General features: G+C 36.4%; 3 protein-coding genes and 1 long non-coding RNA gene across 4 annotated transcripts in view; 2 read left to right on the top strand and 2 right to left on the bottom strand.

The window, feature by feature from the left end:
* Positions 1 to 7,181: 7,181 nt before the first annotated feature.
* Positions 7,182 to 13,417, bottom strand: macc1 (MET transcriptional regulator MACC1). Its single transcript, XM_048153474.1, has 5 exons — positions 13,231 to 13,417; positions 11,039 to 11,199; positions 8,812 to 10,862; positions 8,536 to 8,724; positions 7,182 to 8,271 (listed from the first exon to the last, which is right to left on the bottom strand). The coding sequence occupies exons 2-5, from the start codon at positions 11,154 to 11,156 to the stop codon at positions 8,068 to 8,070; spliced, it is 2,562 nt and encodes an 853-aa protein (XP_048009431.1). The 5' UTR covers positions 11,157 to 11,199; positions 13,231 to 13,417; the 3' UTR covers positions 7,182 to 8,067.
* A 5,559-nt stretch (positions 13,418 to 18,976) lies between these two features.
* Positions 18,977 to 45,188, top strand: abcb5 (ATP-binding cassette, sub-family B (MDR/TAP), member 5). Its single transcript, XM_048153120.1, has 29 exons — positions 18,977 to 19,196; positions 20,149 to 20,224; positions 20,491 to 20,614; positions 22,885 to 22,948; positions 23,055 to 23,205; positions 23,448 to 23,547; positions 23,722 to 23,913; positions 24,032 to 24,203; positions 25,934 to 26,058; positions 26,234 to 26,411; positions 26,502 to 26,615; positions 26,715 to 26,825; positions 27,199 to 27,324; positions 27,854 to 28,057; positions 29,343 to 29,513; positions 29,706 to 29,867; positions 31,565 to 31,798; positions 31,910 to 32,059; positions 32,799 to 32,903; positions 33,067 to 33,144; positions 33,248 to 33,331; positions 39,595 to 39,798; positions 39,928 to 40,028; positions 40,793 to 40,933; positions 41,032 to 41,188; positions 41,302 to 41,499; positions 41,607 to 41,813; positions 43,635 to 43,781; positions 44,222 to 45,188. The coding sequence occupies exons 2-29, from the start codon at positions 20,173 to 20,175 to the stop codon at positions 44,420 to 44,422; spliced, it is 4,053 nt and encodes a 1,350-aa protein (XP_048009077.1). The 5' UTR covers positions 18,977 to 19,196; positions 20,149 to 20,172; the 3' UTR covers positions 44,423 to 45,188.
* Positions 45,189 to 45,875: 687 nt separating this feature from the next.
* Positions 45,876 to 48,924, bottom strand: sp8b (sp8 transcription factor b). The gene is made up of 2 exons (XM_048153121.1): positions 48,794 to 48,924; positions 45,876 to 48,421 (listed from the first exon to the last, which is right to left on the bottom strand). Exons 1-2 carry the CDS (start codon positions 48,812 to 48,814, stop codon positions 47,075 to 47,077), a joined length of 1,368 nt encoding a protein of 455 aa, XP_048009078.1. The 5' UTR covers positions 48,815 to 48,924; the 3' UTR covers positions 45,876 to 47,074.
* An 11,018-nt stretch (positions 48,925 to 59,942) lies between these two features.
* Positions 59,943 to 72,089, top strand: part of LOC125244112 — a 53,234-nt gene continuing 41,087 nt past the window's right edge. The window contains exon 1 of the long non-coding RNA XR_007179227.1: positions 59,943 to 60,195. This is a non-coding gene — a long non-coding RNA (uncharacterized LOC125244112). The remainder of the gene's footprint in view (positions 60,196 to 72,089) is intronic.

Below are 72,089 nucleotides of genomic sequence, written 5' to 3' on the forward strand. Positions count from 1 at the left end.
TGTTGTTATGAATACAATGCATAATAGGGTTGTTTTTGGTCGACAAGTATAATGAAAAGTTTTCAGCCATAATATGATGGTCTTTTAATTCTCATGGAAAACTGTAAACTCTTAATGGAGCTTATTGAATCACTTGTGCTTACAAAAGAATATTCATCTTAGCATTTAGGTCTAAATAATGAACACCTAACTGGCCAAAACTCCATAAAAGACTATTATTGTACCTCATTTCATTGTAGGTAATTACCTTAATTCTTAAAGCTGAATTGGCTTTGCTCTATTGCTCAATGGATGCCAATGGTTAGCTGCTTGCAGAATGGAACAAACCAGTCCTTGCAAATTTTTTAGCTGCTTTGTGAGGTAAAACGTACCATTTCCTCACATACCAGACAATATTATGTAACTCCATACAGTATGAAAACAACAGCTAAGGCTTTTCACCAAAAATTCAAAGAGCAGTTTATGATGATTTGGCAAGGCACAGCTTCTGATATGTTACTGGTTGTTTTTCATTGCTCTCGCTCTGAAAAACACTCTTATTATCCCCAACTTTATCAAGCCTTAACTGGGCCTCCAACTCTTTCAGTAGACCTGCTGAAGTAAAATTGCATAGAACCAAATGTTAAAGGGAAAAAAGTAAATTTAGAACATCATTGAGGTTTTTTGACAATGTTGGTGTTACCTGTCAGTATTGGGGGCAATGCATTACAAGTAAAGCAAGTTCAGATTACATTTTCAAGTAACTAGTAAAGTAATGCATTACTTTTAAATTTACAACAAAATATTTTAGTTACTTTTAAATAAGTAACACAAGTTACTTTGTTTTCCATTTATTGACTGACAGCTCTCCTGTCTCCATGTTGAGAGAAATCAGAAGTGCAGAGGTGTTGTGTGCGCTATGTAAACATGATGGTTATTGTGGATCTAGACTAAATGTGAGATGAGTAAATGCCTGCTGACTTGCACAAAAACAGATTCAGTATTCCTTAAAAATGAATAAAAACTGTCAAATGCAAACTCAGAATATTATGCAAACCTGCAATAATTTAATATGTTAAATTACACAAATATACTTTATGTATTTAATCTCACTTTATTAAGCACTGCCTTTGCTGCTGACCTTCGATAATGTAATTACACCATACTAATAAGAAAAAATGACTTTAGATACATATTGCTGAAGTAAAAGTGTTGAACATTCTTCTCCTATTCTTCTGCAATCCAGAATTCAGTACAGCTTTGAGCTGCACCCTTTACAGTACAGGCATGAATTTGCAATTCCTTCAGCTTGAGGCTTATTCATTTCACTTTTGGTGTGAAAGGGCCTTTACACTTGCCAAAAATGTAACTTTTTTTAAATTAAAAAAACAAATAAGCAAGCCCAGGTGAGAAAAAGTAACGCAAAAGTAACGTACTGTAACATTACTTTCCATAAAAAGTAATGCAATTAGTTATTTTTTTAGGGAGTAACGCAATATCGTAATGTACAACTTTTAAAAGTAACTTTCCCCAAAACTGTTTACAAATAGGCGCAACACATTGAGAAGAAGCAACACCCATCGATTATCTCTTTTGTAATGCATTCCAATTTAAATATCTTAGAGTCGTGTCCAGGCAAGTTTCTTTATTGCATCAAGCATTAAAAAGGTTTTCTTAAAAAAAAAAAAAAAATGCCATGATGTAAAAATATTCTAAGGAAACAGTCAAAGCTGAAAGAAATGAAATAGGCCTCTTAAATTATACAAAAGCAAACTGAATAACTGGAAAAAACCTAACTCTATCTCTATAATTGAAATTAATCTATACATGTAGAGCAAGGATGGGCAACTTTGGTCTTGGAGGGTCACTGTTCTGCAGAGTTTAGATCCAACCCAATCAAACACACCTGAACAATAGCCGCTTTTCCGCTGTCGGGCCAGCACGAGCCAGGGCTAACAACATGTCGGGCGGGGCCAATAGCCTCGGACTTCAAGCACTGAGGCCAAAATCAAGTTTACACAGAACAACATCACCTGACCTCACCATGTTACCAGCTGACTGAAAACTAACTAGACCGCAAAATGAGCATGACAGAAGCAAACATTTGGTCTGTACTTAAAGACCTAAGATTCCAGCATCGATATTTGACCAATGTTTTACAATAAATTTTGTTTTTTACTGTAACAGTAATTTATTAATTTGTGTCAGGTGTGCACAATCATGCTGAATCAAACTGGCATTTACCATTTCACATAAAAAGAGAACACATTAAATTGCTTCCATTTATTTATGATCACAAGAATGTACAAAACAACTCCATTAAGGCTTTTAGGTCCAAAGGCTTACGCATTTAGAAAAATATTGATAAAATATCATGTTTATGTAACATTTCTGAGCATTTCTATTCATTTTTCTCGAAATTATGTGATGGTTGCGATCTGAGGAGGTTTAAGCGATCACTCCGTCTCTCTATGCTGTTATCCTTTCACCCAGAACAACAGAGAGAACTCATGAGAGGAAAACAGAAGTTATGAGTTATATTATACGAGTTAACCAGAGTGTGTGACAGATATGCGGATACATTAGTCCGGTATCAACAAAGGCACAGGAAAGATAAAACATTAAACCAAATAAATACATGATTATAAATAAATGATAAAGTACATGATCACGAGTTGTCTACATTTCTCAAGCAGTCTCTGGTTTGTCCATAAACATATGTATTTATTATCTTAAAGGGCACCTATTATGCCCCTTTTTACAAGATGTAATATTGGTCTTGGGTGTCCCCAGAATGTATTTGTGAAGTTTCAGCACAAAATACCCCACAGTTAATTTATTATAACCATTTGAAAATGTCATTTTTGGGGCCTGTTTTAAAAAGAGCTGTTTTGGTGTGTACCACCTTAAATATAAATGAGCTGCATATCCCCACCCTGCCTTTGGATGAGGGCGTAACTTGCATACCTATGGCAATAAACAGTCGGTAGAAGCAGAATGGCTGAGAGTGAGAGACCCGCTGTTTTGTATGGCATTCAGCCGTACATGTTTGAACCGGAATCAGACCCAGATGATGAAGAGACTCCGGCAGAAGAAACACAATTGAGAATGGAGCAGGACGTCTCTGAATGGTTATTTGATACATTTATGTACTTATAGAGTTTTAATCGCGTCCCCTTTGCAATTATGGATGTGCAACACACACACACACACACTGTGATAACGTTCGCGCAATTTTTTGAAACTACAAACACAAATACTGTGATAACGTTTGCTAAGTACAAACAAAATTATATTTATGCGAGGGAACGGTTGCGTCATGTTGACATTACTTGTCGTACAGGTGCTTATGTGGCAAATGTGAGAAGATGGCTACAGAACCAGAAAATATATGCTGCAGGGAGAACAGGTATTAATTTATTTACATTTGTAATTGTTGCAAAAAATAATACGTGACATAAAACTGTCTGACGCTATTTGTTGTATCAAAGGTTACAAGACGGATGAAACAACTTCAAGTCACTCCATCATGTATGGTAGACCATCCCGGAAAACATACACAGTTTTTAATACAATATCTTTAAAAAATATATATATACGTGTGGATACACACTATACAAACAAGGTTTAAATTATATACACAAACATTCTACGACGACAACAACAACTTTAGACGCATTTGTTATTGAACTGGCTGACATCGACTGAAATGACTATTTGCTCAAAAAACATTAAATACACTTCTTCTGGAGGTGACGTTGGATCGCGAACAGTAGGCAACGATCCACACTTGAGGATTAACTTTGAAGCAAGACCTGCTTTGAATTGACCCTCGTTCTCAAAACAGTAAGTCAAAAAATGATTCGCGCAAACATAAACGTATTTTGGAATTTTGAGTGGCGCCTTTCCTTCATAAATAAAATCCATCCACTGCGTTTTCAGTGGCTCTGATGTCGGAAGTAAGTGAAAACTACTATGTTCATTATTACATCCCACAACAGAACACTTATGTTTCTTAGGAGACATTACCGGCTGTCGTTGAAACAATGGAGGATGGTTGACAGATCACCGAGGGCGGGGTCTATGCCAAAACCAGATTGTCAATCAAACCACGTGGGTGGGGCTTAGCGCAATTCTACGTCACAGTGAGAGCAATCTTAGAACAGGGCGTTCTGAGACAGTGCTTATGAATTATTGAGATTGTAAAAAAACCACTGGGTGGATTTTTCTCATTCTAGGGTGGTTTTGCTCACACACTGCCAACACACATTTATGGTCAAACACCATGTAAAAGTGAATTTTGCATAATAGGTGCCCTTTAAATGTTGAAGTTAGCTGGTAGCCTGGGAAATGAGCAGCAGTGTTGACTGTCTCCTGACTCAGGTAAACTCTACCTCTGTTCAAAACACTCCTCAAGCCCCAGTTGACCTGCTTTGGACCAAGGTATTCAGAGGGACAAAACCCCTGGCTGTTCGCCACAAGTAAGCCCCAATGAGGCCCGATCAAGCCCCGGAAGTGACAGTGGAAATGTGACTGGCATGCACTAGCACACTCGCCTTTAGCCCGACAGTGGAACTGCGGCTAATGTCATCAGGATTACTAAAAAGCTAGAGGCAGATGACTTTTTAATCAGAGTTGGAGCTAAACTCTGCTGGACAGAGGCCCTCCAGGACCAAAGTTGCCCATCCTTGATGTAGAAGGTTTTTCAATTGCTTGAGAACACAATGTGACTTGCATACTCCTCCCCCATGTAGCTGGTTGGGGATCCCAACAGAGATCCTTATGAACCAGGGATCTCAGCCCTAATGTCATCCCTAAATTCCTGGCCTCCTGGGAAGACCCCTATAGTGGTGGAGCATGTGGGCCTGTGAACTACCAGCTGTGCCAAACCTGGGGGATGAAAAGTGGAACAAATCTACCATGTACCATCTACCAAAAAAAAAAAAAAAAAAATCCTTGCTACGAGCACTTTACTGTCATAACTGTGACTTCACACAGCACTTATATACTCTTGTTCTCATGTTGATTTGATTGATTCTACTGTTCTTATTTGTAAGTCGCTTTGGATAAAAGCGTCTGCTAAATGACTAAATGTAAATGTAATGTCAACCTCCTGATGCGCTGGGTCCCAGAACACCGCTCTGCCATCCTGACAGCAGAAAAAGAACCACCTGTGGTTGAACTTCAATGAACTGACCGAACAACTTGAGAGGCCCTGTTATATTTCCACCTTAGACCTAACAAAGGGGCACTGACAGGTCCACCTTCCCCATCGAACTAAGGACAAAATGCTCTTCAACACTCTCTAGGGACACTGGCAGTACCAGGTCCTTCCCTTCGGGCTCCATGGGTCCCAGCCACATTCCAGAGGCTTATAGATGTGATCCTACGAACCCATCAACAGTGCGCTGCGGCTTACTTGGATGACATAGTCCACTCTGAAAGCTGGGAAGAACATCTAACACGATTACAGTAAGTGTTTGAAGTGTCACCTATGCCTTTCCGAGGCATGGTACCTGGGTTGCTGCATCGGCGAGGAACTTACTGGGGTTGGCAGGGTATTATCAAGCTCTGGCTTGCCCCCTTACAGACTTGCCCATGAAGGGCCAGCCAGATAAGGTGCAGTGGAACCCACTGACAGAGGGAGCCTTCTGACAACTATAGACAGAACTCATGTCTTCCCCCATACTCCACGCTATGGACTTCTTGCTGCCCTTCACCCAGCAGATGGATGCTTCTGATACGGAGTTGGGAGCTGTCCAGTCTCAAATGATCAAACAGGAAATCAGCCAAAAGCTAACATTAGCAGAGATGAGGTATGCTGAGGTGGAAAAGGAAGCACTGATCATAAAGTTTCCACATTCTACCTCCTCCTTGGCCGCTCCTTTACTCTGGGAAACGCTCACTCCATTGGATGTCAAAGGCAAAGGACACTAATGCAATAGTCCTAGTTCCTAGGACCATGCAGATTCCTAGTTCCTAGTCCTTTGGGGCTCCTTCAAAGGTAATGCTGATGGTTTGTCCCAGATATTCTCTGGCTGGTCAGGTCTGGTAAGGGTCATTCCTAACCCCTACTCTAACAGTAACCACCTCTCCTACCCACAGGAGAACCACATGCAAGCATGAAACTAGGTGAGATGGAAGATGTAATAAATCAAAAGTTGTGATAAGTAACAGTGACAGTAAGAATATCATGAAAAGAGTATGTAAATATGTAAAAGAGTATGTAAATGTGATAAGTAAACTACAATATTTTCTATGTAATTTATGAAAAATCAAAAAATTGGTGGTGAAACATTAATATACAAAACTTTCCTCAAGAAACCTCTGTCTTATTTGGGTCAGTGCTTCTTAGATTTAATTTAGTCTTCAGTTTGCAAACTTCTCTCTATATAACCAATCAGAGAGCTCTAGTCCATCATCATCGCATGCTGAGATTTGGACTGGGTCAGTGATATCTAAAATAACACCCTAACAGCCCCTGTGGGCTGTGAGACAGAAGACCACTCAATTACGTCCAGAGTTTTGGACATCAATCACATTAATATCATAAAGATGTGACATGGTTTGTAATTGTCCATTAAACTCCACTGAATGGACAGAAATTGAGAATTTTTTCACCCTGGGCTTTTACACTTATTTTTAGTACATAATCATGACTTGGTAAAAGGCCAATATCACTTAGCTGAGCTGAACTCATAGAGGGTGAGACTGAACAATGAATCTCTTAGAAGGATAAGGCCTAGGTAAACACACAAGTTAAATAAGCAACAGATACCACAGAAAAGGGTGAAGTACATTTTGGTGAGGGTTTTTTCTTCCCCATTTTAGGGAAGTTTGGGAATTTTAAGAGACTGTGCTGATGTGTAACTGAGAACGCCTGAGATCTCTAAGCAACTGACCATACTTACTCTTGAAATAGTTCAGAGAGTCTAGCATAACCAAAGGCTAATGAGCTTTATAAGTATCCTGTGAATGAGGCTGTGACATTGAGGTCACTGGAGAACCAATTGGTGTCAAAATAATGGCATCATTTTTAAATCAGTCAAAGGAAGTGAGGCTGAGCTGCACATCGCTACACTAGCCAGAATGCAATGCATATATAGGGTCATGTGTAGTTATGATATGCTGCCCATTGTGCATTTCCCATTAAATAAAATAAGATATTTAAACAATTTAATGAAGTAATTTTGAGATTAAAATATTTCAAAAACATGTTTTTATTATTATCTTCATTACCGTAGAGCTCCTTCATGACATAAGGTGTCATATTTTAAGTATTATAAGAAATTTTAAAGTGTATTAGCATTAAAAAATACAATACAAAATAGATTTTTTTAAGACAGGAAAAGTTTGCAATTATACAAGGACCCTCACTCTTAAACACTGTAGTTAGTACACTTAAAATGACAACTAGAAAAACACAAAATACAAAAATAGATAAATACAATTGGTCAGTATCATGCAATATACTTAAGTATAACAAATATATGACGTTAGATCTCATACCTAGTATAATGGTACATCCTGGGATAGTGAAATTATTGATATACTGATACACTGGGTCACATTCCAAGAGGGCCAAAATGCGTGTAACACTTACCAGACATTCCACATACAGCTTCAAATATTAAAACATACTTATATTGACACTTGCAATTCAAGCAAGACCGTTTAAGTAAAACAAAGAAAACTGGTGACCTTGAGGCAGTTCTTCTAGAATGAAAACATATTTCAGATTTCATCACAATTAACAAACACATTTCCTATTTCTTTTTCCACCAACAACCCTTAAAAACATTAATATTACTTTGTAACAACTTTGTAACAACTTTTAAGAATCAGACAAAAGTTTGTCAGTGAATTCAATGAAACAGCAGTGTCTATAAAAGTGTCTATAAAATACAACACATATAATATACAGACGTGTATACAGTAACAAATATTCAGTACTTTTCAAAGAATGGATGTCATAAAGGATGCCACCAAAAGTAGATATTTATGACGTCTAAAAATATGGCACAGCTATCAGCATGAACTCAACATGATCACCTCAATATGAAGTGCAGGTGCTCCCATAGATGTCCCCTAACCTCTGAGGAAGGCAGATGCCCTTAGGACCTCCATGCAGTTGACAGTGATGAGAGCTCCAGTAATCTGTCTCCACTGCTTGGTCACTGGGCTTTTCATCTTATCCAGGGCCAGGTGAAGGTCTTGAATCATATCCCTGTAGCCATCCCCGTACCGCTTACTCCAGGCAAACAGAAAGTCGTATGCAGGCTTCCACATTGACTATTGAATAAAAAACAAAAATCAAATATATGTAAATGTTGACATGATAAATGCTTGACTAGGACTATATAAATTATAATATAATATAATATTTAAATATTGATATGACATGGCATGACTAAGATTGGGTTAGAGCTTATTCTGAAGATCATGTCAATGATAAGTAAACAATATATTATAAATTGAACAAGCTTTTTAATATTAAATACAAATAATATAAATATATTCTAATATCTTACTAATATCTTTTTGATTTTAGCTTACCTGGGCACTAACTTCTCCATTTTTCCCTTTGTGTGGTGCCTCATAAGCAGCAATCTGGGCACCAGAGAGCTTCCCTAGTCGCTCGGCAAGTTCCCGCCAACGCACTCCAAGCTCTACTGCTGTGGACAGAATCACTATATCCTGGATGAGATGGGCTACTACGCCTTGAACATCCATCTTTAACAACCCCTGCGGGAATATAAATAATTAATAAAACCCTTGTTTTCCTCAAAATTTTGATATGCACAAATGCATGCAAGAATAAAATAAACGTACAGTGATAAGCTCATGCTGGAACTTTTTCTTGATCTTCTCTGCATGACAGTCTTCCTTGAGCTTTTCTAGAACACAGGCCACCTTCTCCGCCTCAGTTTCAGCATGTCTTCTGGAGATGGTGTCAACTGAGACCTCGGAGTAACCGAGGGCCTCAGCAAAGGTTCTCCAGCATTTGACATGCTCTGTGACTAAGGTCTGAATAGCAGAGTACATGTAGGTGAGTTTTTTAAAAGGAATTGTCATATTATCCAAGAGGACAGGAGTGGTGAGCTTAATTCCAGTGAAGTCGATGACTTGATCCTTGGTTATGATCTTCAGGTTCTTGCAGTGCACCAGGCCGACTCTTCCTCGAAGAAAGCCAATGTACCATTCCTTAACCTTCATCTGACCTACAGATCTAACGGTTTCCTTAGAAAGCAAAGCAATTGTATCACCTTTAAAGTATTCCAGGAGATATTCCACTCTCGGTTGTCTGAGAATCGATTTTATCGCTACCCCATACCAATGCAAATCTACAGGTCTGTCCTGAAACTTCTGAGTGAGGATTTCTGGGATTGATTCCTCGGGAATGGGCTCGGAACGAGTCACTTCCCTCTGGCGATCTGCCCGCCTGTGGTTGTGTTTTTCCGACCTCAGAGGGGCAGCCTCAGGGGAGGTGAAATAGAAGTCTCCCAAAGTGAGACTGTTTGTATCCTTCACCTCAATGCTGAGTTTGAAGGGACTCATTTCACCTCCACCCACCTTGACCAGATCTAATGGTATATGGAGCACTTTTCCAGCTTTAAGCTGCTCCTGCTTAACCTCTTTATTCTGATCCACCGGTTTCACTTCGAAGTTTGGATCCAAAACTCTAGTAGCAAAGTGAAGATCTTTCAGACCATGTGGGTTGAACTGATGCTTTCCCCAAAGCTCCAAGACAACAGGGGGCAGGTTCCTGTCACCCCTCTGGATATCAGAGAAAGGGAGCCTGGGTGGAATATTATTATGGTTCAATATGACTAGTACTACTTTGAGCGATGGGTGTATGTGCTTGGGACCGTAGACGGCCACTGTCATATGGCGTTCCAAGTAATCCCATACAGACTTTGCAGGTTGTTCCAGAAGTGTGGCCTCAGCAGCAGTTATGACATACATGTGCGGTTTTAAATCAAAAAGCTTCATCTGTAACACATCATTGTATATGTAACAGTCTTTTATCTTCTGATAAGGTCCCTCCTTCCTTTGAGAGACTAGACCCACGAAAGAGGTCAAGACTTGGCTTGTGGGGTCATTTTTTACTTTAGCAGCCATTCTCATTTCCAGAGAAATGCCCCCTGAAACATTATGGTTACTGAGGTTGACCTCTAAAAGAGGGCTCAGAGTTGTGGTGTAGATGTTGTTTATTCCAGTGGGAGGATCGAGGAGAACTTTGAGGCCAATTTCTTGGATCTCACCTGGGGGGACGTGTCCCTGGGGAACATGAGCAGTGATATCGGACTCTGGCAACTGCACAGACCCTCCAGTGTGGTCAATCTTGCAGAAGATTTGAATGTCTGTGGCCTGAGTCTGGGCCCATCCAGGACTTTGTTTCATTAGGCTCAGATCCAAACAGGACCTAGTTAGCTGCCTATGGCTTAACCAAGCCATTTTATAAGCTTCTCTGTCATTCTTCAACCACTCAAAATCAGGATTCAGGAATGGTTCCTGAGAGCTGAGTCTCATTGACCTCTTGTCCTCCTTCTTCTCAAGGCTGTCAAGTATATCCGAGGCACTTCTCCACCTCCCAGATCGGTTTAAATTGTTTTGTCTGGGTGCTAAAAGATGGGCAAAGTTTGTTTCATCTGATGATGTGCTGAGAGAGTCCTCGTTAATACTGTCGAACAGAGATAAGGGATCCTCTTTCAGCATGGACACTCCAGAATCGTAGGTGCTGGTGTGGACAATTTCATTTAAGAATGGATTTGACCTGCCCATCTGATTCCAGAAAGGGTTGCTAGTATGTTTTGGATTTTCCATTTCATTTGGTACGACAGGCCACTCAGAGCTTTTTCCAATCTCATAACCATAACCCCCTAAGAGAAGTCACAGGAGAGCTAAGAACCCCAAGAAATCCTAATACATGTATTTGTTAAGACAGTTACATCAGTTTGCATAGTATATTTGTGAAGCAAATATAATATTTTGAAAAAGTGTTTCACGTTTAACAAATGGATAAAATAATGGAAAGAGATAGAGAGAGCATAATTACCATGAAGACTGTTGTTGTTGATGGTCACATTCTCGTCTATATCTATCAGCGTCCCCTCCGATCTACTACGAAGCAGATTTCCTGTACGACTGTTTGACTTTATCTTTGCGGCTGCCATTTTGTATATCCAAGATCAAATGTCTTTGTCTCTAATGTCAAAGCTATATATAAAAGTAATGAACAAATTAACATAACATATATGATGTTACATTCTTAAAAATAACGTTTTTCTATCTCAGCAGCTTGGGTTACTAAACCCAAGATTATCAAGATCATTTTCGCTATAGTGTTCTTGAGTTGCCTATATGGTTATTAGAAATTAATGAATTGTGTGATTGCATGAATGCAAAGTGTTGTTCTGAACCAGTTTAAGCTTTTGTAAAGAGCTATAGAGAAAAAAATAATTCATTTAGAAAATCAAAAAGGTACTCCTAAAGCCCGGAACACACCAAGCTGACGTCGATTAACTAGTGGCGACGAAAGCAGACTGCGGGGTTGGCTTACGTCGGCAGTGTCTGGGTCCAAAGTTGATCTGTTCTGCACCTGCGTTAGATGAAATGCCTTTCCATACCAGCAGGTGGCAGTAGCTGAACAGCCAATCAGAATGATCAGATGGCCCGATTGACCGACGAGCTCCGTCGCAGATTCAACATGTCGAATCTGCCGAAAAAAAGCTGACGGTGCGGAACACGCTGAAGGCAGGAACACACCAAGCCGATGGTCGGCGGTCGGGCAGTTTTTGTTTGACGGCCGACTAAGTTTTCTCAGTGTGTTCTGCAGCGTCGGCTGAAGTTGGTCCTCGTAGGCTTTAGGCCAGAACACACCGACGCTCGACACGGCCAAGTAGCACGTCAGTTCTGCGCCTGCGTGAGATGAAATGCCTTTCCGAACCAGGAGGTGGCAGTAGCTGAACAGCCAATCAGAATGATCAGATGGCTCGACGGACCAACGAGCTCCAACGGCGATTCAACATTTCGAATCGGCCGAAAAAAAGCCGACGAAGACCAACTTCAGCCGACGGTGCGGAACACACTGAGAAAACTTAGTTGGCCGACGAAGAAAAACTGCCCGACCGCCGACTTGGTGTGTTCCTGCCTTTTGGCATCGGAGCTCGTCGGCCCGTCAGGCCATCTGATCATATGCAGAGTCCGTTCTTACGCAGGCGCAGAACGGACGTGCTACTCGGCCGTCGGCTGTCGAATATCGGTTTAGTGTGTCAGGACAACTTTGGACCCAGATGCCGCCAACGTGAGCAAACCCCGCAGTCTGCTTTCATCGCCACTAGTTCATCTGCGTCAGCTTGGTGTGTTCCTGCCTTGAGAAAACTTAGTTGGACGACCGCCGGCTTGGTGTGTTCCGGGCTTAAAGCATTAGGTTATAAAACCCTTTGTTTTATACTGTTCTTGTAACTGAAACCTATATGATTCAATAACAGTCTTATAAATCAATTGACACTAACCTTATTGAACATAACAAACAACTTATGTTTTTCCACACATTCATTTAGAATTTTATATTAATAATTAAAATCATGCAATTTATTCAAACAGTAAACGTTCAACAGTAAATGCTTACAAACAAATAAATGACTCAAACTTTATGCATAGTCTCATTGAGTCAGTCAGCGAAACTTCTCTTGTTATTTTGAACCATTTCTTTCTGTCATGAGTCTCTGAATCACTGTCTAGTATCCTCTGTCCTGTCTCCGAGAATGACTCATTAAATTGCTATTATGCAGTGGCAATGCATGAAAACAGGTCTGTCTTGTCTAAATATCAGTGTCTCTCATACACAAAGCATTGTCTCAGTGGTAAAGGGCTGAGTACTACTGTATTCAAATCAACACGCGCTAACACGCCCTACATCAGCCACGTCACAATACACCTGTTTGTCCTGTATACCGCATGCAAACGTCATCCCACATTAAAAACATAAGCGTTCTATTCTACTGAGAGTTCCTCTATTAAATAAATAGCGGACATGTAATCATTTAAGGATTAATAAAACGCCAGGACGACACGGAAGACACGCTGTCCTCCAACAAGCATGCACATAGATTTAAATCAAAACACGTGAAAGACTTGATGTAATCAAATACGTCTTTTTTACTTGTTCGTGCTTTGGTTGAACAAATACCTATAGCTTATATACTAAAAAATATTATTAACCTGCTTAAACGTAAAAACACTTACCTGAAACATGGTAGGTTTTCCACTCAGTCCATACGCGAACTTTTTAATCGGTGGGGAGTGACTCCAACTGTACACCTTACACTTCTGTGTGCCTCTAACTGCTTGAATAGTGAAGAAGTGCACACTGGGATACGTAGTACCCAACAGTCAAACAGTTGTATTGAACGTCATGCTCAGGTTCTCATTTAGACTCCACCACCCACAAGTCCCTTCTTTATGTACACACAGAGCGTTGCAACACCTGAAACTCCACGGAAAAAGTGGTTTCGGTATGCAAATTCATGAGAGGAAAATGTGTTTTTATGTATAAAAATAAAATAAACTACAGCATTTCAAATTCCAATTATGAAATATCATATTTTAATTTCTTATTAATGATAGTCTCAACAAAGCAAACTCTTTTCCCACAACATTTTCTAAGTTTGTTTACAGTAAACACTAAACAGGCTATAGAAATTCACCAAATAAGATCATAATGTTGTTCATGAGGGAATATTTGTTTATTACCTTTTATGACGTTCTTATGATGTCAATGCAATAACCTATTCACACGAATAACGTTTAGGCTATATATCATATATTTATGGACTGTTTTATTATAAATACGCTTTTACATTTTCAGTTAATTTCTCTGAAAAATTAAAAGGCTCTTCACTAATAAAATTCAGAGGTCGGTTTTTGTTTTGTTTTTTGAAAAACAAACAAACACATGCATAGTAAAAACTACCTATTAGTACCAAATAATCTTAATTATTCATTTTTATTTATTTATTACGTTATTTACATTATGAATTTTAAATGTCATGTTGAAAGTGCAGTTTATACCAAATTTGTGTGCTCAAACGTAACATTTTAGTCAAAATAATAGGCTCATCAGCAGATTCCACACAGGACATGCCACCATTTTAAGTTTCCATTTTTATTTAGTAGAATTTAGATTTAAGACCAGATTGACTTAAGCATCAATTATGGAGTTCTGTGACATCATATGCAATATTTCAGGTGTGCTACTGCCTCATTAACACGATTAAATGTCAGTGACCACCCTCTAGTGGTTAACTTTAGCTAGTTCAGCTATGCATTCATGGTGAGTAAAAGTTTACCATTTCACTTTACCAACTAGTTGATCTAATAATACTTAAATTATGTATTAGTAGTTAATGTTAATGTTAACTAACAAATTGCATTGCATTATTATTGTTCAGTGTTAATTCCTGTTTGTTCGTAAGACAAATGCATTAAAAATATTTTAGTATACATTAACATATTAATAAATTAGAGTTCATTATTTCAAAATACTTGATTCATTTAACTGATTTTAACAAATTTAACCTAAAACAAATATTTGTACTTTATGTTGACCAATCTGAAAAAAGAAAAATGGCACTTGCATGATATTTTTAGTTATTTGTGATGTGTTGCAGAGTATGCAAAACAGCATTATTCCGGATAAAAATCATTTTTATGATTATTTGCATATCCTGTCGAACAGTGCCTGGGGAAAGACTGAATCCTTGCAAAAGTATCACATACTAACACAACTTGGAAAGAGTGCATGACACATTTATTCAGTGGAAATAAGAAAAGACAAAAAATCACATGCTTCCAGGCAACCAAACAGGCCCGGTTCTAGGATTGCGTGACTGCGGGGGCATAATATGCTCCCCCCCTTTTTAACTACTAAACAGTTTCCTCCATTTTTCAGATTTTTTCAGATTAATAACAGCTTCAGATTTAATATTAATCACAAAAGTACTTTCTGTGATTCTGAAATTGAAACAACAGTACATTTGTTTTTTGAATGTTTAGTTAGTACAACTGTTTAATTAGACTGTTTAGAGACTTTTGGTCTAACATATATGAATAGCTTAAAATTACAATTAATACAAAAATGTTCTAAAAATGACATAACTTTTGGTATAATAATGGAAGATGTACACATTCAATTTCTACTGAACAATATTTTCATTTTGGGAAAATGTTATATTCATGTTATATTCATTTACTGTAAGTTCCTTAAAACAAAGCCATTGTTTTCTGTTTTTTCAGAAAGAATTTTGGATTTACTCTAAATCTTTAAGAATGGTAAAATGTAAAAGTGGAAGAAGAACTTGGTTCATTGAAGAAATTTAAACCATTAGAAGACCTGGTTGCATGATTGTTTCCTTTTTCGTGTTTTTCGCCCCAATATTTTTGGTTCATTTCTATATTGTGCTCAGTTATTTTGGCTGTATAAAAATAAAAACCACAAGACATAATAATAACTGAATTTACACAAAAGATCCAGTTCAAAAGTTTATATGCTTGATTCTTAATAGTGTGTGTTGTTACCTGGATGATCAAAAGCTGCAAACATTCACTGATGCCCAAGACAACACAACAAAATAAGAGAGCCAGTGGGTTGTAAACCTATTAACAGGATGACTGGAAATTCTGATTGGAATAAGACTGGAAGTTCTTATTTTATTTAAAGATCTACTTTTTTTAGTTCTATCCTACAAAAGCTTCATAAAACATTTTCCAGAAGACAAAATAAAAACAATTTACCCCCCAACCCGGGACAACGAATGGAAATTAGCCTTCGGCTACAATCCGGTGTGTTTACATTCATGTACTATCATGTCTGTCCATTAACACACACTGTCCCTATCAAATAAATAAATAAACCATCCTGTGCAAATGTTTATACCCCCTGAATTTTAATGCATTGTTTCCTTCTGGAGTATCAGTAAATGTTTTCACCATCTGTAACAGTTGGGTATGAGGAGAGTCCCAAACATGGATCTTATCATAAAGAAAATTATAAAAACAGTTGTAAATTAATGACACACAGTAGGCTACTGAGAATAAGTTAAGTTTATATAAACTTTTGAACTGCTTAATTTGTGTAAAGGCAGATATTATATATTGTGGACTATATGTAAACATCTCATAATAATACATTTTTGTTGCAGTGCTAAATAAAAAAACTATTTTTGATCTCACTTATTTATTTTTTAAATTATTGATATTTTGCAGATTCTGAAAGGTGTTATCACATCAAATAATAGGCTACTATTCAACAAATATCGCAATATGCTGATAGAATATCTAGAGCTGAAAATAACTGAGCAAAACTATTTTATATTTTACTAGAATAGTTACATCTATATATATAACCTATATTATTATTATTATTTTTTTATTATTATTATTTTTTATTTTTTTTTAGTTTTTAATTTATTCATTTTTCGAGATTTTTCTTGACTTGGAAATCGCAATTTTAAAATTCCAAGCTAAATTCTCAAGTGTTCCATGATCGTGTAGCAATGTATTAACGGTGTGTGCGCGTTTAAATAGAGACTAGAGCGCATTTATGAAGGAGCTGCATGTCATCTGCTCAATGGCTGTCTTGAGAAGTGATCAGATAAGGTGTGCAAAAGTCTTGGAAAACTTCTTAGAAAAAGGATGTGGATGAGGACATGAATGCTTTTTACAAGTTGAAATCTTGTAATTATGGCAACTCTAGCATGGTGTGAGCACCTGAAGAGCTGAACACGTCTGTGAGGGAGAACTGTAAAAGGATGCGTGCCGCGAGGCGCGCCCAAAAAAATACAACCGCACAATGTTTCTAGTAATTCACGTATGTAACTAATTTAGTGTTGATATATTTTTTACAATTTGTGCGCTATCACAAAAAAAAAACGAGTATCCTGGGGATGTTGGAGGGGCACAAGAGAAATCTGGAGGGGCACAAGAGAAATCTCCCCCCTCCCCCAGACCCAGCCCTGCAACCAAAGATCTTTAAATGTTAAGATCTGCAATGAAATGCTGTCCTAATGCTCAAAATTAATAACATCTGTGGACACTGAGTTCATGCCACCATCACAAGAGATCAGATTAGCTGGAAGAATGTTTTTTATTTTATTTTGTTGAACACTGACACCATAATGTTGATCAAAAAACAGATAGTGTTATATAATATTAAAACGGTCAAAGGTGCCATTGTGTTGCTCACTTAAAGAGTATTGTCTTACGGAATCCAAGTTTCATTAGTTCTGAAACAAAAATAAATCTTAGAACAAAATGTTCATAACACCCCTCAAAAAACATGTGAGCAATATATAGATATGAGTGTAAAGGACAATCCTTTCCTGAACACCATTCATAGTCTTGATGTGTAACCCTGATAGAAGTCAACTTTTTTATCAAAACATAATTTTACGGTTATCTCCTTGTGAAAAACTCTCATGTTCAATAACAAACCTGCTGTACAGATGTCATGCATATTTAAAAGGGAGGAATGTTCCCCGAAGCGTTCTTTCTTATGCGGGTTCACTAATAATCTTGAGAAGATCACCAAACCAGTATGCTGACTGGAGACAACTATGCAAGTTATTTCTTAGATCATGTACTAAAGTTCAGTAGTGCAACTGAGTTTATTCATAAAACCACTGTTATATAAATATAGAAAGACTGGTTTGCATGTGCATGGCGCCAAAATATGGACCGAGTCATGTTAAGACTGGGTTGACCACGTTTTTTTAATGTGTTAGAGGTCGACAGCTCTAAAAACAACTTTTGAAAGAACTTAGATATTGTCTTAGACAATCTACTCTATGTTTGGACAATTGGTTTGTTAATGCGAAGAGCAAAGCTGAGAAAAATAACTATTGCATTATGTGTGAATTATGGCATAAAGGCTGAAATAGGCTCAATTTAAAACCTGCTCAATACAGATTTCTAATAACTTTTTAAAAAAAAAAAGTTATTGGATTTTTGTTAAAATCTTGCAATAAAATGTAACATGGAATAAACAAAGGCAGCACAATATTGAAGTAATTTGGGCTTTTTGGTGGATTTGAAATCCAGTTTGTATGTCATATTAATACATAGGCTAGATGTTCGTCTCTTATTTATTTGATTTACAAATACATTATGATAATCTGCAGCCTTTTTTTGTTTTGTTTGAGACCTCAGATTTCTCACACATCTATCAAGCTATATCCACTCAGCTCAATCCAGTCCTTCAACCATTCTGACTTACTGTGCTATATATTTTTTGAGTAGCCTATAGCAGATTATCAAACAGCTTAAAACACTCAACAAATAAATACTACCATAGTTTTCGTAGAGATACCATAGGGGCCATATAGCAGCAAAGTACCACCATATTTGTAGCCTACTACTGTAATTCAGAAACTGGGTAGGAACGTTGATGATATAATGTTAATGACAAACAGACACACCTGCCATTAATTATACTAAACTTTATTCAAACTTTAAGTCAAGGCTGTGTAAATACAACATAAACTTTGTGTTGAGGAACTTTCTCCCAATTACCCCAATGAACTCTGTAATTTCCGCTAGCATTACCAAGCAGAATCGCAAGAATTATGACAGTAGTCGAACAGGTATCACGAACTTTCCCCTTCTCTGCCATTGACCAATCAAAGAGAAAATCCCGCCCCCAAACTCACGCCATTGGTTGCTCTGGTGGAGATGCTCAACCAGCAGAGCAATTGTTTGAAAACCCTCACAGCGTCCGAGCGTTTAGTTTTTCTCTGTAATTATCTTGTTTATCGAGCTCAATTGTTTCTGCACATAAAATATTGATAGGAAAAGTAGTACTTTTCGTCGAAAAAACGAAAAAACTCTCTTTATGAACACTGAGGAACGCGCACCATAGCAAAAATCAATGATATCAGCTGACAAATAATCTTCTTCTGCATCTCCATCTTTAAATCTTATGAGGAACAAAGTTCATACCTGCTTATTATGTCATCATTTGTTCACATAAACTCTGTTTCCGCTATGAGGGCAAAAGTCAGTTTTTCCATCTTTGCACGCCCACATTTTTTGTGCAGTATTGACTCAGGTGGAGGCGTGTCCAGGTAGCACAATGCGCTATAAAACATCATGAAACAGGTGTCTTCTGTACCTTCATATTGTCTGTCGGCTTGCAGCATTTGTGATCACCACATGGGGTAAGCCAGAAAAAAATGTTTTATTTATATATTAAATGCTTGTTTGCGTATCATTAAGTCTGGTAAATATTACAGATAATTAAAATATCATATTTTATATAGCTGAAATGTGAATATGGGTGTCAGTTTACGTTTTGAAATTAATTTTTGGTGATGTTGTTGTAGGCTCTTTTATTTTATGCAATTTCGATCATGCCCTGTCATATTTTAATTGTACTCTACTACACTTTCGTTTCTTTTGGAACTGGTTAGGTAACAGGGAGGCGGGATGAATCAGCTCAATGATGAGCTTATGTAATAATAACACCAATATTCTAGATAATAACTGTAAAGAAAACGTCTTGTATGAGTATTTACATGTCTTCTATTTAAATATATGAGTGCAATAATATATTTTTACTGTTATAAATCTGCTCGTTGCACTATTAAAAATAGTTTTCATCCTCTCTCCACGTTGACATTATTTACATTCCTAAAAAAAAGAAGGTTCAGTGGGTTCTTGACTCACTTTATGCTGAAAAGGTTCTATATAAGGAGAAATGCTTTTCATGTTAAACTGGTTGTTTCAATTTTTTTCTAGTGATGTTTACGAGCTCATACATTGCAATTTACATTAAAAAATGCATTAAAACAAACTGAATTAGGCCTATTTAAAATGTAATCTATAAAATGATCCCATGATGGGAACCCACCTGACAGAACCCTTTACGGTTCTATAGAACCTTCATTGACAATTCTAAGAGTGCTACATTTACAAGTTCTTCAGGTGAGGTTTTGGTTTTGAGGTACTTAAAGCACCTGTACATTGATTGTTTTCTTTAAAAAAAACACACAAAAAAACTGGACATCAGGATATAAAGCCATTTTGATTGCAATTGTAAGCTTTATTTTTTAAAAATGTGTACCTCCTTATGAATCAGCATTGCTCAGAGTGACTGTTCTCTTTATCTAGCAACACAAACACTGTGCTATCACAATGAAAGAAGAGCCAAGCGGTCAATCGACAGACCCTCCACCTTACTTGCATGGTGTGTTCACTTAACATTTTATATTTCCATTAATTCATTTGACACACATTTTTTTCCAAAGCAACTTTCAATTGTAAAACATCACTTGTCAAGAGCCAGCAATATTTGTCGTAAGCAATGGTGATAGTAGTAAATAAATATCATATCTACATAGCTTGTCTAATTTGTAAAGTGCTGGATCATTTAGAATGAATTATTTAGATTCCCCTGACACCCTAGACTTGCACCGCCTGTTCCTTAAGTAAACATAAACCCCTTTTCTGCAGAGGTGATACCTGAGGGCATCGTCAACCTAGCTTACACCCAGGATGAGAAACCTCAGGAAGGCACACCAGAGGAGCCACCAAATGAGGAGTCCTCTGCCAAATCAAAGGGCAAAAGCCGGTTCAGGTAGAAGCAGTTTTTTTTTTTTGTTTTTTTTTTTTTTCCCATGAGAAAGCATTTGTCTAGAAAGAAAAACTAGATGTATCTGATAAGTTTTGTAATTTGCAAGTAGATTAATTGATCAAATAAAGAAACATATAAATCAGTGTCACAAATTAACCAGAGCTTGGGGCAAAAATTCCAGCAATATTTAAAATGTTAATAAATAAACCTCTAGTGAATCCGCAAGGGACTGTTAGACAATTTGTGTAAAAACATACAAACAAACAAAAAAACATTATTTGACATTATTGTTATAATTTATTTTTATTTAATTTTTTTGAGAGCCGTACTTTCGAGTTTAAGTTAAATTTATTGTCATATGCATGTTACACCAATGAAACGCTTTGCATCAATTAAAAGAAACCTGCTATATAATTTCAAAATTTACAATAAAAAGTCAAATATAAATATAAACCAGATGCACAATGATAATGATGTGTCATTACACTGTGTATATATGACATATACACAGTGTAATGAACTATATGTTCTCGTTCAAGATTTGTACTTTATTATTAAAAGAGTGTCCTTGTGTATTATGCTTAAAGGATTAGTCCACTTTTAAATAAACTTTTCCTGATAATTTACTCACAGCCATGTCATCCAAGATGTCCATGTCTTTCTTTCATCAGTTGAAAAGAAATTAAAGTTTTTGATGAAAACATTCCAGGATTTTTCTCCTTATAGTGGACTTCAATGGGCACCAAACAGTTGAAGGTCAAAATTAGTTTCAGTGCAGCTTCAAATTGTTCTACACAATCCCAGATGAGAAATAAGAGTCTTATCTAGTGAAAGCATTGCTCATTTTCTGAAAAAAATTGAAAATTATACAAGTTTTAACCAGAAATGCTCATCTTGAACTAGCTCTATTCTTCTTCTCCTCTATTTGAATTCCATTTAATATGCTTAGCAGTGTCTACACTGCTGGAATTCAAATAGAGGAGAAGAAGAAGAGAGCTAGTTCAAGATGAGCATTTATGGTTAAAACTTATATAATTTTAATATTTTTTTTTTTTTTCAGAAAATGAGCGATGGTTTCACTAGATAAGACTCTTATTTCTCATCTGGGATCGTGTTGAACAATTTGAAGCTGCACTGAAACTAATTATGACCTTCAACTGTTTGGTGCCCATTGAAGTCTACTATAAGGAGAAAAATCCTGGAATGTTTTCATCAAAAACTTTAATTTCTTTTCAACTGATGAAAGAAAGACATGGACATCTTGGATGACATGGCTGTGAGTAAATTATCAGGAAAAGTTTATTTAAAAGTGGACTAATCCTTTAAGTCCTTCACCCTCCATAAAACTATATTTAGTTTGAATGTTATGAAGTCAGTTTAATGCCTGTATTCGTGAAGATAAAAGCTGTTAAAACCTTAGACAGGTTGTTTTATTTTTAATACTTCGATAACGTCTACTGGACGGCTGAAACATAAAGAGACCATACATGGGTTCACCTACCAATTCTTCAATAGTTGGAGGAGGAGCGCCAGTGATTTTCTCTGCACTCCTTGTAACTCTTTGCAATGACTTTTGGTCCTATATAATGCTGTTTCCGTACCACACAGACAAACTGCTTGTTAAGACACTTTCAGTGGTTCAGTTCTACGGAAGTACAGTCGCTGTTGTGACCATTTGGGTAGTAATAAATGTCCAATAGTAATAGTAAGAGAACAGAAATATAAATAAATCTAAATCTACATGTAGTTTTGTAACAAAATTAGTTGTAAGTGTTCCTTGGTATTTACAAAATTGTCAAGGAAAGTTTGTGCTTGTGTTTTATCCTTCTATTTTCTCTTTGCCATTGTCACCAGCTTACTTTTTTATGTCAGTATTCTCTGGAAAACCACTTTAGACATATTTATTGTAAAATTCAAATACATTTGAAGTCAGATGATAATTTAATCCATTTCTTTTGGCTTTTTATCCAGTCTATTATTTTACTCACATAGTATAAAAAACAACAGCCATCATATTTTAGTTTACACATCCCTGGTCTAACATTATATTTCATATATTATATTCAAAATATTCTCTTTTTTTATGGTTTAGACACCACAGTGACTGTATCGATTAATGAAGTTAAAGTAGGCTGTTTGACATAAATGGATGACTTGTGTAAATACGGCTTCATAAAGATAAAAAATGCCCAGAATAAAATAAAAAAAAGTAAGTACTGTAAAACTAGAAGGCTTTTTTCTCAATTGTACTTTTACTTTTTCCGTTTAAATAGAAAAAAGGAAAAAAAGCCCAAAAAGAAGAACGAGCCTGTGAAAGCAGTTGGATTTTTTCAGCTGGTAAGAATGCTCATCTCTTCTATATCTCATATGTAACTTTTGTAAGCAGTGATGCAACATGAGGGTAGAAGTCATGTGTTTGACTAACATGTTTGTTGGGTTGCAGTTTCGGTATGCCACCTGTCCAGAGGTGCTGCTAATGCTGATTGGCCTGATGTGTTCAGCTGCCCATGGCGTTGCATTGCCTCTCATGTGCGTGGTGTTCGGAGAAATGACTGACAGCTTTGTGATAAGTGGCCAGCAATATAATATGACAGGTATATTTAATAGTACAATACCCATAGTTTTGAAAGATAAGGAAACATCCATAAACTAATGACATAAATCCTTCTCAAATATCTCTCTGTTAAAGAATGGGCAGTAGAATGGACTGATTTGAGTTGCTAATGTAAACTTTACCCTTAGTGTTACAGTTCAGCAATCATTTTATAAATATTTACTGTAATGAGGTGGACTGGAACTGCTGGTTTCAAGAAATGCTTCTGATAAATGTTTGCAGGCAACTTCACTGGAAACTTCACCTATAGTAACTTCACCTCCAACTCTTCAACGTGTTTGGCAGGTTCCCCTGAAATAGGCATTGAAGATAATATGACAAAGTGAGGAGCCACCTGGTGTCAGATTCATTGTCATTCAATTCACTCATGAATATTTTAATGAAGTTTCTTAATTATTTTTTAAAATAAGTCACTAAGTTGTGACTGTGAGAATGGTTCACCTTTGATTCACTTCTTTTTTGATCCTTAACTTAAGCCTGTGGTTTGTTTACACAGACATGCTTATTACTTTGTTGCGATCGGGGCTGCGGTCCTGGTTCTGGGAACATTCCAGGTAATGCTTTTCCTGCTAACTGCTGCAAAACAAACAAAGAGGATCCGGGAGAAGTACTTTCATGCCATCCTCCACCAGCAGATGTCATGGTTCGACACGCATCCGATTGGAGAGTTGAACATTAGGCTTACAGAGTAAGTGAAGTGCAACCATGTTCCAGACTCTGTTTCTGTCACCTGATATGTTCTTGGGTTACAATTCAGGTGTTTGATCTCAAAATGTATCAATCTCCTTTTTTTCCCCTCAACACAGTGATATAAACACAATCAACGATGGCCTTGGGGACAAGATCTGTGTGTTTATCCAGTTCTTCTGCACATTTGTTACTGGTTTCATCATTGGATTTATCTATGGCTGGAAGCTGACGCTGGTCATTCTTGCCGTCAGTCCCCTGCTAGCAGGATCGGCTGCTGTTTGGTCTAAAGTATGTATAAAGTTTCTTTGTCTTTTTTAGATCAAAGTGTTTGATGAATAAACCTATACACAATATATCATATACACAATATATTGTTAATATTTTAAAATATAAATACATTTTATAAATGTAATATATATATAGCCTATGTATATTAGGGGTGTAACGGTAATGACGAAATGACGGTTCAGTACGTGTTTATACAGCAGGGCAGGGGGAGAAAACTAAACATAAAATTGCATTTTTCCCCCTTTTCTTTAAAAAAAAGAGAAAAGTGGTTTACTGAACTCTAAATACATTCAATTATAATTAAATTTTTCTTAAAGATAAAAAATCTTTCCCTGCTAATGCTGTAAACTACATAGGGAGCCCTTACACTTTATAGAATTAGTTCACAAATTTCCTGATAATTTACTCAACCCCATGTCATCCAAGATGTTTATTTCTCCCTTTCATTAGTCAAAAAGAAGGTTTTTGAGGAAAACATTCCAGGATGGCGATCAGTCATTTAAAAAAAAAAAAAAAACCACAAATGTATTATGTATTGCAAATATTACATAATGCGTGGCGCATCGCAGAGCAGTGCAAGACGAGCATTTGTGGTTAAAAAGTGCATACATTTTTATTTTTTAGAAAATTACAGATTGTTTAGCTAGATAAGACCTTATTCCTCAGCTGGGATCGTGTAGAGCCCTTTGAAGTTGCACTGAAACGGCAATTTGGACTGTCAAGTTGTTGTACCCTGGTGAAGTCCACTATATGGAGAAAAATCCTAGAATTTTTTTCTCAAAAACCTTAATTTCTTTTCAACTGAAGAAAGAAAGACATGAACATCTTGGATGACATGGGGGTGAGTAAATTATCAGGAAATTTTAATTCTGAAGTGAACTAATACATTAAAGGTTACAATTAACAACAGAGACCAAACTGAGTTAAATTCAGTTGTTGTTTATTTTTAGATATAAAAACTCAAAACTTAAATAACAAATTGTATGCAAACATCTAAATTGCACTTAAGGCAGTTTTTGCATTAACTTCTAAATCTAATTATAAAATGAGTTTTCTACTCCAATGTGTTTTTGAAATAATCATTTACACAGTGGCTGTCATAACTTGTTTTCTTGATAAATTTATAGGCAACATTAAATAATTAAGACATCTCTAACAGGTTAAGTAAAATAGATCATGCATATATAGGCTAATATAGTGCATATATTCAGAGAAATCAGATCTCTAGCGAACTAACAAATGTGGACACTGAAGACTTACCTGAGGTAAATGTAATGTTAAGTAACATATTGTTTACATGTTTACATCTTTCCGTGTTTGAAACACTGATTGAGCGATTACATGAGATAGGCTATGATAAGTTTCAGTAAGTTGCACTGTATCTTTGAACATACCTTCAGATGTTCATTCATTTTTATTCTGTAAGGAAGGAATGATTGGGTTCACTCGCACTCCACCCTGCCGCTTGAACTGAAGGCGCCTATGCAGCAATCTGTCACGCCACATCAGTGTCAAAACGGCATGATTGTTTGAATTCCATGATAAAATAGACAGAATTGAAAGATGACACTTTGTTTCTTATTGAAAGTAACAAAACACAGAGCTTATTGCGATTATTGGTGGTTAATGGTGGTTCAAAGTGGTTATAGGCTAACGCTGTATTCGTTGGTACCTATATCAAGTTAAGTTGTAGGGCCCAATTTAATATCTTACTGTTCTGTCGCCTACAGATTCTTGCCACCTTGACCAGTAAGGAGCTTTCAGCATATGCTAAAGCAGGAGCAGTAGCTGAAGAGATTCTGGTCGCTATCAGGACTGTTGTGGCATTTAATGGACAGAAGAAAGCAGTGGAAAAGTGAGCACATTCTGTACCTTTCATTTATCAAGTTCACAACAAATTTGTCACTTAAATGAGAGAGATAAGATAAGACTGTGTCTTCTAAATGTCAAGAATGCGACCAAACTGTTTTAAGAGTGTGCGTACAGGGTGACAAACCGCTTTCTGTGACAAACTGTTTTCTGTATTTTAGGTATGAGAAAAACTTGGTAGAAGCAAAGGACTTCGGGGTAAAGAAAGCCATTACCACTAATGTATCCATGGGGTTGACACAGTTCATTATATTTGGCACTTATGCACTGGCATTTTGGTATGGGACAAAACTGTCTGTGGACGAACCAGAGAATTACACCATTGGAAGGGTCATCACTGTGAGTTTGTTAAACTTTATCTGTTTCTGAATAAAGATACAGCAGGAGAAATTTCTGAATAACCACCAACTTTGTTACTTTTGATCCCAGGTTTTCTTCTCTGTGATGATTGGTGCATTCTCTTTAGGTCAGGGTGCTCCAAACCTAGAGAGCATTGCCAAGGCCCGGGGTGCGGCCTATGAGGTCTACAAAACAATTGACATGGTACAAACTTTCAGTCTGTGCTCGATCTTCACAATAAAGTTATTTTTTTATTAAATGTATGCTCATATTGTTATTCTGGATGACTGTTACATGTTGCAGCCTCGTCCCATTGACAGCAGTTCAAAAGAAGGTCACAAACCAGACCATGTGAAAGGAGATATTGAATTCAAGAACATCAACTTCAGCTATCCCTCCAGAAAAGATGTGAAGGTACAGCAGCATTAGCACGTATATTACTAGGATATTGGCTGTTTTATTAGTGCTTATAAAGCACATATTAATACCTTAATCTGCATGACCTTATTCTACATCCCATAATCCTACCCAATACCTTACCAAGTTAACAACTACATTACTAACTATTAATAAGCAGTAACTAGGAGTTTATTGCGGCAAAAGTTGTAGTTAATAGTTAATAGTGAGAATTGGACCCTCAACTATAGTGTGACCAAAATTTTTTTATCAGGCAATACTGATGAATTTTATGTATGTAAAGTTGGCTTATTATCAATATTGTGATGACATATTGTCCAGCCTAAAAATGGTGACACACTAAAGACTGATTCAATGTGTCCCATTGCAGATTCTACAGGGAATGAGTCTGAAAGTGCCTCATGGAAAGACCATTGCTTTGGTTGGAGCCAGTGGCTGTGGGAAAAGCACAACAATTCAGCTTCTGCAGCGGTTCTATGACCCGGATTCAGGAGAGGTAAAACTGACATACACAGTAAAATCCTCAGAGTTAAATCAACTCTGCTCAGAGTACATATGGTCCCTCTCTAAATATTGTTAAAGTAACACTGAAGTAGAGTTAAAGTTAATGAGATAATTAAACAATTAATAAGGCTGTGACTGAAGTCAGTTGTAGTTCTTGTGTTACTCTTTTCTTCAGTGATTCTGCTTGTTAACAGCAGGTGTTCATCACTAATGCACAATCATCACTTAATTAATTGCTTAATAATCTCATTAACTTTAACTCTGCTTTAGTGTTATTTTAACACTATTTAGAGAGGGACCATATGTGCTCTGAGCAGAGTTGATTTAACTCTGGAGATTTTGCTGTGTACCTAAAGAATCTTCTAATGAACAAACATAAATCATTTCACCTCTCAGTTAAAGCTGCATTCCTTCAATACTTCACATGACGTGTGTGACACAAAATATGTTGTATTTCAGTTTACTGACGTACATTCCATGAATGAAGAACTAATTAGTTTATGAAATGTATACGGTTGCAGGTGACTCTTGATGGTCATGATATCCGTTCTCTAAATGTGTGCTGGCTGAGGGAGAACATGGGTATCGTGAGTCAGGAGCCTGTTCTTTTTGGGACCACCATCGCAGAGAATATACGATACGGCCGAGAAGACGCCACTGATGAGGATATTGAACGAGCCATTAGAGAGGCCAATGCATATGATTTCATTTCCAAACTACCAGATGTGAGTAGTGTAAAGTCAAAAGTTTGCAGAACCAAAGAAATGGAAATGCATAATATATCAGTACCATATTTGTTGTCTGCCAATATATATATATATTTTTATATCGATATTTAATTGTGCATACACATTTCCCCTATTTTAGATTTAGATTACCTTTGCCATCATCTAATGCTCCCTTAAAGTTACTCTTTAAAAATATTAACAATTTAAGAACAAATTGAAATATAATCTCCAAATGTACATTTGTCATGATGCACATTATAACGGTGGAATACCTAAATTCACTAGCATTTAAAATGATTGATTTTTCATTTTTAGTGTTTACTTTTTTAATTTAGACAAAATAGACTTTAATATCGGCCATTTATCAGTTATCGGCCATAACACCATCTGCTTCCTGATGGTGAAGGTGATTTCACCAAGTACAACATTCCAATCAACCAATTAGGGCTGGGAAAATAAATCGATGCAGAATCATTTCTCAATTCGCGATGCATCGATTTTCCTAATGCATCGTGATTCTCTCTCGAATCGTTTCTGAGCTTAGTTTTTAGCAGCAGATGGGACTGCCTGCTTGCTTCCAATGCCTTGCACACACCACTTGAACCTTCTATAAAATTATCATTCATAAAGTTCGAAAAGGTTGAATCGAATTACAAGTGTGTTTGTAGTGGGTTGTTTACATTAATCTCGCGTCATAAAAGCATTCTGCTGAACATTCTCAGGCTCACCCGAATGCACGAGCGCTCTTCTTCGTGAGCATTTGAGTGTGCGTTTAAAAACTAGCCTAGAGCGCCATCTGCTGTTAAAAACTAAGCTCAGAATTGATTCGAGAGAGAATCTCGTTGCATTCGGAAAATCTCAGAATCGATCCATGAATCGAGAAGCATCGATTTATTTTTGCAGCCCTACAGCCAATCAGATTTGAGGGACAAGTTTACAGTATATGTCAAGTTTAGGCATAAACCAGCATTAGGAGCTTCTACATCAGTGTTATTCACCTGTCATTTCCCTTGATTTTAGGGATGAGTTATAGGTAGGGTAGGGTTAGGTTTAGGGGTAGGGGTGGTTAGGACTACATTTTCAGACAGATATATTGATCCAGGGACATGACTTACTTGGCAAAATCACAGTGACTGCTTATGGATTTAGACCTGAATTTTAATATTGGAGGATCTCTATATGGAAATTAGCATTTTTAGACTGTATATGCGCTACACTAGTTTTTGTTTGTTTAGTCTGAAAGTTGGTTAAATGTTTAAAAAATTGTTTTTCTCTGAGATAGAAGCTAAACACTATGGTTGGAGAGAGAGGGGCTCAACTGAGTGGAGGCCAAAAGCAGAGGATCGCTATTGCTCGAGCTCTCGTCAAAAACCCTAAAATCCTCCTGCTGGATGAAGCCACATCAGCCCTGGACACACAGAGCGAGTCTATTGTTCAGGCAGCTTTAGACAAGGTAATGCAAAGCAGTTCACGCTGTAACATTCAGGACATTTGCATGAGTACTGGAAAAGATATAGGTATAGTTGCAGATTATGAATACTAATATCTTTTATTACAGTTGTTGTTGTGGTAACAAAGTTTTAACCAAAAAATGTTCAACACTGCAGTAAACAAGCAATAAATAATCATGTGTGTTGTTTCTTAGGCCAGAGCAGGACGTACTACCATTGTGATTGCACACCGCCTGTCGACTATTCGTTCAGCAGATATAATTGCAGGATTCAGCGACGGCAAAGTGGTTGAACAGGGCAGCCACAGAGAACTCATGGCCAAGCAAGGAGTGTACTATTCTCTTGTAATGCAACAGGTACATGTATGTCTCTCTACATGGGAACTATCTAATAGTGGGACAGGACAGAACCGACTTTATGAATTTCTATGCAGTTGTTGCCTAAATCGGGGTTTTCAAACTCAATACATTTTGCAGTATTCCTTCTCTTTTATTTTGCTTATTAAACTGGAAACTGATTAATCACCTTTATTTTATTCTATTGACAGCCCATATTTTTAACAGTAATACCAGTAAGAAATAATACACTTTTTATTATTACTTTTAAAGGTTTATACATCTTATATTATTCTTATAGTTAGAAGAAAAAAATGTCAAGAAATATTAATTATATATTTATAGAAAAATTATACATAATACAGTATAAAATAATATAAGATGTAATCTTTGTGTGTGTGTGTGTCTGTATATATATATATATATATATATATATATATTTATCCTTTCAGAAGTTTGGAGTCAGTAAGAGTTAATGCTTTTAAAGTCTATTCTGGTCACCAAGGCTGCATTTATTTGATCAAAAAATTCAGTCAAAACAGTAATTTTGTAAAACTGAAAAAGTAAAACTGTTTTCTGTTTTAATATATGTTACCAATATAAATATGTTAATTTTATTTATGGAATGGCAAAGCTGCATTTTCAGCAGCCATTACTCCAGTCTTCAGCGTCACATGACTCGTCAGAAAGAAAAACCATGATACCATGATGATTTTTTTTTTTCCCCCCAGGATTCTCTGATGAATAGAAAGTTGAAAAACAGCAATGATTTGAAATAAAAATCTTTGGTAACATTATGAATGTCTTTTACTTTCACTTGACTGATCAATTTAATGCAACCTTTTTAAAAAAAAAAAAAAAAATGTTAAAGTCCCACTGTAGTCAATAATTTTAACCTTTAAAACTCATCTTTGATCACCAAAATGGCATATTTAAACGTTTTTTTACTGTGAAAAAAAATTTCTTCATGCCTTAAAAATAGTTTGAATGTAACTCTACACCATTGCTTCATTTAGTATAAGCAGATTCATGAATATGCTAATTTGCCCCGCCTCTACTCACTCACACCAGCTCAGAGATCCACTTGGCTAACTTACTGAGGTAAACGCTGCACAGTGGTATCGTATTTTACAACGTCGTACACATAAATGGTAATCAATATGAATAGCCTTTTGTTTGACTTTGTTATGAAACAGATAATAATGTTTTGTTAATGTTACACAAACCATGTTCCCATTCGTGAGTCAGACAGCTGTCTAATTCATTATCCTTAGAAACTCTTTGAACAACTCAGTACGTCAGCGGCACGTTGGCGTCAGCAGTGGTGTTTACTTATGAATTTGCACATAGTTTGTCTTAAAGCATATTAAAAACACCACATAGACATATAAACAACATTAAAAACTTGATATTCACCACAGAGGGACTTTATTTCTTAAAAAAAAACTTTTGAACAATAGTGTATGTGTGTGTGTGTGTGTGTGTGTATTGTTTGCAGTGCCATGACAATATAAAAGACAATTATAATGGAAACAATATATTACCATTATAATATCACACTTAATATGTATGCTACACGGTATAAATGAGTCTGAGAAATCATTTAAAAACTAGGATTTTAAAAACTCCCTGAATCCTTTAGGAAGGTTCTCTCATAAGCGGACCTCATATTTGGGTTTCTTTGGCATAATTTGTTTTCTATTAATTTACACTAACAGAGCTCAGGGAGACCAAATGATGATCTTGATGCCAATGAAGATGATATTCAGGATGTTTCTGAGGGAGACACCGGTGAGGAATCCTCTGACACAGAGACTCCCGAAGGAGGAGAGGAAATTAAAATGGAGAGTGGAACTCTTAGAAACAGCTTAAGACGTAGCAGTACGAGACGGTCCTCAAGAAAGAAGTCCTCTTCAAAGAAGAAGAGCAAGAAATCCAAAAAAGACAAAAAGGTACATGCTCCAGTCTTCACTGCTTTAATTCTATTGAGAGTTAATCATACTTGTGATTTATAAATTAGCAATTAGATAATTAAAAAAAAAAAAAAAAAAAATCTCTTGTAGGAAAAGGAAGAAGTTCCAGAAATACCTTTCACTAAAATTCTGGCTCTGAACAAACCGGAATGGCCTTACCTGCTGGTGGGCACACTGGCCAGCCTTGTGGGCGGAGCTGTTTATCCCTGTGTGGCCATTCTGTTTGCCAAAATCATTGGTGTGAGTGTCCTTTGTCTTTATTCATACATCTGAATAAAAATCTCTATTGTGTATGTTTTTGCTTATCTCCCCATGATCGTTTAAAAATTAGTGATATAAAAATTGTGGATTGGATACTATATATCCCATAAGCAGCATTGAGGATAACGCATTACAAGTAATGTAAATTACATAATCAGATTGCTTTTTTCAAGTAACTAGTAAAGTAATGCATTACTTTTAAATTTACAACAAAATATCTGAGTTACTTTTTCAAATATGTAATGCACGTTAATTGGTTTTTCCCATTTACATTGCTCAATAAAAAAAGTTATATTATTGGCAAATGTAAAGGCAATTTCACAACAAAAGTGAAATGAATAAGCCTGAAGGCTGAAAAAGTTGCGCCCTCTACTGTACCGGCATGAATTTGCATCTCTTTCAGCCTTCAGGCTTATTCATTTCACTTTTGTTGTGAAATTGCCTTTACATCTGCCAGTAATATAACTTTTTTTTATTGTTATAAAAACAAACAAACAAACAACCGGCCCAGATGAGAAAAAGTAATGCAAAAGTACCGTAACAGTACTTTCCATAAAAAGTAACTAAGTAACGCGATTAGTTACTTTTTTAGAGAGTAACGCAATCTTGTAATGCATTACTTTTAAAAGCAACTTTCCCCAACACTGCTCATAAGCACAAAGCATTTATAATGAATTAACCAGGATGTTCAATTCAATAAAACCTCTTCTGTTTGTAGGTGTTTGCAGAGGTCGACCCTGAAGTAAAGCGACAGAAGACCATGATGTTCTCACTCTTATTTCTGCTAACTGGAGCAGTGGCCTTTATAACTTATTTCTTCCAGGTGAGATTTTGTTGGGTTATTAGTAGCGTTCACTATCATTTCTATTGCTTTATACTTGGGGTTAGTGGTTAGCTTAGTACTCAACTTAGGCATCCTTCGGCAACCCTTATATATATTGTATGCTGTATGTAAGTTTCACATCTGTTGCTCTTTCCTTTCCAAGGGCTTCATGTTTGGTAAATCTGGGGAGCTTCTAACCATGAGGTTGAGAAGGCAGGCTTTCAACGCCATGATAAGACAGGTACGGCACATTACTGTATAGTAATGCAGTTGAGAGCTAATCTGGCACGAACAAATGGCTATTGAAATGTGTGCTTCATCCTCAAGCCTATTTCTCTTAACAGGAGATTGCCTGGTTTGATGACAACAACAATGCAGTGGGAGTCCTGACCACTAAATTAGCCACAGATGCGTCTCTGGTTAAAGGGGTGAGTGGAACACAGTGATTTGCCATCAGAACCAGTAATTAAGCTTTCACTGTGGATACAGCCTGTGTTTTTGGCTCTGGTTCATTACATCCATCTCTTTAAACCGTTATAGGTCTGGCTGAATCTATTTCTCAGATGTATTAATGTGAGAGCTAATCCATATGACTACAGCTTCTGCCATTCAAAAGTTTAGGGTTGGTAATATTTATTTAATTTAATTATTTTTAAAGAAGTCTCACCAAGGCTGCATTAATTTATTATCAAAAACAGTTATGTTGTAAAATGTTATTACAATATAAAATAATTGTATACTCTTTTAAAATATATTTTAAAATGTAATTAATTCCTGTGATGGTAAAGCTGAATTTTCATCATCGTTACTTCAGTCTTCAGTGTCAAATGATCCTTTAGAAGTCGTTCCAATATGCTGATATTCCAATATGCAAGAAACATTACTTTGGTTACACTTTATTTCGTTGGTCCACTTTAGACATTCTACTAACTTTACAACTACATGTCAACTCTCATTAGAGTATTAGTAGACTGTTAGGTTTTGATTGTGTTAGGGTTCGGGTTTGTAGAATAAGTTGACAGGTTGTTGCAAAGTTACTGTGTCAGCAGAATTTCTAAATTGGAACATCCCTAAGTATTACCATTTCTTCCTATTATAAATGTTGAAAACAGTTGTGCTGCTTTATATTTTTGTGGAAACCAGATTCATTAATGAATAGAAAGTTCAAGAAACAACAACATTTATTTGAAATAGAACATTTATGTAACATGATAAATGCTTTTACTATGGAAGCTTGTTTCTGCCATGAAAGTCAGAGCTGCGAGTTATAAAGTCAGAATTGTGAGTTATAAAGTCAGAATTACGTGATATAAAGTCAGAACTGCGTGATATAAAGTCAGAACTGCGTGATATAAAGTCAGAACTGCGAGATATAAAGTCAGAACTGCGTGATATAAAGTCAGAACTGCGTGATATAAAGTCAGAATTGTGTGATATAAAGTCAGAACTCTGAGTTACAAAGTCAGAATTGTGTGATCTAAAGTCAGAACTGTGAGATATAAAGTCAGAATTGCGAGTTATAAAGTCAGAACTGCGAGATATAAAGTCAGAACTGCGAGTTATAAAGTCAGAACTGCGAGATATAAAGTCAGAACTGCGAGTTATAAAGTCAGAACTGCGAGATATAAAGTCAGAACTGCGAGATATAAAGTCAGAACTGCGTGATATAAAGTCAGAATTGTGTGATATAAAGTCAGAACTCTGAGTTACAAAGTCAGAATTGTGTGATCTAAAGTCAGAACTGTGAGATATAAAGTCAGAATTGCGAGTTATAAAGTCAGAACTGCGAGATATAAAGTCAGAACTGCGAGTTATAAAGTCAGAACTGCGAGATATAAAGTCAGAACTGCGAGTTATAAAGTCAGAACTGCGAGATATAAAGTCAGAACTGCGAGTTATAAAGTCAGAACTGCGAGATATAAAGTCAGAACTGTGAGATATAAAGTCAGAATTGTGAGATATAAAGTCAGAACTGCGAGTTATAAAGTCAGAACTGCAAGATATAAAGTCAGAACTGCGAGTTATAAAGTCAGAACTGCGAGATATAAAGTCAGAACTGTGAGATATAAAGTCAGAACTGCGAGTTATATAGTCAGAACTGCAAGTTATAAATCAGAATTGTGTGATATAAAGTTAGAACTGTAAAATCAGAACTGCATGATATAAAGTCAGAATTGTGTGATATACAGTCAGAACTGTGAGATATAAAGTCAGAATTGTGAGTTACAAAGTCAGAACTGTGAGATATAAAGTCAGAACTGTGAGATATAAAGTCAGAACTGTGAGTTACAAAGTCAGAATTGTGTGATCTAAAGTCAGAACTGTGAGTTATAAAGTCAGAACTGTGAGTTATAAAGTCAGAACTGCGAGATATAAAGTCAGAACTGCGAGTTATAAAGTCAGAACTGCAAGATATAAAGTCAGAACTGCGAGTTATAAAGTCAGAACTGCGAGATATAAAGTCAGAACTGTGAGATATAAAGTCAGAACTGCGAGTTATATAGTCAGAACTGCAAGTTATAAATCAGAATTGTGTGATATAAAGTCAGAACTGCGAGTTATATAGTCAGAACTGCAAGTTATAAATCAGAACTGTGAGATATAAAGTCAGAACTGTGAGATATAAAGTCAGAATTGCAAGATATAAAGTCAGAACTGCGAGTTATAAAGTCAGAACTGCAAGATATAAAGTCAGAACTGCGAGTTATAAAGTCAGAACTGCGAGATATAAAGTCAGAACTGTGAGATATAAAGTCAGAACTGCGAGTTATATAGTCAGAACTGCAAGTTATAAATCAGAATTGTGTGATATAAAGTTAGAACTGTAAAATCAGAACTGCATGATATAAAGTCAGAATTGTGTGATATACAGTCAGAACTGTGAGATATAAAGTCAGAATTGTGAGTTACAAAGTCAGAACTGTGAGATATAAAGTCAGAACTGTGAGATATAAAGTCAGAACTGTGAGTTACAAAGTCAGAATTGTGTGATCTAAAGTCAGAACTGTGAGTTATAAAGTCAGAACTGTGAGTTACAAAGTCAGAACTGTAAGATATAAAGTCTGAACTGTGAGATATAAAGTCAGAACTGTGAGATATAAAGTCAGAACTGTGAGATATAAAGTCAGAACTGCGTGATATAAAGTCAGAATTGTGTGATATAAAGTCAGAACTGTGAGTTACAAAGTCAGAATTGTGTGATCTAAAGTCAGAACTGTGAGATATAAAGTCAGAACTGTGAGATATAAAGTCAGAACTGTGAGTTACAAAGTCAGAATTGTGTGATCTAAAGTCAGAACTGTGAGTTATAAAGTCAGAACTGTGAGTTATAAAGTCAGAACTGCGAGATATAAAGTCAGAACTGCGAGTTATAAAGTCAGAACTGCGAGATATAAAGTCAGAACTGCGAGTTATAAAGTCAGAACTGCGAGATATAAAGTCAGAACTGTGAGATATAAAGTCAGAATTGTGAGATATAAAGTCAGAATTGCAAGATATAAAGTCAGAACTGCGAGTTATAAAGTCAGAACTGCAAGATATAAAGTCAGAACTGCGAGTTATAAAGTCAGAACTGCGAGATATAAAGTCAGAACTGTGAGATATAAAGTCAGAACTGCGAGTTATATAGTCAGAACTGCAAGTTATAAATCAGAATTGTGTGATATAAAGTCAGAACTGCGAGTTATATAGTCAGAACTGCAAGTTATAAATCAGAACTGTGAGATATAAAGTCAGAACTGTGAGATATAAAGTCAGAATTGCAAGATATAAAGTCAGAACTGCGAGTTATAAAGTCAGAACTGCAAGATATAAAGTCAGAACTGCGAGTTATAAAGTCAGAACTGCGAGATATAAAGTCAGAACTGTGAGATATAAAGTCAGAACTGCGAGTTATATAGTCAGAACTGCAAGTTATAAATCAGAATTGTGTGATATAAAGTTAGAACTGTAAAATCAGAACTGCATGATATAAAGTCAGAATTGTGTGATATACAGTCAGAACTGTGAGATATAAAGTCAGAATTGTGAGTTACAAAGTCAGAACTGTGAGATATAAAGTCAGAACTGTGAGATATAAAGTCAGAACTGTGAGTTACAAAGTCAGAATTGTGTGATCTAAAGTCAGAACTGTGAGTTATAAAGTCAGAACTGTGAGTTACAAAGTCAGAACTGTAAGATATAAAGTCTGAACTGTGAGATATAAAGTCAGAACTGTGAGATATAAAGTCAGAACTGTGAGATATAAAGTCAGAACTGCGTGATATAAAGTCAGAATTGTGTGATATAAAGTCAGAACTGTGAGTTACAAAGTCAGAATTGTGTGATCTAAAGTCAGAACTGTGAGATATAAAGTCAGAATTGCGAGTTATAAAGTCAGAACTGCGAGATATAAAGTCAGAACTGCGAGTTATAAAGTCAGAACTGCGAGATATAAAGTCAGAACTGCGAGTTATAAAGTCAGAACTGCGAGATATAAAGTCAGAACTGTGAGATATAAAGTCAGAATTGTGAGATATAAAGTCAGAACTGCGAGTTATAAAGTCAGAACTGTGAGATATAAAGTCAGAACTGTGAGATATAAAGTCAGAACTCTGAGTTATAAAGTCAGAACTGCAAGATATAAAGTCAGAACTGTGAGATATAAAGTCAGAACTGCGAGTTATAAAGTCAGAACTGCAAGATATAAAGTCAGAACTGCGAGATATAAAGTCAGAACTGTGAGATATAAAGTCAGAACTGCGAGTTATATAGTCAGAACTGCAAGTTATAAATCAGAATTGTGTGATATAAAGTTAGAACTGTAAAATCAGAACTGCATGATATAAAGTCAGAATTGTGTGATATACAGTCAGAACTGTGAGATATAAAGTCAGAATTGTGAGTTACAAAGTCAGAACTGTGAGATATAAAGTCAGAACTGTGAGATATAAAGTCAGAATTGTGAGATATAAAGTCAGAACTGTGAGTTATAAAGTCAGAACTGTGAGATATAAAGTCAGAACTGTGAGATATAAAGTCAGAACTGTGAGTTATAAAGTCAGAACTGTGAGTTATAAAGTCAGAACTGTGAGTTACAAAGTCAGAACTGTGAGTTATAAAGTCAGAACTGTGAGTTATAAAGTCAGAACTGTGAGTTATAAAGTCAGAACTGTGAGATATAAAATCAGAACTGTGAGTTACAAAGTCAGAACTACGTGATATTAAGTCAGAACTGCGAATTATAAAGTCAGAACTGCGTGATATAAAGTCAGAACTGCGAGATATAAAGTCAGAACTGCGTGATATAAAGTCAGAGCTGCGAGTTATAAAGTCAGAACTGCGAGATATAAAGTCAGAATATAATCTCACAATTTTAAAGGTGCCGAAGAACATGTTTTCAAAAGATGTAATATAAGTCTTAAGTGTCCCCTGAATGTGTCTGTGAAGTTTCAGCTCAAAATACCCCATAGTTTTTTTTTTATTAATTTTTTTAACTGCCTATCATTATAAATGCGACGATTCAGGGTTCGTGGCCCCTTCAAATATCGTGCTCCACGCCCCAAGAGCTCGCGCTTGCCTTAAACACCATAAACAAAGTTCACACAGCTAATATAACCCTCAAAATGGATCTTTACAAAGTGTTCATCATGCAACATGTCTAATCGTGTAAGTACAGTGTTTATTTGGATGTTTACATTTGATTCTGAATGAGTTTGAGGCTGTGCTCCGTGGCTAAAGCTAACATTACACACTATTGGAGAGATTTATAAAGAATGTTTAAAGAAAAAGAAAGTTGTGTTTATGCATTATACAGACTGCAAGTGTTTAAAAAATGAAAATAACGACAGTCTTGTCTCCGTGAATACAGTAAGAAACGATGGTAACTTTAACCACATTTAACAGTACATTAGCAACATGCTAACGAAACATTTAGAAAGACAATTTACAAATATCACTAAAAATATCATGTTATCATGGATCATGTCAGTTATTATTGCTCCATCTGCCATTTTTCGCTATTGTCCTTGCTTGCTTACCTAGTCTGATGATTCAGCTGTGCACATCCAGATGTCCTGCCCTTGTCTAATGCCTTGAACATGGGCTGGCATATGCAAATATTGGGAGCGTAAATATTAATGATCCCGTCTATTACGTAACAGTCGGTGTTATGTTGAGATTCGCCTGTTCCTCGGAGGTCGTTTAAACAAATGAGATTTATATAAGAAGGAGGAAACAATGGAGTTTGAGACTCACTGTATGTCATTTCCATGTACTGAACTCTTGTTATTCAACTATGCCGAGGTAAATTCAATTTTTGAATCTAGGGCACCTTTAAGAAAATTAGTCAGAATTGCACGTTTATATCCTTATAAGACGCAATTGCCAGTTTATATCATGCAATTCTGATCTTGCAGTTCTGAGAAAAAAAGTCAGAATTGTGAGATAAAAAGTAGCAATTACCTTTTTTATCTTTTTTATTTGGTGGCAGAAACAAGCTTCCATACTTTACTCTTACCTTTGATCAATTGAATGCGTCTTTGCTTACTAACCCAAATCTTACTGACCCAAAATTTTGAATGGTAGTGTATATAAATATTTAGTCTTATACTGGAGTAAACATACTCTTATACTGTACCATAAGATCAGTCGTCCAAATAGCCTGTTTAGTTGTGTGGTGTCTTATTTGCTTCTGCCTTTTTCTCATCTCTAGGCAGCAGGATCCAGATTAGGACTGGCCACAAACACTATCTGTGCTCTTGGCATCGCTGTCATTGTGGCGTTTATCCATAGCTGGCAGCTCACCTTGCTTATACTTGCCTGTGTCCCCTTCCTCACGGGGGCAAATTTCATCCAGATGAGAGCCATGGCAGGACACGCCTCCAAAGACCAAAGTGCACTGGAGATGTCTGGCAAGGTACGGTACACTGGTCATTGACCTTTATTTTTGGTTTTGTTTGAGAACAATGTGATTCAATTTCTTCAGTAAATGATTAGGTAAGGTTAATTGGTTGCTGATGGTATCCTTTCCAACTCTTCCTCTCAGATATCCACAGAAACTGTTGAGAACTTCAGGACGGTTGTTGCATTAACCCGTGAAGATGTCTTCTTCCGAAAGTTTAATGACAGCCTGATCCTGCCATATCGGTAAAATAATTTTCAAGATTAAAAACCTTAATACAGGGGTTTTCAAACTGAGGTCCAGGGGCCACAAGGGGGTGCTATGGGGCCCATGGAAAATTAAGCAAACGATAAAAGAAAAAATATTTTACAAGCAGTGTTATTTTATTTTTCATTATAGTTTTATTAATGTTTATAATTAATATTTAGTTCTCATGTTTATACTTTTTTCTCATTTAATTGTTTGCAATTTCATTATTTTTGTCATTTTGTTGTTGATGTTGTTTTTTTTTTTTTTTTGAATATTGCTATTTAGGTTTAATTTATTTTTATTTCAGTTTTAATTTTCATTTTATTTCATTTTAGTTTTTATTTATTTCCAGTTAATTTTAGTGCTTCAGCTTATTTCAGTTATTACCAAAGCAACATTTCTTATTTTCTAATTCTCATTTCTCATTTCTCATTTTTCAACTAATATTTATATTTTATTTTATTTCAGCTTTATTTCAATGAACAGAAATGTTTTCAAAAGATTTATATTTAGTTTTAGTTAACGATAACAACTGTGATTTATAGGGTTAACTTAAAATATTTAATTTTTAAATTGTTTAACATTTTTGAAAATATATTTGTGTGAAAAGATACAAATATAAATGTAACAAATAATTACTTAATTTTATAAATATAATCTTATATTTAATAAATATTAATAAAATTAATACTTATATTTAATAGTTGGGGATCATAGACCCCAATCAAATATAAGTTTCCAAAAACTTTTGATATTTCAGATCTAGTTTGTGTAAAGCACCCATCTACGGAATCACCTTTGCCCTTGCCCAAGCCATTCCTTACCTGGTCAATGCTGCAATCTTCCGCTTTGGAGCCTGGCTTATTGCACACTGTTACACGGAATATGAAAATGTTTTCCTGTAAGTACAGTTTGTATGAAGACTTTATCAATAATATGTTTTTTGAAAATTTCATACATGCTCTTTACCATGTTGATGTGTTGGTTCCTCCTCCACAGGGTATTTTCTGTGATTGTCTTTGCTGCAATGAACATTGGCCAGTCCTCATCATTCGCTCCTGACTTTGCCAAAGCCAAAGCAGCAGCTGGGCGAATCTTACTGCTGCTAGAGAAGAAACCAGCCATTGATATCTATGATGAGTCTGGAGACCGACCAGTAAGTGTGAAATTCTAGAGTTTGTGGCATGACGCTGTCAAAAAAAATAAATAAAATAAAATAAAATAAAATATTCTTTTAATAATTAAAAAAAAATGTTTTCCTTTTTTCAGACAAACTTTTCAGGGCATATTGAATTCCGAGATGTGCAATTCTCCTACCCAACCCGTCAGAATGTGAAAGTCTTACAGGGCTTGAATATCTCAGTGTCTCAGGGACAGACTCTGGCTCTGGTGGGCAGCAGTGGCTGTGGAAAGAGCACCACCATTCAGCTTTTAGAACGTTTCTACGACCCTGCGGCAGGCCAAGTGGTGAGTTCATCAGGTGGTTTATGTGTGCCTAAAGGTCTTAACCATTATTTTGGCTCAAGTGTTCAATTTATGCCATACATTGTGCCTTATTTTTGCTTGTTGCACAGTTTGTAGATGGTAATGACACCAAAAATGTGAACCTGGCATGGCTGCGCGCGCAGATGGGGCTGGTGTCTCAGGAGCCTATTCTGTTTGATTGCACCATCGCTGAGAACATTCAGTATGGGGACAACAGCCGTGTCGTCACCCAGGAGGAGATTGAGGAAGCTGCGAAGAAGGCCAACATACATAATTTTATCCTTGGCCTTCCAGAGGTATGCATGATGTTTCCATTAATATATGTGTGTGTATACATTTTGCTTTACAAACAAGTACGCTACAATTTATGTAATCAAAATACAGTAAATATTGAGAAATATTATTACCATTTAAAATAAATATTTTGTATTTGAATATATTTTAAAATGTAATTTATTCCTGTGATGGCCAAGCTGAATTTTCTGCAGCCCATTATTCCAGTCTTCAGTGTCACATGAACCTTCAGAAAGCAATATGTTGATTTGGTTCCCAAGAAACATTTATTATTATTATCAGTGCAATGTTGAAAACAGTTGTGCTGCTTTATATACAGTATATATATATATATATATATATATATATATATATATATATATATATATATATATGTATATATACAAAAGTATTAATTTCTTTAAAAAAAATAATAATTATAACAGCAGTTTATATTTGTAACACTTTGCAATAAAGTTCCATTTGATAACATTAGTTAACATGAACTAACAATGAAAAATACTTTTAAAGCATTTATGTATTTTTTTAAATTTCAACATTTACTTATACATAACTCAAATCAAAAGTTGCGCTTGATAATATTGTTTAAAGGAACACTCCACTTTTTTTGAAAATAGGCTCATTTTCCAACTCCCCTACTCTTCTGTAGTTACATCGTGTACTAAGACCGATGGAAAATGAAAAGTTGTGATTTTCTAGGCCGATATGGCTAGGAACTATACTCTCATTCCGGCGTAATAATCAAGGAACTTTGCTGTCGTACCATGGGTGCAGCAGGCACAATGATATTACACTATGTAATTACAAAAGAGTCAAGTTTTAAATAGGAAAAATATTGAAACTCTTTGATCATTTTTGAGCGAGATGCTAACGGTCTAATCAGATTCAATGAACTATGCTTAGCTATGCTAAAAGTAGTACTGCCAGACCTGGAGATCGGCTGAATGGATTCGAAAACGGAAAAACTTAACTGTTTAACTCTAGGGGAGTTGGAAAATGAGGCTATTTTCAAAAAAAGTGGAGTGTTCCTTTAATGGACCTGAACTAACATGAACTAGCTATGAATAGTTGTATTTTTATTAATGAATGTTAACAAAAAAGGTTAATACTATAACAAATGTTTGTTAGTTAATTTTAGTTAATGCATTGTTGTAACTAAAATTAACTACTGAGAACTTATTGTAAAGTGTTACTATTATATTATATTATATTATATTATATTATATTATATTATATTATATTATATTATATTATATTATATTATATTATATTATATTATATTATATTATATTATATTATTATACTCAGTTTTGGAGAAAGTTACTTATAAAAGTAATTCATTAAAATATTATGTTACTCCCTAAAAAGTAACTAATTCAGTTACTTAGTTACTTTTTATAGAAAGTAATGTGTTACTTTACTTTTGCGTTGTGATTTCTTCTCATCTGGGCTGGGCTTGCTTGTTTGTTAATTTTTTGGCAAATATAAAGGCCCTTTCACACCAAAAGTGAAATGAAGCCTCAGGCTGAAGGAACTGCAAATTCAGTCAATAAATGGGAAAACAAAGTAACTTGCCTTACTTATTTGAAAAAGTAATATATTTTAGTAGATGTTGTAAATGTAAAAGTAATGTGTTGCTTTACTAGTTACTTGAAAAGTAATCTGATTACATATCTCACGTTACTTGTAATGTGTACTTGTAATTCCCAACACTGATATTATATCATATTCTATTCTATTCTATTCTATTCTATTCTATTCTATTCTACATCAAAGCCATCTATAAAAAACTGTCTCTTTATACATATGTAATATCCCTTCAGAAATACAACACTCGAGTTGGAGATAAAGGCGCTCAGCTGTCTGGAGGACAGAAGCAAAGGATAGCCATTGCTCGAGCTCTGGTCCGCAAGCCCAAACTTTTGCTGCTGGACGAGGCCACATCAGCCCTCGACACAGAGAGCGAGAAGGTTTGTAAAAACTGTTACACATACATATTTGCAAAACTATTTAAGGGTATGTCATCATTAAGCTAATTTGATTTATTCCAACTGTTCCCTTTTTGACGCTGTTAGGACAATATGCAATTCTGTCTTGAACCAGCAGGTGGCACTTTTGGTAGTTTGAACTTGTGTGCCTGTCGTCCTGTTGCTTTTAGGGAATGCCTTGAAATTCATGGATTTATACTCTACACACTTGTGTTTTATCACATTTAGAAAAAGAAACAAAAGAAGATCAAACCTAAGAATCAAGCCATTCATAAAGTGCTGCTTTAAATATGCATTTACTATTTAGTATTTATTATATGCATATTATATTCATATTATGTGCATATTACATCATTTTTGTGGACTAAAAAAGAAAGCTTAACTTTAAAGTTTCGACCACTTCTTTCTCTCCTGCTATACAGATTGTGCAGAAGGCTCTTGATGACGCTCGGCTTGGCCGCACATGTATCGTCATTGCCCACCGCTTGTCCACTATTCAGAATGCTGACATCATCGTGGTGGTTCAGAATGGCAAGGTGATTGAGCAGGGAACACATGCCCACCTCATAGACAAACAAGGGGCCTACTATGCTCTGGTGAATGCACAAGTATCTGCTCACTAACTTAAACTCTAGTGTTTGTATATCTAAAATGAAGGGCAAAGATAAATAATTAAATGGTGCAGTTAATCTTACATTTAAATTTAAATGAGGGTGTATTTTTTTACTAAATGTTACGCAAGTTCATTTTAAGAAGCTTACAATCAAATTCTGCACAATATTATTTGAAAAACAGAATTTAATTTTTTTAACTCTATCATGTGGCCAGATATTAACAGGAGAAAGAAAGAATCAAAAAAAATATCTAGGTTCTTTGTTGCTTGTACACTTTCTTTTTGTTACTTTGTTACAGCTCATTGAAAAGATACTATTCTTATATAAAAAGAGAAAGATGTTGTATATCTACAGATTTATTTTTCTCAATTTTTATATACAAATATTGTTTGTTATATGTATTGTATATAGTATATGTATTGATATTTTATTGTACAGTAAAACTCCCTTGACACTTTTGTCCCCCAACACATCTTTGCCATAACAGGCAATTGCAACAATTTTACCTAATGTTTTGAGGATTTGTACAGTGAGCATAAACCCTTTGAATGTAAATATTCGCACAAGTGTTTTGTTTATATGACCTCAGCATCGCATGGGGGCGCAATGTGCTCGTGGTTCGAGCCTCCAACATGTTGGACCTTTATACCGCACAGGCTAACTTTGTCTCCCGAATGAAAACGGCTACTTTATTCTTGTATAATGTCTGATGTTGTTATGTACTGTTTATTGTTAAGATGCTTTTTTCGATTTTTATAAAATGAATTACCCATAATTCTCTGCTGTCGTTCCTTCCTCTGAAATGTTTAAATACAATTATTTATTTAAAGTAAAACTACCTTGTTTAAAGTAAACTCCTGGCTGGATCAGCCTGTTTTTACCTTTTGTGTATGTATTATTTTTATTTTTTACATTTTGCTTTGTACATTTTCATTGCTTTTTTTCATATACACAATCATGCGCTGATAACATTATTTTTCGAAAGACATAAAAATCCTTGAACATTATTTGTTTTCGTGGCAACTGAAAAACGTAATAATTTGTATAATAATAATTTATTTGGTTGGTGTGTTCTGAGATTTATTGGAAAAACTCTTAATTGTATAGTGACTTTAAAGTTACATCTTCCGTAAAACAACCTACATTTATAGTCACCGTTTTTAATAAACACACGAGCGACTGAATAATTTTACATGGCACAACATTAAATGATCTCAGAAGCACGTTTATTGTCTATATTCTTAGCTACTGAAGGAATGTGTACGACTAAAAATAATTGTATGGCAAATACACGTCAATTTACCAAAGCTGCTTCATTTCGTGGGTTTCACAACAACTGCAGTTTTTAACATTTTATTTTTTCAATTGGTAATGAAATGGCGTAACAGGTCCTGCACTTGATCACAGTTTAATTTATAGAAGTTGGACATTGCAGTAATAATATCAACGGCAAATCTTTCACTGTGGCTGAATCCATGTTGACTTTATTGAGTGGCTTCAATTAGAAAGCCAATTTCTCAAATAAAAGATGTGAAATAAACGCTCACCTTACATGTGCATGCTTACATAAATTAGAAAACGTGATTAAACACTGAATTCTGAATTTAAAATCTTACAAATCATTTCAAAGTGACCTCCAAAAAAATCAAGTCCAACTCGTGGATAAATATGACGTTTTTCTTCACAAAAAAAAAAAAAAACACTCCCGTACAGTTTTGGATATTTACTAGAGTCAATATATATGCAACTAAAAATACTATTCAAAATTTGCGTCTTGAACAAACACATACCCAACTTTTACATCAGTGTGGAATAACCTTCTAGTCTATTCTATTTTATTTTCAATATGTACATGTTTTTTTTTTTGCAGCAACAGGAAATAAGTACATTTCATACAACTTAGGATTTGTAGTCTGTAGTTTCGACAAAGACCAATGTGCGATATATAGACTATTTTTCGAATATTAAAGAAGTGAATTTGTAAATGACAAAACGAAGTCTATTCAACACTACGGCAATTTATCCTTACGAAATTGGATTTTAGTAGTGTTCATGAATAAAGTGCCACAGTTTGGTTTTGAGAAGAAAAAAAAGTTAGCAATGACAGGCCACTTCACTGATGGCTAAAATACATTTTTGTTTTCTGTTTCATAACAACAGTAAGTAAAAGACTATTCGACAAATACCCATCAGAATGCACATATCAGATAATGTCCTTTTTAATATTCCCTTAATTTACCAAATTCATGTCGCATAGAATCTGTGCAGACCAAAACAATCTTACTTCATTGTAAATTACATTTTAATCGTAAATTGAATCACTTCACAACATCCAAGTGAAATGGCCACACGGTTATTTCTCAAGGAACACCAGGTGACACTTTATATTAACTTTCACTGTTAACCATAATAAAAAATAACAGCTATTAAGCTTCACAGAAAATTAGTTAATGTACATTCAACTAGCTAAAAAGGAATGAAACTTTGGTTTGTAGTTTCATGTAGGATTGAATGTGCATTATCTATCGATCTGTTCACCGTTTTACAACGTTCGTTAACAACTTGAATTGTTGAAAGTTTTTATAAAGTGTTACAGCACAACCTTTTGTGAACCGTCAAATAAGTCCATTCGAGATTCGTGTACGTGCATTTTAAATGGGATTAATCGATGGAGTTTGCTCGGCCGTTCATACCCGTCGTCGGGACAGACTCGGAAGGTTGCAACAGGTCAGGTGAGTGGCACGAGGGGCTACCGGGCACACTGTGCTCGCTGTCGGTGTCACTTCCTCGTTTGCCTCCACTCGCCCCAGACCCAGACCCTGACGAGCCTCCGGCACTGTGCGTTTTGACATGTTTACTGAGGTGGTCGCTCCGCATGAACCTCTTGTTACACACGGGACAAGCGAAGCGCTTCTCGCCGGTGTGTGTACGTAAATGTCGCTGAAGCTCGTCGGAGCGCGTGAACCTCTTCCCACAGAACAACCAGTTACACACAAACGGCCTTTCTCCGGTGTGCCACCTCAAATGAGCCTTGAGGTGCGACGTTTTGCCGTAAACTTTCCCACAACCGGGAATGTGACAGCTGTGTAGCCCTTTTCTGCGGAGGCTCGCGCCTGCTGGACCCAGCCGTTCCGCCTCTTGACAGTTCGGGCAGTCGCACGTCGCTCTGCCCGAGTAGCGCCGCGCTGAGGACCGCGGAGATCCCGCCAGCGAGGCCGTCGGACCCCCTGTCAACATTGAGCCTCCCGCTCCACCCAGGGGAGAGGGACTGGAGTCCGGGTACGAGGAGAGCACGGGTTTGAATCCGTCCATGAGGTGCTGGCCGGTGGTCAGGAGATGCGGGGACGCACTGGTACTAAAGGCAGAGTGGCTTAAACTCGAGTAGTCTGAGTTGTATCCGCCCAGAGGAGAGTGTAAAGAAGTCTGCAGCCCACCGGAGTGAAGGGACGTCTGGAGCGCGGCCCCGTTCGGGTTCTGTACGTCAATCCAGCCGGCTCCCACATCCCACCACGCGGATGCGCCCGTGGTGCCCACATCCCCCGTGGGTATGCCAGGGTGCGAGGACTTGAACCACGACTCGTATGGATGCGCCACGCTCATTCTCGGGTAAATGCTTTGCAAACTGTCCACGGACGTGTGCACCTTGGAAATAAACATGGGCTGGTGGCTGGGCTCTTGGGAGTTGTTGGAAACAGACGCCTGGAAAACGGAGTAGTCGTTTCCGAAGTGGGAGTTGGATGAAGTACCAGAAGTTAAGGAAAAGGCACTGGATCCCGTGGAAGTGTTCGTGCCAAAAGAGTCGCTTAAACCACCACCATTCCGAGTGAAAGAGGATAAACTGGATCCTAAACTACAGCTGCTGGCTGCCGCTCGTTTCCACGGGTGGAATCCTTTCCCGAACGAAGAGGAGTTATCCGAAATAGAGGAAGGAGAAGGACTCGGGCTCCCGATTTTGTTACACGTCGCAGCCAACATGGCTAAAGGAGTCGACCCCAATCTCGGCTCCTCCTGGAAGAAAATGAGTTAGAAGGTAAGTAAAGATGGTATGTTTGGGAGACGGGTGCATTAGGAGAACAGTTTTGACTTGCTGTCTTACATCCAACAACCTCAAACACACCTGAAGGGTGCTAGTAAAGAAATATCTAGCTACTGAAACACAACAACCAGTCGCAAACATAAAACAAAAGCGAAACACAGCATATAAATACCAATGAATGTTATACATACAATGTCGTAGTTGAGAAATGGAACTCCTGCTCGTTTCTCTCGCTTAAAACATAATCAAGTGACTCTCTCCCCGGCTGACCCAAGAAATTTTAATCCCCACGGCAGGACAATAAAGGAAACTAATTAAACCAGCACGAAACTCCTTAGACTCACCCCTAGAAGTGAAGTTGCCATCACAAAAGTGCCCTCCTCAGAGGATCTTTTTATATTTATGAATCAGAGCACTGTTTTTTTAGAGGTGTGCAATACAATGATGTGGTCCGCCCATTCCAGCACAATTGTAGCTCCTCTCACGGCTTTGAAGTGCCGCTGTGACACGGGCGACCAATCAGGAAGAGCCGTACCTTCACGCGGCCACATTCTAGCGTGAGGTCATCGATAGAGCACTTCAGACAAGATCTCCACCCCTTCCAACACCCCCCTCATAATAAAACTGAAGTTAAATGAGAAGGACTGGAAGTTTTGGGGAAACTTTTTTATTCTTTTGTAAAGGGGTTAATAAGGTTATTGAACCCCCTGATCTGTTTTGAATTATTATTATTATTATTATTATTATTATTATTATTGTGTGATGTCTGCTACAAGTTGTGATAATAGCAATTGTCATATTACTCTTATACAAGTCGAGAATTATACAAGAAGTTATCAAAAAGACAAAACGAATAGCTAATCTACAAATGTTTGACCACGTGATTTTGTTTTGGAAATTAACACGTTTAATAAAACTTTAATTTCATCAACAAAAGTTTAATTTCAATTTTAACATAAGTTAAAATGTAAATTTAAAATGTATAAACGTGCATTGCAAGCTGAAGAAATTAATATATGAATTTTCATAACTTAAAATTATGACATAGGCCTCTCTCTCTCTCTCTCTCTCTCTCTCTCTCTCTCTCTCTCTCTCTCTCTCTCCACACATACTATAATGACAAGTAACAAACAAGGCTTTTTAGGACTGGTGTGTTTTCCGATATATATATATATATATATATATATATATATATATATATATATATATATATATATATTAGTATTATACGTATTAATTCGGGCATTGAACTCTGTGAACTTATTAACTCATGTTGGTCAGAGCAACAACAAAATTCACATAATGCATGTAAACGTCTTTACAAGGTGGAATATGGCTTTTGTGTTCTGTTAACTCTCAACAGCAATACAGTGGCGGGCTATTGATATCAGGACGATGAATGCAGAAATGCTCTCAGGATAATGATGTAGCCCTGGCTACTCTATTTACATGCGCCGTGGACCGGAGGCATAAATTTCATTTGAATTTCAAATTTAATAAAGCAGGAGGTTTTTAATCATGAGAAGTTTTATTTGTTTGATATTAACATTCTTATTGACCGGCTCCGTTGACCAACTTAGTCATTATAGGACAGCAAAAAGTTAATTAAAACGACCGAAGATTATTCATCAAATCATCTGCCTCCGCCGTGTCGCCTCCTTTATTGCGGGAAGTGATAGATGGCTGATCAGATTCATTTCTCTGTTTCTTCGATTTGCACAACACGTCTGTTGTTTCCTCTTATAGCATTTCTAATTCAAAGAACAAAAAGCAGTTGAACTCAAAATGGAGATAATAAAATACGGAACAAAAATTAACCAAGGCATATTAGGAATAAAAGGGAATCATTTGCGACAATTTGAAATTTCAGCCGTATTTGTGTGAAAGTTTGTAAAGTTAATTATAAAAATTGAGATAAAAATAATTAAACGTACAACTTTTGCTTTAAATTTTCCAGCACGTCACAATAACATTTAAGTTTTCTCTCAGACTTTCTTGTGGATGGTGAGATTGTGGTAAAAAAAAAAAAAAAAAAGACTTAAAAAAAATCTCACACTAAAACATTTCATAAACATCCGACTAATAAATGTAGTAAAACTAGCTATATTTATATACATCCGTAACTCAACATGCACGCGCAACTCATGCCAAAATACAAATGTCACACACACACAAACAAATGTCTCATAAACTGCAGCATTGTTTGATTCCAACAGATGCATGATGCACATACCGTGTCTGTGTCCTGGTTTATTGATTGACCCCGCGCGCATCTCCTCTCGCACAGCAGAAGGTAGTGGTGCTCGCGCACAGGGAACGCGCAGACCCTGGAAGATAAATGTTACTTTGGGAATTGAGTTTAATTACGAATAACGGAGGAGCCGCTCGGCCACCGGTGGTGTAATCAAAACATGTGTTCATGTCCTCTGACAAGACAGCGCGAGAGATGCGCGCGAGCTGTGTGATCTGCAGAGGATTAGATGGAAGCGCAGTAACAGCGTGTGGTGTTTTTTTAAAATACTGAAAACACTATTAATATTTTAATTACTTCTAAAATTAAAATAAAATAGGTTATAGAACATATACAGGGAAAATGTGCAAGGACTATATAAATATAGCCTTAATAATTTAATTCGTGATTTTTGTTTATATTAATTCATATCAGAGCAGAGGTTTAATACTGTAAATGATCAAACAAAAAAATTAAATAACGAACAAAACAAAACAGATTAAAAAAATAAAAAATACCAGGAGTCAAAAGCAACAACAAAACGTTCGTGCATGTAATATCCTGTTGCTTTCTTTCCCAAGATGCCATATAGGCCACTGAGGTTCCTTTTGGCCTGCGTTGAACAGATGTCCCCATCTCTGCCTTTCTTCTCCCATGCATAGGCTACATTACCGTCATGAAATCAAGCTGAAGAAACCTGTCCCATTCGTGGCCCTAATCATCGCGTTATTCTGGCCCAGTGCGCACGAACAAAATGGGTTTAATATTGCGTGCTCTCAATAATTTTGCGAAGAGAAAAGAGGGGAAGTCAGCGCCTGTGTCCCGGAGATGGTGGGAGCACTTTCTTCTTTAATCTTATGATTATCCAGGAAAACTGATAATCCAGTGGTCTACCTGTACGAGTCCAGCGGAACATCAGTAGACTAATTGCCGGAATTCGAAACTAGTAATAAAGATTTTAGGACTACATTGAAAGCATCGATTTAAAAACAAAAAATAATACTTTAATGAAAGACAGTTATATATTGTTTAAAAACATTTATTTATTTACATTTTTATTTGTTAATTATTAATACTAAACAAGTAAGTTTTGCCAAAGTTAATTTACTAAGAATCTGCAGGTTTATAACAATGTCCTAAGTATATATATATATATATATATATATATATATATATATATAGATAGATAGATAGATAGATAGATAATATATAAATTATATATATATAATTATATATATATATATATATATATATATATATATATATATAAATTATTTCAATCATTATGCATTGTTACTAGTTCAGTGTATTGCCTTTTGTAAAATATCATATAAATGTGGGGCCATGGCCGGACTCTTTCTTTTCAGCAGGAGGTGGGACAGAGAGACCAGATGTCCCTGTGTGTGCAGGGCTGCCAAGTGAGGCTAGAGCAGTGAAGCCCGAGACACAAGAGCCCAAATGGTGTGACAAAGGAGGAGCAGGAAGCCTGGCTCTGCCTGGATGAACCTCAGAGAGCGCCAGTCCACATCCACATCCCAGCCCCAACCCTCGGCCCACGTCCCACAACCCCATTGAACTACTAGAGCAGGGCCACGGACCATGTGCTGACTTTTTGCTGGATCACACAACCAGACATGATCACAGGAGTGTAAACGCTGACATATGATCACTAGAGGACAAGTGTGCGCGGTTTAAGCAGCAAGCTCACACATATGCACAGCGTACTCCTCCCAAAAACACATTTATAATGTAATTTTATACATTATTCTAGGCTCTTGTGTATTTAAAACACCATTGGCAATGAAAATAATCTGCATTTGGGTAACTAATGAATTGACAGCAACCAGATAAGGTGGTATTTGTCATTTGACATACACCAGTGTACATCGCTTCTATGTGTCCCGTGTCCAATAACTCATTCATCTTGATTTAATCAGTGTTGTGTGGACACTAGATGGGGGAGGAGGCATCCAGTGGCTAATCACCAAAGCTAAACACCTGGAAACGTGGCATCATGGGCTATGTGGTCATTATCATTATCATAAGCCCTCTAATTAACCTACAAATCACATGCTAATGTAACACAGTATACAGGAGCCAGTGTACTTAATGAATGGCAGATGCAAATTTTCTTAGGTTTTAAATATGACAACAGGTCAGCTTTTGCTATAATCTGAGGGACTTGTTTTGATCAGAAACTTTAATTTTGGGGTTACAGGGGCGATTTGATGTTTCAAAAGTTAATCCTCTGGATTGCAAGATTTGGACCAGAAGTTGCATTGTGTCTGTTAAAGTTGCATGAGAAATAAGGAGACAAACAAAGTGACATGGATTTCTAGGATCTACAATATTATCACAAAGTTATATATATATATATATATATATATATATATATATATATATATATATATATATATATATATATATATATCCCACAGACAATACAACTAGACAGATGTCAAAATATGGATAAATAAATAAAAACAAAAAATAGAAATAAATAATAGATACACACAATAAATAAATAGGCAGGTAGGCAGAGAGAGAGAGAGAGAGAGAGAATAAATAAATAAATAAATAAATTAATTAATTAATTAATTTACGGATATGGATAAATAAATACATTTATGGATATGGATAGATCAATAAATAAATAAAAAATAAATTACATCAAAATTACAAATAAATAATAGATACAATTAAATAAACTAGATAGATAGATTGATTAATTGATTGATTGATTTATGGATATGGATAAATAAATAAATAAAACAAAAATAGAAAAAAATAATAGATAAAATTAAATAAACAAATAGATAGATAGATAAATAGATAGATAGATAGATAGATAGATAGATAGATAGATAGATAGATAGATAGATAAATTAAAACAAAAATAGAAATAAATAATAGATACAATTAAATAAATAAACAAGTAGATAGATAGATAGATAGATAGATAGATAGATAGATAGATAGATAGATAGATAGATAGATAGATAGATAGATAGATAGATAGATAGATAGATAGATAGATAGATAGATTGATTGATTGATATGGATAAATAAATAATTTAATTAATGAAAAAATGAAATAAATAATAAATAATATAATTAAATAAACAAATAGATAGACAGTAGATAGATAGATAGATAGATAGATAGATAGATAGATAGATTAATATATGAAAAAAATAATAATACAATTAAATAAATAAACATAGACAGATAGACAGACACACAGCAGATGGATAGCAAATAAATAAATAAATAAATAAATAAATAGAACACATTTCCCATGCCTTTACATAAGTGCTTTTTTCAAAAGCTACCAGTTTAATCACAGTGGTATTGCCAAATACAGTATCTAACACTTGTGTTCCTTCAGCCATGCATGAAAACGCGGTTAAGTATGATGCGTTCTGAGGAGCAGTGCTTTTGTGTGAGAGGGTTTGTCAGGCTATTTGCTGTCCAGTGAGGTCATCAGGAGTGGGTAAGCAGGCTTTGTAAGGGCCCCTGCACAGGTGTGGCAGCAGCCCTTGCTGAAGGAGTGCAGTGAAGCACGAACAATCATCTAAATGTCTGTGAGATGAAATGGCTAGTTAACAATCTTTTGACTGCCCCAACCTCAGAGCTTTTGTCGGGTATCGATCGACCAGCTGCCACTGGGTTATTGTCAGCCTGGATGGAAGCCCCTTTGGCTGGGAGGGATGGGTCGCAGTTTATGTGCGTGTGTGTGTGCGTGCGTGTGTGTGTTGAGTAGACGGGTGTTGCTTCTTTCTAAAAGGCTTTTTTCCCCTTTAAGTTGTAGTTTAGTCTAGTTAATTAGGTAATAGTCTTTATTTTAAAAGCATGTGGACAAAAAAGGAAAAAATGTCTTTGAGTGTACCTCATGGTTTAGTTAACTGAGCTGCTAATGTGTGCATGTTATTCAATAAAAGTATGCACCACATATATGAATAAATATTCACTATGTCAACCTAAAAAAATCATGTACAATAACATCTAAATTAAAATTTAAGTCAAGAATATTATTCGACACTAGTACATCAACTTAAAAATATTAAATAAAGATAGATAGATTGCAGCTATTCAATACACAGTTTATTCCTAGACTTTTCTGTCCTCTACATTACTCCAGTGGGTGTGGGCAAGTTTGTCAGTGTGAGGGACACTGGCACTGAGTAAAGTGCTGAGAGTCAGCCCTGACTCCTACAGTTTCAGTAATTATCTACAACTGCCCATTCTGTCCATCCACGGCCATAATGGAGACCAGAGCGTGTGCCTGTCACCACTACAGAAAGGGAGGGTAGGGACAGGGGAGAGACAGGGCGGAGAGACAAGTATTTGCCTACCTCATTATGTCTTTGCGATGACACAATAGCAACTTCTTTTTTTCTTTTGTCACTGTGACAAAACATTTAAGTTAGCAAACTCATTTCGAGAGGGGCCCTGGAATGTTGTTATTGGTTTGCTTCTATTAGTTTAACTTTCATGGACCTTTTAGACTTATTAGACAATGAAATGATCCAGAATTATATTTGTTTTCAGGTTCTGTTCAGAGCAAATGTAAAAACACACACACAGGTTTGTTTTGCTATCTTAGTGAGGACATTCCATAGGTGTAATAGTTTTTATACTGTACAAACTGTACATTCTTTCCCCCTCCTAAACCTACCCATCACAGGAAACATTCTGCATCTTTACATTTTTAATAAAACATTGTTTAGTATGTTTTTAAAGCCATTTTAAATATGAGGACTCATGAAATGTCCTCATATTTCATGTTTACCTTGTAATAGCAGTGTAATACCCATGTCATTATACAAATTTGTGTCCTCATAAATCAAAAAATGCGTGCACACACACACACACACACACACACACTCAAAAGTCAATTATCATTACCAACTCATAATATTAAGTATAAAAATTTAAATTATGTACTTGTAAGTTAATAAATGTACTTTAATGTAATTGTTGTAACTGTTATAACTATACAACTGTTTTTAACATTGACAATAATAATTGTTAATGTTTCTTGAGCATCAAATCCGACTGGAGTAATGGCTACTGAAAATTCAGCATTGCGACCATCACAAAAATACATTTGCAAAATAGATTAAAATATGTATTATTATTTATTATATTATATACTATTTTATATAGTCATAATATTTCACAACATTGCTATATTTTTTTCCCCAAAAAACATATTATTATTATTATTGGTTTTAGTACCATTCAAAAGTTTGCCGTCAATCTGATTTTCTTATAAAATATATTAACATTACTAATACTACTACTAATATATATAAATATATAAATATTTTATTAGCAGTATTATTTAATATATTTTGATAAATATATAAATATATAGTTAATATATCCAATTTATTTTCACATATAAAAGTGTTTCAGATTTGAAAATGTTGCATTCAGTGTTCTTTGGGCCTGTTTTGTCGTGATTTTTGCCAAGACATGTTCCTGGATCAACATATTTGACTGATCCTGGAACAACATTCCTATCTGAAAAATAACCCTATCCGTACCCCTAAACCTAACCCTACCCATAACTTATCTCTAAAAGATAACAGGTGATTAACATTGATGTAGAAGCACCTAACCCTGGTTGTGAGTCTAAATTTGACATAAACTGTAAACTTGTCCCTCAAATCTGATTGGTTGATTATAATGTTGTTCCAGGATCGACAAAGATTTTGATCCAGAAACATGTTGTACTCGGTGAAATCACATTAACCGTCAATTGCGATTATACAAATTATACAATCTCTGATCATCTCAATTATTACATTTAAACTATGTTTATTATATAGTTGATGATGTTATATTAATGCCCTCCAAAGTATAGTCTAGGCTACTTCATACACTGCTCACTTGGGGAAGGAGGTGTATTGATTATTTTTTTATTCACAGACATTCCTTTGTCCTTCCATAGCTTGACACTTGTTTTTAATCAGTCAGCTGATGTCTCTTGGCTTATAATTTGTGCTCAGTTGACACGAAGAGAATTTAGATGTCACAGACAGAACTGCGCTCTAACTGTGCTGAGGTCAGCAGGCACCTGCAGAGCTAGACACTAGAGATATCTGGCGGCATGTCAGTGCAACAAAAAGATGTCCCTGTTCTAGAAAAATAATCCTATAATGTACATTGTACTAAATAGCTCTACAAATTTTGCTTTGGCTGCCGTTTTTATGATCTACCTAATGTTTGTCATGTTTAAAATACTTTTTGTGTCAAATTATTATTTTTTTCTCCAGGCACTGCAATAAGATGCCACTGAGACCTCAGGAATATTGCCGGTTCAAATCTTCTTGTACCATCAGATGCCAAGGTCTCATATTTGGGCTCGCTACTGCTTTTGAATAACCTGAATCGGATGTTCTCAGCATTGTTTCATCTGACAAATAAATCTGAACAAAAACCCTACAAGATGAATAATATGTATGAAATCAGTTTTGGCAGTAGAAACATGACCATGTTCTTTAGTGGAAATAAAGATTTAACTGATATGAGAAATTATGTCTTTAGTTTGATTGTGTGCATTAGAACATTATATGTAAATACATACAAGCTAATGAGCATTTAATCAGATTATGCTTAGCTCTTTATTGGATTTTTCATTGGCTCCAATTTTCACTTTAATCGACTTGTCCCAGCAGGGGTGCTGAACACCTTATTTTTGCCTATAAATGAAATAAGATCTGTGATATGTGTAAGCATTCTCTGCTAGTCCTACTGCTATTAAAGTTCCCAGGAACCCTCCACCTCCCCCAGCTCCACCTGCCTAGATATGCCACAGGATACTGCAACAGCATTCGTAGCAGATCTAATCTGCAAAGACCAAATACATTAGCATTGCCACATTAATTAAAGGGTTAGTTTACCCAAAAATGAAAATTCTGTCATTTATTACTTATCCTCATGCCGTTCCACACCCGTAAAACCTTCGTTAATCTTCAGAAGACAAATTAAGATATTTTAGTTGAAATCCAATGGCTCAATGAGGCCTGAATAGGGAGCAATGACATTTCCTCTCTCAAGATCCATAAAGGTACTAAAAACATATTTAAATCAGTTCATGTGAGTACAGTGGTTCAATATTAATATTATAAAGCGACGAGAATATTTTTGGTGTGCCAAAAAAACAAAATAACAAATGACTTATTTAGTGATGACTTAGGTAGCTTCGGATCATTATGAATCAGCGTATTGAATCATGATTCAGATCGCGTGTCAAACTGCCAACGGCTGAAATCACGTGACTTTGGCGCTCCGAACAGCAGATTCGATACACTGATTCATTGTGCTCCGATGCTTCCTGAAGCAGTGTTTTGAAATTGGCCATCACTTTATAAGTCGTTATTTATTTATTTTTTTTGGCACACCAAAAATATTCTCGTCACTTTATAATATTAATATTGAACCACTGTACTCACATGAACTGATTTAAATATGTTTTTAGTACCTTTATGGATCTTGAGAGAGGAAGTGTCATTGCTCCCTATGAAGGCCTCACGGAGCCATCGGATTTTAACTAAAATATCTTAATTTGTGTTCCGAAGATTAACGAAGGTCTTACGGGTGTAGAACGGCTTGAGAGTAAGTAATAAATGACAGCATTTTCATTTTTGGGTGAACTAACCCTTTAACATGCCAAAAGTACTCTGAGAATGGTCATGATATATTAAATTGTCCAACTTTGCATTGCGAAACCCATGCGCATTTCCATCCTTAAGTAAAAATCATGTTGAGGAAGAAGTAAAAATGAGAGAAATGGAGGGATGAGGGAGGGGCTTGATAAAGGAAGTCAGGACAGTCTTCTCGCCATGCAATTTAATCACTGTATACCCAGGCAAGTATTGACAGTTGTCCTGTGGAAGCTATTAAAGTTGCTGTCCAAGGTTAAATGAAATTGCAGTTTATCAGGGGAGCATTGAGAAAATAAGGGAATCTGCTGGAGCAGGCTGATTAATGTGAAGCATGATCAACACAAGGGGGTTCATTAAACCATACATCACTAGGGTAATTTAACATGTCATCACGCCTGCTGTCTCCCCCTGCAACACGTGTATTTATGTGTGCGTGGGGGTGTGAGATTGTGTGTGCTTTTTGTCATGGTTACACTGTACATCAAAGAATCAGTGTCGGTTTGGGTGTTGGCGGATCTTATTTTGTGAGGAATGATATGCAGCATTGTACCAAGCTGAAATGAAGCAATTGCTATGCTCCTCCCCTCATTTGGTATTTGTAAAAGCCAACAGGGTAAGTTCATGATGGGTAAGAGGTGATATGGAAGGGTAAACTTCATGTATGTTTGTTTTAGTGGGCACTATGGCCCTGTAAACTTTTCAAAAATAAACTCCCATAAAACACACTTCAGATTCTCACTCATTTTAAGTGTCTAACAATGTCCAACAGAATACATCGCAAGAGAATTCTGTCATTTTTATTTTTTCTGAAAGTCATCATTTCCTAGTTATGTAAATCTCAAATTATGTAGGCTAGGCCTACATGTTTAATAGCGTTCTGTGGAGAGCAATGTCTATTTTAATTTAATCCAAAAATATTTGATCCTAAAAAACTTGAGGTGCACCCCAATTCGCGTACTTATGCACTATTCTATGACGTTTTAAAGTATAAATAGTGTGTTCACACTGAAAATGAACTAAATTAACAGAAAAAACAAAGTGTGGAATGTTGGACACTTCATGCACTCAACTGTCGCAGCTTTAATTACGTAGTGGAGGGGAAGGGGGTGTCAGACTCCGATGTTCGGTTTTTTTCTCGTTAATTTAGTGCATCATCCGGGTATTTAAAGTGTAGGCCTACTTTTTCTTTTTGTAATTTTCAATGTGAACGCACTACTCGCACTATTTATACTTAAAATCGTAATAGAATAGAGCATAAGTATGCGAATTGGGACGCACCTAAAATAACCTTATACTTTTTACGCACTAGCCTACATGAATGAGTATAGGCTACATAGTGCATAGGTAGGCCTACATAGTGTACAAGTGCATAGTGTATAGTGCGTCATTTGGAATGCAACTATTGTTTAAAATTACACAATAAAATATTCTGGAAACACGTGACATTTACCTTGATTTCTTTATTTTTATTTCTTAGTGGTCTTTGTACAGAATTGTCTGGTGATCAAAAAGTTTGGAAAAAAAAGTGCGATGTGATGAGGTCCTTATGTAGCCCATATGTATCGGCCTATACAGCATAGAATATTATCGTTTTTGAAATGTTACATTAAAAAACAGCACTAGGAACCTTGACCTCTCTATCGACATCTGTGTTTGAAATTAAACTGAATGTTACTTGCGTATTAGCTCTTTTACGTCAGCTGTGCTTTGGCAGTGCTGCGCGGATGAATCTTCATGGTTACATGTGATCGTCATACGGGAGCGGATCTGTCACGCTTGTCAAGCATCACTGACGGTAATTTCCAACAAAGACTATTTCAGAAAAAGGTCACCAGAGCAAGTAAGTATCATCATGTCTACCGATGCGGTTTGTATTTGCTTTTGGCAGAGGCTTGGTAACTTTCACTGACTCTCCGCAGTTCGACGTTCTTTGTTTTGACAATGGGTGATTCGACAGAGGTTAACCGTTAACGAGATCGCGTTTAAAACGGTTCATGTTAAATGCTAGCTAGCTCACTAGTTCAAATTCTACGCAACTCTATTTATTGCTCTATAAACCACACACGAAAGTAGGCGGACCTAGTTTTCTGTTAAAGGGTTAGTTCACCCAAAAATGAAAATTCTGTCATTTATTACTCACCCTCATGTCGTTCCACACCCGTAAGACCTTCGTTCATCTTCGAAACACAAATTAAGATATTGTTGATGAAATCCGATGGCTCGGTGAGGCCTGCATTGAGAGCAAAGCCATTCAAACTCTCAAGGTCCATACAGGTACTAAAACATATTTGAAACACTTTGTGTGAGTTCAGTGGTTCTGGTATCTTAATATTATAAAACGACAAGAATATTTTTGTGCGCCAAAAAAAAAAAAAAACAAAACAAAATAACGACTTTTCAACAATATCTGTATGGGCCGATTTCAAAACATGCTTCATGAAGCTTCTGAGCTTTATGAATCTTTTGTTTCGAATTAGTGATTCTGATCTATCAAACGGCTAAACTGCTGAAATCACATGACTTTGGCGCTCCGATTCACTGATTCGTAAAGCTCTGAAGCAATGTTTTGAAATCGGCCCATATATTGTTGATGCAAAGTCTTTATTTTGTTTTTCACAAAAAGTATTCTTGTCGTTTTATAATATTAAGATAGAACCATTGAACTCACACGAACTGTTTCAAATATGTTTTAGTACCTTTATGGACCTTGAGAGTTTGAATAGCTTTGCTCTCAATAGAGGCCTCACTGAGCCATTCGGATTTCATCAACAATATCTTAATTTCTATTCCAAAGATGAACGAAGGTCTTACGGGTGTAGAACGACATGAGGGTGAGTAATAAATGACAGAATTTTCATTTTTGGGTGAACTAACCCTTTAAGGACATGGGTGGCATAACACACAAGAACGAATCACGTAAGCCATTTTCCCACGAAATCCGACCCAACAGCTCAAAATATAAATCATTATTGTAGGCTTACCCTATTGAATCAATGCGTTTGTGTAAGAAAAATATCCATATTTAACAAGTTATAAAGCTTCCGCCAGACCGCCTTCCGTATTCAACTTAAAGCGTAACTGATGTCGCGTTTTATATTTTTTTTATATTTTCTCCAACAGCCCAAGCATACATACAGGCCTATGGTGTGTAAAACAAGCTTACAAGGGGAAAAAAACTGTAAATAATAAATCATCTCCATTGTGGATTCCAAGAGATCAAGGGCATTCCATATAAACCCATTGCAAGGATTCCGCCAGTAGTGGGCACTCGTGCAATGTAAGCAATGACGTACATCCAAGTGAATGAGATGGAATGAAGTTGGCGAGTGAAGGGCGTAAAAAAATGGACCTAAACACAGCCATAGAATCATTTTTAAATCTTTAATATTGCGAACAACTTTATCACTTTGATAGCTGAACAGAAGAAAAAAAAAAAAACTACATCATTTCTGCCCAGGATGTCTGGTGTTTCTATTAACATCCTCATCGTTTCACAGTTTCCCCCAGTGTCCGGCCCTCTCTAATCAGGAGGGCCTCATGATCACTTGCAGTTTTGCAGTGGGACTAGCGAGCAGGCATAAATAAGGCTATGCTAATAGAGCTCAGCAAGGCATGTCATTTATTATCAAGGATTTGTTTACAGGAGGATAATTGATGGTGCCTGCGGGACAGTGGAGAGTCGGACATGAATCACGGGCCAGACGAGGCTCTTGATAAGGCGCTGAGAGTCGCTCGTAATTAAGCAGGGCACTAGAGACCAATTGTTTGTGGAATGATTTGGCCGGGGCTAATTGACACTAATTGTTTAATCTGATTTTCTTGCCTTCCACTGTGATTCTAAGTCAGGCCCTGTAGAGCAGTCATCCACAACACTGTATTAATGAGGTCTGGGAGGATATTAGTGCGTGTATGGATGTGTGTGTGGTCGAGGTTCATGCATATGGAAGGGAATTAGTTCTTGGAACGTCTGATGGTTCTCGAGGGAGTTTGCATTTATGAAGGAGAATCGGGAGAAGAATATGGTAAATGCGTGCAATATTTTATGCTCGCAGTATTTGCGTTCAAAACTGTCTTTTACTGCAAACTATTGGGTATAGTGATCTTAGAGGGTAACTTTCTCCCCTAATATGTGGCATGTAAATTAAACTTCCAGCCCTGGTCGGCCCGCACACCTTCAGTCAGGTTATCACACAGAGCTAACAGCAAGGCTGCTTCAGTCAATCTGATTTACCAGTGTACTTCAAACCCCTCTGAGAACAGTTCAACCCCACTCTGTTCCAGCTGACTGACACATAATGGCTTTTAATAGCCATATTACTTAAAATTACTAGGTCAACAGTAGCAAATGTGTTTCATGGCTCATTAGCCAAAAATGTTAGACAAACAGTGCCTCTATATTTAACATTAGCGAAGATGCAGGAGAAATGTTTTCATGCTGTTCATATGGAGTCTGACCGAGTCTAATACTGGGGCTTTTTGGCAGAAGCACTGAGTTCCTGGAGAATTTGCAGGGTTAATTTCTTGTCAGTGATTTTATAATGTTATGACCGAATATTAATTTAGATCACAAATCATGTAAGAACCTTTTCAAAGTTGGAAATGTAACTCTAATAATAAGTCATAGTACCAATTGAAAAGGAAGAAATAATTAAAATGGAATAAATACACATCATTTTTGTTTTTATGCTCTGCTTAATAATTATTGACCAATATTCAATATATAAATAATAATAATAATGAGTTACAAAATCAATTATTGATTTTTTTTTTCTTCAAATATTCACCAACATTTACTTAATATAAGTGGACTTAATGAAATATTGCACATGCGCATGCTGAATGTTTTTAATTTTATCATTTGTGTTTTAATGATGCCAGTGTCATAGTCTGAAGTTAGTTCATGCAAAAATTAAATTTCTGTCATTAATTACTCACCTTGCATGTTGTTTCAAACCTGTAAGACCTTCGTTCATCTTTGGAACACAAATTAAGATATTTTTGATGAAATCCGAGAGGTTTTTTATCTCCCATAGAAAGCAACATAATTGCCATATTCAAGTTCCAGAAAAGTATTAAAAACATCATTAAACAGTAGGGGTGTGACGAGACAGGTAGCTCACGAGACAAGACGAGACTCGAGATTGAGTTCACGAGACGAGACGAGACGAGACAAGATTTTTACACACTATTTTTAAGAAATCCTCAATGGCGAAATACATGACTAGAAAAAATATTCTGCAAGTGTATTTGAAATGTTTTAACTAAACATCTTGTAATGAATGTCATTTCAGTTCTACTTTCTGAGTATGATTTATCATATGCAGTAAAAGACAACAATACTCAAGCACTGTAAAATGTTTTGCCACTAACTCAACGGACTGACTTCTCTTCTGTATGATTTCAGTCTCTTCAGATCTTACTGTACATGATTTATGAGCTACAACTTTTGACCTCCTACCTGAACTTCTTTCCACAAACTGATCATAGAAATAAAAACAGTATAAGTAAAAATGGTAACACTTTACAATAAGGTCTCATTCATTAACATTAATGTATTAACCAACATCTACTAACAATGAGCAATATATTTGCTACAGTATTTATTAATCTATGTTAGTTAATAAAAATAGTCATTCATTGTTAGTTCATGATAGTTCACAGTGCATTAACTAATGTTAACAAATGAAACCTTACTGTTTGTGCTTAATAAGATTAAGAGAAAACTGTTATTCATTTTTATGGTAACACTTTACAATAAAGGCAACCATAATCACACTCTCTCAATATTCAAAGTGCAAATAAGACCAATTTTTTCTTTGATACAGAGCTAAGAGATGGTTTCAACTACACTGCCCAGCCTAAAATAGCTTTCATATTGAGAGATATTTGCATTCATCAGGGAGCCGCTTTCAAAATGAGGGGTACTGAAATCGTGTTTGAATGCGCGCGCGTTTACTTTCACTTTCATCGATCGCGCGTAACTCTGTAAATATGGAGCGGCGAGGACCGTTATCCAACTGAATTAAATGTTTTTTATTTAAATACAAACCAAAATGACAGTGGAGGCGTAATGTAAACGTAGCGGTGGCATATTCTTTCCTAATCATCCTAACCACTCTGTCATGGCAACATCACGAGACTACTTTTCGCCTCGACAAGAAATCTCGTCAAATTTTAGTCTCGCGAGATCTCATGATACGAGATCTCGTCACACCCCTATTAAACAGTCAACGTGAGTGCAATGGTTCAACCTTAATTTTAAAAATCGACGAGAATACTTTTTGTGTGCAAAAACAAAACAAAAATAACGACTTTTGTTGAATAAATTGTTAAATAAAATCATTATTTTTGTTTTACTTTTGCACACAAAGTATTCTCGTCACTTCATAAAATTAAGGTTGAGCCACTGCAGTCATGTTGACTATTTTAATGATGTCTTTACTACCTTTCTGGGCATTGAAAATGGTAATTAAATTGCTGTCTATTGAGGAGTCAAAGAGCTCACGGATTTCATCAAAAATATCTTAATTTGTGTTCCGAAGATGAACGAAGGTCTTACAAGTTTGGAACAACATGAGGGTGAGTACTTAATGACAGAAATTTCATTTTTGGGTGAACTAACCCTTTAAATAATTGTGCCGTATGTTCTTTTCCACTATGCTTTCTAGTAGGTAATATAATTAAACTCTGAATCTGACTTTTATGTAGGATTTATGGAAGATTTATTATGATCAAAAAGTTTGCCAAAGCAAGTGTAGACAATAATAATGATCTAATCACATCTGTCACAACTGTTGTTTTTTTGTATGTTCCTCTCGGTAGCTTGATGGTTCTGTTAAAAAAAAAAGAAAAGTTGCCATCCTGTTTTATCTGATTATGTTTGGCACATTTATAAAATTACTTAAAGATGGGACGAGCCAAGCCAATGAATATAAGATCCAGCCACATCACATTTAACACTCATCAGCCTTGTAGCTTTTTTAATTAACACAAACTGTGATGAGATATTAATGATGATTAGAATGGAAGATGTACTGTGTTATCAAGATCACTTGTGGTGAAGGGTGGAATTTCACTGCACATGCCAGAATCACAGCTCGGAAACAGTTGCCACACAAACAATAGTTAGAGAAGGATATTTTCATTATTTTAGTCTTGAGAGATACAAAAATTGTAACTTCTAATAATTTAATTGATGTTCTTGAGATTAAAGTTAATGAAACTCCACCTGATCTTCATTTCATATTTGAACAATTCTTTTGACTTTGACTGTTCACGGTGCAGCTTGTTTGTAAGCTGAACATTATTTGCATTTCAATTAACATTTATCTTGTCAGTGTCTTCTCAATGAAGTATTTGTGATTTATCAGGGATGGCTGCCTTTACTTTGTGCTAATAATTGGATGCTATTGAAAGGATGAGTTTCATTGATTTTGTCGATGACTGCGGACATTACTGGCGCAAACCCTAGATTGTCAGCAGGGTCTGTGTTGAGCCGCGATCAATGACGGTGAATCTTCCCCCCTGCTTTTTTATTTACTCCAGCCCGCATTGATTGAAACATGCAATAGTTCAGGGAGATATTGTCACGACACTGCAAAGTTTCACATTCAGAGCCCCAAAAGGTCCGTTTAGATGTTTAATCTATCAGATCTATCAGATTTATATAAATTTATGTCTTAGTATCAGAACATAGACAACCATTCAAAAGTTTCGGGTCAGTGTGAATTTTTTTTTTTTTTGGTTGCATTTAATTTACACTTATATGCACTTACAGTGTACTTACCTAAGAAAGTATTGGGTAATATAAGGTAACTTCATGGGTTAGGTTTAGGTTTACATAGTTATTGCCATTACTATCATCTACATAGTATGTGCATGGGGAACAGGACTATAAAATAAAGTGCTACCCATTTTTTTTTAAAGAAATGACTACTGTAATTCAGCAAGAATGCATTGAACTGATCAAAGTGACAGTAAAGACTTTTACATTGTTACAAAAAATGTCTATTTCAAATAAATGTTGTTCTTTTGAACTTTCTGTTCATCAAAGAATCTTGGGAAAAAAATGTATCACAGTTTTCAACAAAATATTAAGTAGCACAATTTATTTAATTGATGATGTTAAGAAATTGAGCACCAAATCAGCATATTATGATTTCTGAAGGATCATGTGACACTGAAGACTGACGTAATGGCTGATGACAATTCGTCTTTGCCACATGAATACATTAAATTAAAATAAAAAAATTTTTTTTTCATGTTTTACTGTATTTTTGATCAAAAAGATGCACACTTGGTGAGCATAAGAGACCTTTCAAAAACACAAGTGTTTTTGATTTGATGTACATAATCCATGATAAGCAGGATTCAGTTTCATCTGTATAGATTACATACATTTCAAGCATATATATCAGCAGTTTCAATAAAACTTGAAGCTTTTTTTTTAATCTAATGATGGTGAGAAAATTTTCACAAATCTCTCAAAGAGAGTAAGAAAACAGTTTCTTACTCGTTTAAATGTCTTCCTTTTTTAAGGTGAACAGAGACAATAGCTTTAGCACCATGGATTAATCTCAGTCTAAACATCAGACAAACTCAACACATCAAAAAGAGCAGAAAACATATTGTGCATTCATTCAGGTGTTTTCTGTGGAAAAACAAAATCTTTTTTCTTCTTATTTCTTTCCCAAAATGCGGTCTAACACCGACAAATGAACAATCCCTGCAATCTACCTTGTAGTTCTTGCCTTTCCCTATTACTTTACCCATAAACACCGGCTCACATGCGCTGTTGGCGAGTTGACGTTTGCATATCCCATTTTCGTAGGAGCTTAGAGAAAGGTCACTTGTTGTAACCCATCTGGGACTCACCGGGTTGAATGTAATCAGTATGCACTTGTTATTCCGGGTGCCTGTGCATTCTCTTTTTATCTGCTTGTTGGAGAGAAGTTAATTTCCCTTGTGACCTTTGTGTAATAAAACAGCATTATCTGTTGCACTGGGGAAGAAGCAAATTAGCTTTCTCAGTAGTGTTTTGTCACAGAGGTGATCACTTATAAAGTTATTTACTTAATTAGATTAAGAGCGCTGTAAAGGCCCCGTCTAGAGTGAGGAGGCGTATCTTGTCTGTCCATATTATCTCACGGCCTATCCAGCCGGAGAGCACAATGTCTGGGCATCTATGCTATGTTCCTCATGTTCCTGAGGAGGATTATGATGATACCGATGGCAGGCGCTTCCTAGTGACCGAGTCTAATTTTGATGGCTCGCACTTAGTGTGAATCGGTTATCTGAAGTAGGCCGATGAGGGAGGTTGGATGACAACCATTTTAACACCCGGCTCCTATGTGGCTGCTCAGTGCTTGTTTGGAATCACCTGAACTGAAATGAATGACAAAAGCTCCATACTAAAAGCATTATATGCGCCAATTCCCCTGTCTAAAGCCCTTAATGTGGCTATTTTGCACAGCGCTGCACGAACATGTGCTATTTGATAGCCTTGAGTTTCTTTCAGCCATTCAGTTTGGCTAATCCTTCCCCTTATGCTTAGACTGCAGCCTGATTTGTCGGTTAAACTGGATCTGCCACACTTTGTCCTAAACAGCCTGATGGCAATCTGTCAGTGCAGAAAAGCAGTCCAAAATTTTGTTTTTCCTTTCGCAAATTGCAGGTACATGTCGTGTCGGCTTGTCCTTCAAGTCACTACTTGTCTTTATTTCATTTGGTTATGATGCAGCAGTTTGTTCAAATAAACATGCATCTTCACTCTTAAAAATAAAGGTTCCAAAAGGGTGTTTCATAGCAAAGCTATAGAAGAATCATTTTTGGGTTCCCCAAAGAACCTTTCAGTGAACAGTTCTTAAAAGAACCTTTAGTGTTAAAGGATTAGTTCACTTCAGAATTAAAATTTACTCAACCCCATATCATCCAAGAAGTTTACGCCTTTCTTTCTTCAGTCGAAAAATAAATGAATGTTTTTGAGGAAAACATTCCAGGATTTTTCTCCATATAGTGGACTTCACTGGGGAACAATGGGTTGAAGGTCCAAATTGTAGTTTAAATGCAGCTTCAAAGGGCTCTACACGATCCCAGCCGAGAAATAAGGGTCTTCTCTAGCGAAATGATCTGCCATTTTCTAAAAAAAAAAAAAAAAAGCAAATTTATTTACTTTTTTAAACCACAGATGCTCTTCTTGCGCTGCTCTACGATGCGCCATGCATTACGTAATCGCATTGGAAAGGTCATGTGTGATGTAGGCGAAAGTACCGATCCAAAGCAAACGTGCAAAGACTAAGCTAAACAGCCTTTACAAAAAAAGGTAAAAATACAATGTCGGATGATTTTGAAGTTGGAGAAGAAAATGAGATGGAGTTTTTCGCCCTAACGCATTACTTCCACCTACATCACGCGTGACCTTTCCAACGTGATTACGTAATGCGTGACGGATTACAGAGAACGAGCATTTGTGGTTAAAAAGTATATACATTTTTATTTTTTTTTAAGAAAAACAAACTGATCGTTTAGCTAGATAAGACCCTTAAAATGCACTGAAACTGCACTTTGGACCTTCAAGTCATTGTACCCCAGTGAAGTCCACTATATGGAGAAAAATCCTGGAATGTTTTCCTCAAAAACCTTAATTTCTTTTTGGCTGAAGAAAGAAAAACAAACATATTGGATGACATGGGGCTGAGGAAATTGAGGAAATTTTAATTCTGAAGTGAACTAATCCTTTAAGAACATTTTAATAATCTAAGAACCTTTTGTGCAATGGAAAATGTCCATGAATGTTCAATGTTCTTCATGAAACCATCAATGCAAATATAGAACTTTTATTTATGACTGGAAAACAAGCCAAGGAGGTGCCACAATACACATAGCCCGACTCGTATCTTTTTTGGGGGGAAACTTTCTCACAAACCTCATGGCTGATTTTTGTGAATGGAGAACGGGCGGCAAGAGTCCCACAGGTATGAGTGTGTATCTGTGTGTGTGTGTGTGAACCTCTGGAGGTGAATGCAATGCTTTGCTGACCCGTGGAATCTACCTCATTATCTGGGCCATTGTGCTCTTCTTCTTCCGTGGCCCCTTTCACACCCTGTCACCCAGCCACCTCCACTGCCACCGGCCTGGCCAGCTCATTCATGTCCCTTCAGCCCATTGTGAGGCCCCTGGAACCCAGGGCCCTGTAGCGAGCAGGGGGAAAGGGCGGCCCCTGCTTTGTGTTTCCCTTGCCGCTCTTCACACGCACGGCGGGGAACTTCCTTTCTCATGTCACCGAAACCGGCATGGCCTAATCCGCCTGGCCACACCACCCGCCGAGCATGCTGGGAAGGGGCATTTATAAAGCAGTCCCTAATGGTTCGTTAATAAATCGCTTCCATTTTACGCTCGACTCTTCACATCAGCGCAGAGGACGAATAACGCGGGGCTGGAGGATCCATCGTTACGCATGTAGGCGAACAAGCCTGCCGGCAAGCGAGTGCTTTGATATGAGAGTCTCCGATGGAATCTCGGATGTCAGAACAAGAACATATGAGTTTTTTGACCTGGAATAGCTCGTAACAAGCTCTGATTGTGTGGAGGTGTGAGCTTCACTCAAGGGTTAATGGTTAGAGCACTGCCCTGCTGACCGTTTGCAGCCCCTCATAGGTCTCTAGAGAATCTATTACCCATCATCCTCTCTCTTTAAAGAGGTGACTTTGGTTAAAGCACTCTGGCTAAGAGGTTAGACAGGAGCTCCATATTGACTTCGACGGTAACCAAGATGCGTACGGTCTGTGATCTGAATGGCCCCCGTGTGAGGCGTAGAGGGGGCTGCTTATGTGAATGGGACCATGGGTGATTGGCTCAGCGGGAGCGGTCAGGGGTGTTAGGGGTGTCGGGAGCCCACAGGGATAATCTTGTTAAGTGTGACACACAGCCAGGGGGAGTGGAGGGGTGGTCCCAGTAAGACAAACACACACACACACACACACACACTAACAAGTGCGTTATGGACAAAGATGAATATGAGGGCAAAAATGCATATTTAAATGATTTTTGTTTGAATATGTTAAGATATAAATGGACATTTATGCTTGATTTTAGGCTCAGTGATGTGATGTTCTTTTTTGGCCTACGTTTTCATTTTTTTTCTTCAAAAATCTATTAAAATGTGTTTCACTTGAAGATAATTCTTATATGATGAATTAAGATTTATTTAAGTTAATATTAAGTTATTTTTTTTTTTAAATATTATAAACATTTGAAAAACTAGCCAAATCACTGTCATCATGTGGTGCAACAAACATGCCGAAAAATTTAAAACGGGAAATTATATCATAGAGAAGATCACTACAGACCCTTATGACTGTGTGTCAAGGTCAACAAGTCTCCTAAAAAATTGCATAATTTGACCTTTTTACAAACCCGATTCCAAAAAAGTTGGGACACTGTACAAATTGTGAATAAAAACAGAATGCAATGATGTGGAAGTTTCACATTTCAATATTTTATTCAGAATACAACATAGATGACATATCAAATGTTTGAACTGAATGTTTGAAATGTATAATTTTAAGGGAAAAATAAGTTGATTTTAAATTTCATGGCATCAACACATCTCAAAAAAGTTGGGACAAGGCCATGTTTGCCACTGTGTGGCTGCAAACATCTGGGGACTGATGAGACAAGTTGCTCAAGTTTAGGAATAGGAATGTTGTCCCATTCTTGTCTAATACAGGCTTCTAGTTGCTCAAATGTCTTAGGTCTTCTTTGTCGCATCTTCCTCTTTATGATGCGCCAAATGTTTTCTATGGGTGAAAGATTTGGACTGCAGGCTGGCCATTTCAGTACCCGGATCCTTCTTCTACGCAGCCATGTTGTAATTGATGCAGTATGTGGTCTGGCATTGTCATGTTGGAAAATGCAAGGTCTTCCCTGAAAGAGACGACATCTGGATGGGAGCATATGTTGCTCTAGATCTTGGATATACCTTTCAGCATTGATGGTGCCTTTCCAGATGTGTAAGCTGCCCATGCCACACGCACTCATGCAACCCCATACCATCATAGATGCAGGCTTCTGAACGGAGCGCTGATAACAACTTGGGTTGTCCTTGTCCTCTTTAGTCCGGATGACATGGCGTCCCAGTTTTCCAAAAAGAACTTCAAATTTTGATTCGTCTGACCACAGAACAGTTTTCCACTTTGCCACAGTCCATTTTAAATGAGCCTTGGCCCAGAGAAAACGCCTGTGCTTCTGGATCATGTTTAGATATGGCTTCTTTTTTGACCTATAGAGTTTTAGCCGGACACGGTGAATGGCACGGTGGATTGTGTTCACCGACAATGTTTTCTGGAAGTATTCCTGAGCCCATGTTATGATTTCCATTACAGTAGCATTCCTGTATGTGATGCAGTGCCGTCTAAGGGCCCGAAGATCACGGGCATCCAGTATGGTTTTCCGGCCTTGAGCCTTACGCACAGAGATTGTTCCAGATTCTCTAAATCTTTGGATGATATTATGCACTGTAGATGAAGATAACTTCAAACTCTTTGCAATTTTTCTCTGAGAAACTCCTTTCTGATATTGCTCCACTATTTTTCGCCGCAGCATTGGGGGAATTGGTGGTCCTCTGCCCATCTTGACTTCTGAGAGACACTGCCACTCTGAGAGGCTCTTTTTATACCCAGTCATGTTGCCAATTGACCTAATAAGTTGCAAATTGGTCCTCCAGCTGTTCCTTAT

This window comes from Megalobrama amblycephala, linkage group LG13 (assembly GCF_018812025.1).
Source record: "Megalobrama amblycephala isolate DHTTF-2021 linkage group LG13, ASM1881202v1, whole genome shotgun sequence".
Taxonomy (NCBI): domain Eukaryota; kingdom Metazoa; phylum Chordata; class Actinopteri; order Cypriniformes; family Xenocyprididae; genus Megalobrama; species Megalobrama amblycephala.

Excerpts from the sequence above, each read along its gene's own strand:
- sp8b (XM_048153121.1), bottom strand. The coding sequence starts at position 48,814 with ATGGCAACTTCACTTCTAGGG. Across the intron at positions 48,422-48,793 it reads TGGCAACTTCACTTCTAGGG|GAGGAGCCGAGATTGGGGTC; the intron begins GTGAGTCTAAGG and ends ATTTTCTTCCAG.
- abcb5 (XM_048153120.1), top strand. The coding sequence starts at position 20,173 with ATGAAAGAAGAGCCAAGCGGTCAATCGACAGACCCTCCACCTTACTTG. Across the intron at positions 20,615-22,884 it reads AAGGGCAAAAGCCGGTTCAG|AAAAAAGGAAAAAAAGCCCA; the intron begins GTAGAAGCAGTT and ends CCGTTTAAATAG. Across the intron at positions 28,058-29,342 it reads TCATTTCCAAACTACCAGAT|AAGCTAAACACTATGGTTGG; the intron begins GTGAGTAGTGTA and ends TCTCTGAGATAG.
- macc1 (XM_048153474.1), bottom strand. The coding sequence starts at position 11,156 with ATGGCAGCCGCAAAGATAAAGTCAAACAGTCGTACAGGAAATCTGCTT. Across the intron at positions 8,725-8,811 it reads TCCAGCATGAGCTTATCACT|GGGTTGTTAAAGATGGATGT; the intron begins GTACGTTTATTT and ends ATATTCCCGCAG. Across the intron at positions 8,272-8,535 it reads ATGGAGAAGTTAGTGCCCAG|TCAATGTGGAAGCCTGCATA; the intron begins GTAAGCTAAAAT and ends TTTATTCAATAG.